Below are 72,089 nucleotides of genomic sequence, written 5' to 3'. Positions count from 1 at the left end.
CACGCGCTCCCTCTCTCTCTCTTTAAGACACATGCTCTCTCTATCCTTATCTCTCTCCCTCTCTCTTTCTTTAAGACACACGCTCTCTCTCTCTCTCTCTCTCTCTCTGTGTGTGTATGTGTGTGGGGTTTTTTAAGTTTACGCTTCCACCCACGCATCCACCCACACAATCGCATATTTATGAACGGATTTTTTAAAAAATTGGTACCAAAATGTTGCAAATTTTTGGCGACGATGTGGTTTTTTCAAGTGTTACACCTCCACCCACGCATCCACCCACACGCATGCGCATTTATGGACCAATTTTCACGAAATTAGTACCAAAATGTTGCAAATTTTTCTGAGAAAGCTGCTGTGTGGTTTTTTTAAGTTTTATCCCATCCACGTATGCACCCACGCATTCACACATTTATTCACATACTTTTTTGAAATTTGTAGTTAAATTTTGTTGGAGATGGCTACTATGATTTTAACAAATTTTTATCATCCTATTCATCCACCCACGCACCCATGCACCCATTTGCATACGCATTTATTGACTTGGTCACACCAAGAAGTAATTTTTAAAAAATTTGTGTACGTATTTGTGATTATGTGTGCAATTCGTGTAAATAAACCTTTAATTTGTATGCAATTTTCACGAAATTAGTACCAAAATGTTGCAAATTTTTGCAATCACAAACATGTACACAAATTTTTTTAATATTACTTATTGGTGTGACCAAGTCAATAAATGCGTATGCACATGGGTGCATGGGTGGATAAATAGGATGATAAAAATTTGTTAAAATCATAGTAGCCATCCCCAACAAAATTTGAGTACAAATTTCGAAAAAGTCTGTGAATAAATGTGTGAATGCGTGGGTGGGATAAAACTTTAAAAAACCACACAGCAGCTTTCTCAAAAAAATTTGCAACATTTTTGTACCAATTTCGTAAAAATTGGTCCATAAATGCGCACGCGCGTGGGTGAATGCGTGGGTGGAGGTGTAACAATTGAAAAAACCACATCGTCGTCATCTTCAAAAAATTTGCAACATTTTGGTACCAATTTAAAAAAAATCGGTTCATAAATATACGATTGCGTGGGTGGGTGCGTGAGTGGAGGCGTAAACTTAAAAAAATAAAGCACCAGCTTTGTCAGAAAAATTTGCAACATTTTGGTACTAATTTCGTGAAAATTGGTCCATAAATGCGCATGCGCGTGGGTGGATGCGTGGGTGGAGGTGTAACACTTGAAAAAACCGCATTGTCGCCATCTCCAAAAAATTTGCAACATTTTGGTACCAATTTAAAAAAAACCGGTTCATAAATATACGATTGCGTGGGTGGGTGCGTGGGTGGAGGCGTAAACTTAAAAAAATAAAACACCAGTTTTCTCAGAAAAATTGCAACATTTTGGTACTAATTTTGTGAAAATTGGTCCATAAATGCACATGCGTGTGGGTGGATGCGTGGGTGGATGCGTGGGTGGATGCGTGGGTGGAGGTGTTACACTTGAAAAAACCGCATCGTCGCTATCTCCAAAAATTTTGCAACATTTTGATACCATGTGTTCAGAAATATTGCAAAAAAAGATTTTTTTCGCAAAAACATACCCTCCTCTGAGAAAAAAAAATAAAAATAAAAAAATTAAAAAAAAAACCCCACAGCAGCCACTCCCGAAAAATTTGCAACATTTTGGTACCAATTTCGAGAAAATCGGTCCACAAATGCGGAAGTAGTTCGCGTACAGACAGACAGACAGACAGACGGTGCTTATATATATAGATGAATTGTAAAATTCCTAAATTAATGAAATTTTGAAAATATAAATATTTTTACCAGAGAGCGTCCTCCGTATCTTCAATCTCCTCAGTTTCCTCCGTGTGTTGAGTCTCTGTTAGTTCATCGTTGCCACTAAGTGAATCGTTCTCTAAGTTTTCGTCATCATCGATCTCCTGCTCAGTCTCCACGATATCTTCAAATTCTGTAGTTTTCTGTAATCATAAAGTTTATTCTTTTTAGAACTAGTTGCACTGGTTCAAAGTTTATCTTTTTTTCTTTACATTGGAAGAATTATCAACTAAAAAAAATAAAAAAGTAAAAGTAAAAATAAGAAACACAGACCTCATCTTCGTTGTCTATTCGGCGGCGTCGATTTGGTGGGACGTCCTCCTCATTTTCTTGGCGCCGTTTCTTATTGTAACGCCATTTTCTGGTTTTAAGACTTTTTAAAGCCTTTTCCAGGGCGTCATAAAATTCGACGTTGTTGGGATTAATAAAATATTTGTTTGAGTTCATGGCATCTGAAAAAATATAGACAAAAAACACTTTAGTTTTGTATTCAATGACCCCTCCCCCCCCGCGTATTAATAAAAATTAACTTGATAAATACTTCAATTTTTTGGAGCAAATTCTTAAAGTTATACATATGATTATTACAATCATATATCTTTCAGAATTTGCTTTAAAAAATTGAAGTATAAGGTCATGATCATTTTTATTTTTACGACCCATAATAATTACATTTACGTCATCTTTAATCAAATTTAATAACATCCTAGTTGTTCTAATGCGTCATCTACAATAGGATATTAAGATTTAAAATTTAAGAAATTAACCAATTGCAATTGACTTTAGAGAAGAATAATGAATATTTGTCAATTTTTTAAATCTTAAATTTCTTTCTTAAAGTCCCATTGTAGACGACATATAAGGTTGGTCAATGACAGCTGTTTTATTTTTTAGAAGAATGACTGTGATTAGCCTACCTCAAAACGGAAGTTACTAAATTCAATTAAGTTTGACGTGTAAACGTAATTAATGTAGGACACATGCACATCATACACTGACAGTATTTTTACAAACCTTGACATGCCTGAGCGAAGCGACTGTCCCGCAATTTACAGCCCCCTCGTTGTCCACTTTTTCCATTTAGAGTGAGGTGTGATGAAACCTCCTCGTCTTCTGGAAATACGCTGCGAAAATATTCCGCGGCGCAATCTATTGGATTGGCTCGTCCAAGATAAATGAAGTATCCCACCTAATACAAAATTTTTGATAAAGTGAAAAATTACTATATATATTTGTGTTAGAAAATATTATATTTCAAAATATATCCTTACCAAATCATTATAAATTTCTTCATCAACTTCTTCGAAGGCCAAGAAATCATCCACAGTTTTAAATGAGATCTCCTGTGGCTTTGTTGGTCTCTTCATTGTAGATTCTTTTAATAATCTTTTTATAGTTTTTGCATTTTCACTGTAAAAAAATAAAATTATGTAATTAATGTATTTATAAGTATTCAGTTTTGCTTGCTGTTCTTTAATAAAATCATTAATATACTTACTCGGTTTTATTTTCTATAGAAATTTGTCGTTCTTCCATTCAACGTAGTTGATCCATAATGATTCTAAAATGAAATTTAATGCCTTTATTCGTGCACATAAATGACTATTTTTATTGTAATTATTTTTAAAACTTACTTTAGAGACTGCATTATTTCCTTTTCTTTTATCAATTCTTCTCTATGTGTGGACAGGCGATGGCTGCGTACATCATGAACAAATGATCCTGATTGTGTTTGTTTCCTGTTTATTTGTTGTGATAGTGGTTTGAATGATGATTGGATGTTTTGCGTGAATGATTGTATAGATGCTGATGAAGACGAGCGTGACAATGTTTGTTTACTGTTTGTTTGTTGTGATGGTGGTTTGAATGATGGCTGGACTTTTTGCGTGAATGATTGTATAGATGCTGATGAAGACGAGCGTGATAATGTTTGTTTGCGTTGTACTGGTGTAATGTCTTGTGCGGATAATTGAGTGGTTACTGAAGGTGAATGTGATACAATGGATCTATGTTGTAATGGTGCTGATGGAGGAGGCATGTGTTTATTTGAGTGTTGTGATGAGAATGATGGTGATGGAACATGCAAGGATGATGATACTGGAGATTGTGAATGATACTTGGATGATGCTGAGGCTGCTTGTTTTTGTGTATTTTTGTGAAGTGTAGTTATGTTAGGTTTGTGTATGTGTTTTGTGCGGTATTTTTTGATGTCCTTGTTTAATAATTGCAATGCAGACGCTGTCTTCCCTTCGGTGTTCATTCCTTTTCCTCTTCCTCGTCCTCGCTCTTGACTCATCTTTAAAAAAACTCTCCGCACATGTTCTTCCATAATTAATGCATTACGTTACATTCATTGATCGTAAATTTAAACCCGCATATAAACTTGAATCGACAAGAAAAATCGTAAAACTATGTTCCGTTTTTGTTTGTACGTTGTAGTAAGAGTTTATGTATGGATTTAAAGGCCTTAGAGAGAATGCACCTACTAAAATTAGAACTGATATTTCTAATCTACCTAATGATGTTCCTAATCCATAGTATGTAGAATAACTGCAACTACCCAGACATCAGTAATAGGATCTATATGCCTTTCAGTGTGCCAATAAGGTATACGGAAACACTTATTCTGCACTTCATTCAAATCTATTATAATAATTTCATCAGATAATAAAGAACATCGAAAGGTACCTACTGATGATGACAATGACAAACCAATATCATAAAAATCTTCAACTCTACAAAACTCTTTAACCGCTAAATGATAATGATCACGCAAGAAAATGATGCTCTGAACAAGACAAATCTTTGAATTTTTTAATATTATTGTATTATCCCGATCCTTTACTGATAGACGAAATTTTCCTGTGTCTAAGATCTGAAACTGGCGACTATCTAAGGGAACATTAAAAACTGTAGGACTAACCCAAGGTCTACCGGAATGTATGACTTTATTGTGATCATTCACAATTTTTTGTGTGATTTGTAAATTTTCATGTCGCCTATGTACAATCTGTTGCAAATGTTAATGAGGTTTACGGCAAGCTTTGCGGAAATACATCATATTGTTTTCGTATGGAAACATAGACAATTCATTTAATGAACCAAAACGTCTAACGTCATCTACGAGATGTAAAAGGCAATGAGTAATGTATGAGAGAAATTCTGGACCATATATATCTTCTGCTCTATTTACAAAAATGTTTAATGCTGTAGATGCAAAATCAAGACGGTCTTCTGATAAGGAAGAACTAAGCAAAACTCGAATTGCGGAATGTAATAAAAGAAAATGTTTGTTTGCAGTAGGATTTATAAGTCCGTAATAAATAACTGGGGCAGTATATAGAAGAAGTTGACGATTTTCCGTGGCCTTAAACCCTCCATATTTTTTCATTAATTGCGGTTTTCGTGAAAATTCCTTAGGGATGTAATTCGCAACTTGTTGTAGACGTGCAGTCATAATTTCAAGTGATCTAGCAGAAAGTTTTAAAGTTGGATTATATTTTCCATCGACGAGAACACTATTTATTTTGGGAACAACACCAAGACATACAGTATGCATGTAATCGAAAACCGTTTGAGTTACCAATCCCATCTCTAAAGGAAGCAGAGCAGATTCTGATTCAGTATGATGTTCTCCATCAATGTTATTTCTGTATTCTTCGTCTGTACGGGGCCTATGCTGAATACCACGATAAGCTACGCATTCACGACGAAGCCAATTTCCCCGAATCCAACATTTTGAACACGAAAATAGACTACCGTGACCTTTATGACCCAAAACAAAAGCTCGCGCAGGAGAATCAGCTATGAAACATCTTAATTGAACTATTTTTAGTTGATTACTGTGCGCGACGGAAGGCAGGATAAGGATGTCGGAAGCGAGAAGACGGCGAAGCACGACACTCGACAAAACGTATCGTTTAATATAACTATATTTTAACTAAAAACAAAGAAAAATACAAATACTGAAAACCGCACAGAATTTACAAAAAGTTAACGGATTAGGAGAATCCAAAAGAAATAGCCGAATCGGTAATTAATAATTAAACGTTCCGCAAGCAACGGTAATTAGACGTGGTAAAGAGAAAAAGACAAGCGATCTTTTTCAAACAGTAGCAACACACTCTTGACGCGACGAGCAATCGGAGAAGAGCGCCGCGATCACGAGAGAGGAGGCTTTTATAGGCCCGTGTTTCTAGAATAGTCGAGAAGAATCCTCTTTATTCTATCGTTTTGCTGAGGTCGAAAGAGCGTTTTGTGTAATTGTTTACTTTTAGAAAAATAATCTTTTTATTGTTATCGGAACTAAAGTGTATCTCCTCTCGCGTGACCGCGGTGTTTACAATTATCGGGGATTTAACGTAAGCGCTTTCTTTTCGCAGGCGCGGGGTATACGTATACCGGTGCGGCCGAGCGCTATTTTAAAGAATATTAATAAAAAATGATGCATGATGCATGTTGCATGTCACGATTTGCATGAGCTTTAACGCAATAATGTTCTTAGGTCTTTTCAGTTTACAATCAACCGTTCGATTTTCGAACAATTACGGAAAGCAATTCCTCCACGATTTAATACATCTCGAACTTCATCTACAAAATTCTGAAATAATTCTTTCGCGCTATTTGGTTTCGATGTACCTCGCCAAAGACCTACAATTTCAGGTTTACTTCGCGGAATATTTGCAATTCTAATTTGTATCGGCCACATTTGAATTTTGCCCTGCCCATCTAATGTCGCACCATCTGTACTAAAGCCTATCATTAAAGTGTCAAGTGGAATCAGATCCGGAGAAGTTTGCTCAAGAATGGAAAGAATTCCTGCCTCAAACCCTAAATGAAGATATTCACCTCCTGCAATGTTAAATGTGAGATGCGTGATCCGTGGAGTTTTTAAAAGCGTTCTACAATCTTTTGGCAATGTGGATAAACAGGGATGTGTTCGAACTACCTGTAAAACAGCATTTGCTTGCGCATGAGACATATTACTACGTACGAAGACTTCAGCAAAGCGTTCTTGAAAATTATCGCGAGTATTTTGAGGCTCAGTATCTAATGCATCATCACTATCTGAAGTAGATTTAGCAGCATCTGAAGAACTTGATGCCTCATCAAACTGCATATCATCAGATGATGCATTAGAATAAAATGCAATTTCCTCATTTCCTGGCTGACTAGATTCCGCAAGAATTTGACCTTCATCAACAAAGTCTGAATCGACTCTAGCACTGGCAATCTTTAAATTCTCCTGTAGAAATTCATTACGCGCATCTCTTTCTAATTTTTCTAAACGACGACGATGAACTGTAGATAATAAATGAAAAGGTTTGCGACTGCGCCTTTTCGCTAAACGAAACATATTGAAATAAAATATAAACGGAAGAAACGAATAAAAATGATAATGAGATGAAAAAAATGAAAAAGTTGAAATAAAGAAAGACAAAAGTTTGTAATCTACTTAAAATTTAAAAATATGTAACTTAAAAAGAAAAATACTATACTATACAAATTACACAAACCTCGTCCCTTATTTATTGTAAGTAATATCTCAGCCAGCAATCTAACCTGTGAATTAAGAAAACAAATAAATAGTGTATGGTATTGTATAAAATGATTGAAAATGCATAGAAATAAACATATTTGTGTGCTAGTGTATTTGGAGACCACAGCTGGCTAGAAAAATTGAAAAATATATTACTATTAAATAATATTAATAATAATAGAGGGGGGAAAATGGCAGACGGGAAGGATAAGCAGGATTGTGAATCGTGAAGGAAAGTGGGAAAGAAGTATGTGAAAGGCGGAGGAAGGCGGAAAAAATGAGGGAAAAGAATGACGGGATAGTGAGTGAAGCGAGGAAATGAAGGACAAGTGGAGGAGGGCAGAGAGAAGAAGTTATACAGGAAAGAAAATTCAAATAAGATTGACGTGAACAAGGATGAGGATAACGTAGAAGAAGAGATGAAAAGCAGTAGCACGGGAGAATGATTAGGAGAAGGTAGGATGGAAAAGAAGGAAAGAAAGGAAAGGAAAAAGAAGGAAGGGAAGGAAAAAGGGCTTTCCAATTTTCTTTTGGATGGGGGATAAGGGAAGTCGAACGGTAAGAGTAGAGTAATGAGCGTGTGCTAGTCAGCGACGGATTAACACTAGAGGCAAACATAGGCATTTGCCTAGGGCGGCAAATTGGAGGGGGCGGCAAATTTTCGAAGACAGAAAATTTTCGAAAAAAAAGTAAAAAAAATAAAGAAAGTAAAAAAAAGGAGTGTAAAATCCTATCTGCAAACCTCCTCGTGGTGCACTTTGGGGTCGTGAAAATATTTAAAAATATATTACGTTTTCACCAGCTAATGCAGGGGTAACAGATCCCTCAGGGGCACTACAGACTCATCCCTGTAGTGTACGGGTGTCGCAATCCCGAGGTACCCGAGCTGGAGTGTGTGGTGATGGATGAACGAGGTGCGATGGGCGTGCAGGCCCTAAAAAGGACTTGTCCACTGCACTAGGTGAAGGAAAACACCGAAGATAACACCCGGGGGGGAGGCCCCGTTAGCTGAGTAAGGCAACCTCCTAAGGGGAAGGAAAACCCCCGACAGAAAAAACCAAATTTCTTTCTTTTTCAGATGGGATGACATCAAAGAAAAGAGACGACTTCCCAGGGTTGGATACTGGGAACCGGCGTGGGGGGGGGGTGTAGGCCTGGCTCCCCTCATGTCGTCATCATACGACAGGTCGTCTGTGGCTTTGCCGGCTGGGGCCACAGATGAGGAAGTGACAGTGCCGTGTGAGCTGGATATAGACGAAGTGGAGGATCAGCTCATCAAGGTGGATATAACCTTGGAGAGTTTAGAGCAGGGTGTCGACCCGAGTGAACTTGTGGTTGATGTTCACCGACTACTCCAAGATAAAGACATACGCGAGTTTCGGTTTCTTGGTGTGTATATAAAACTTGCCAAGAATACCGAGAGATTCTTGCTGGACTGCGTAAATGGCAAATCACCGTTTTGCCATTTACATAAGTGCGTGCGGTCTTTTGACCCTATCGAACTCAGTGACTCAGAGGTGAGTGGGTCCGGGGAGTCGGGGAGGGTCTCTTCTTCAGAGATTCCTTCGCCGGAAAAGATCCGTGGTGAAAGTGACGGTGAGTGCGAACCGGAGGTGAGCTTCATCACGGTCTCTTCGCCGAGTTCACCGGAGGACGATGGGAGAGACGCAGACTTCCAGGTATCGGACAAGCGGCTGCTAACTGGAAGGAAGCAGTACCCCCGCAAAAAAACTGGAGGTAAGTGTGCCGGACGCGCCAGTAAGCGTGGTCGCCCCAAAACAACTGGGGACTATGTAAATATCGCGGAAGCCAAGGAGCGGGTCTTACGTGCAGAAAGGCAGGAGGTCCTTTTGAAGGACCTCAATAGACTGCTGGATCCTAGTTTAGGATCAGACCTTACCGCGGTGGGAAGAGAGAATATTCCCCCGGATGAGGTTTTTAGGTCGAGCCTTGTAAAAGTCACCAACTTAGAGCTTCGGAGGTTGGCCGGGTTGTCTGCCACACAAGTGGAGAAGGCATCTGATGTCACTGGTCTCGATGAAGTCGTGGCCAGGGATCTTCGGGTGTCTTCAATGAGACTTGTGGGTATTTTTGACGAGATGGCCAAGCGGGTCGTCGCTGAGACGGATCCACAGACTGAGGCGTTGAGGACTGAGAACCTGGGACTGCGGGATCGGATCGCGGCTTTGGAGCGCGATAGAGATAGGGTTGAGGCGGAGATGGCGAGCTTCCGGGCGGCCATTCCGCAGTTGGAAGCGGAATACTTCTTTGGTGACAAGGGATCAAGGAAGCGACCGTGTCCGGCATCATCTCCGGGAGTGCCATCGGGACAGGTGGCGGAGACGGTTCTGGCGGGGAGTCATCCCATAACTATGGCGGACCTGTCGTCCATATTGGACAGGCGTTTTGCCGACCTTAGGGTCGACATATCCACAGCCGTATTGGCTAACATTAAGCCTTTGCTCACTGGGCGGGCTGGGGACTCTTCCCCGGAAGTGACCCCCATGCGTGCGCCCAGGGCAAGCGTTGTCGATGTTCGTGGGACATCGGCTGGTCCCGTGGCCGGGGGCTCCGCCGCCTCTGCTCTTGCAAAGGCTTCGGTGGATGCCTCTGCCCCCGGGGCTAGTACAAGGGGTAGGCGTCGTCGTCGTCGTGGGGGATCTTCTGCTAAGGGGATCCCTTCTACGGGCACTTCCGCTCCGAAGAGGAAGAGCCGAATTCCTCCCCCTTCCTCTGCGTCGGTGATTTCGCTGACGGTTGGGAGGGGGGAACGGGAGAGAACTTGTAGCGACTTATAAATAAATTCACCAGATCATTGAAAAAGTAATGTTTATTAATTGAAAGTATAAAGCGAAAGAACAAAAAGAATTAATATGTAACAAATAAATGAATGAATGTGTTGTTATGGAAATATTGATTTTTCTTAAAAACATTATGTATATTAATGAATTGAAGTTATTACAAATGTATAAAGATGTAAAAAGTGTAAAAGTGCAGTGAAAAGTGTAAGGTGTAATAAAAGTGTAGAGTGTAAATGAAAGGTGTGGATGATGAATGCTACAGTACTCCCCCCCAAGTGACGATATTCGTTGCGAAATGGACTTTCTTCTTCTTTGGTGGGTAGGTGCGTAAAGCTTTTCCAACAGTAGAAGAAGAAGAAGGATTTGAAGTAGCAGAAACAGGAGCTGAAGTAGTAGGAACAGGAGCTGAAGTAGCAGGAACAGGAGTTGAAATAGCAGGAACAGGAGTTGAAATAGCAGGAACAGGAGCTGAAGATCTGGTAGAAAGTTCAGTAGAATCTGAAGTTCTAGGAATGAAGGCTGGCTTGAGACGTTCTGTCGAAATATTGACAACTCTTCCTGAAACATTAACTGCAAATAAATGATCAGAGATACGTTTCTCAATAGGAAAAGGGCCAGAATAAGGAGGTTGTAGTGACTTCCTAACAGTATCTTCTCTAATCCAAACATGAGTACAATCAAAAAGATTCTTGTGAACAAAAGGTGATCTTTTGCAATGATGACTTGTAGGAGATGATCTGATATTCCTCATATGAATCCTGTGTTTTTCAAGAAAGATTTCAGGATCTGCAGGAAAATCTTCTTCAATAAAAAATTCTCCAGGAATACGAAGAGTGGATCCATAAAGAAGTTCTGCAGGTGAAGCTTTTAAATCTTCTTTGAAACACGAACGTAATCCCAAAAGAACTGAAGGTAAAGATTCTACCCAGTTGGTTGTTTCGTGGCACATAATCGCTGCTTTCAAAGTCCTATGCCATCTTTCCAGAATTCCATTTGAAGCAGGATGATAAGCAGAAGTTCTAATCCTTTGGCATCCAATTAGATTTGTTAAAGCTTTGAATAAAGCTGCTTCAAACTGAGGACCTTGATCTGTTGTAATGCTGATAGGAGAACCAAAACGTGCTACCCAATGTGAATAAAATGTTGTAGAAATAGTTTCAGCAGAAATCTCAGAAATAGGAACAGCTTCAGGCCATCTGGAAAAACGATCAATCATAGTAAGACAATAACGGTAATTTTGACAAATAGGAAGTGGTCCAACAATGTCTAAATGCACATGCTGAAAGCGTTGATCAGGAATTGCAATCTTAATTGGAGAATTCTTGGTGTGTCTTGAAATCTTCGCACGTTGACATGGAAGACAAGTTCGAGTCCATTCCTTCACATCTTTCTTCAAAGAAGGCCAAATGAATTTCAGTAGTAATTGTTTAGATGTCAATCTGCCGCTGGGGTGAGCGAGTCCATGAACAACATCAAAAATTTTCTTGCGTAAGAGTTTAGGAACATATGGACGAATTAATTCCGAAGAGCAATCACAATAAATAGGTATGGTTGATCCTGAAAGAATAAGTTTCTTCAACAGAAGTGAAGAATTTGAAGAAAGTAAAACTTGAAGTTCTTCATCTTCTTTCTGATAATTAGCAAGTTCTTCTAAAGAAACTATAATAGGCATTGAAATAGATTCAATTCTTGACAGAGCATCAGCAACTGAATTCATTTTTCCAGAAATATAGGTAATATTTGTAGAGAATTGAGCAATAAAGTCCAATTGTCTGATCTGTCTTGGTGACGCTTTATCCAATTTCTGACGGAAAGCAAAAATCAAAGGTTTATGATCAGTTCTGATAATCAATTGTCTTCCTTCAACAAAATGCCTGAAATGTTTAATAGCCAAATAAATGCTAAGAAGTTCTCTATCATAAGTGCTATAATTTCTTTGAGCTTTGTCTAGTTTCTTTGAGAAAAATGCTATTGGTTTGATATCGTCGTCAATAGACTGTTCAAGTGATGCACCAACAGCAAAGTCAGAAGCATCACAAGTTAAAATAAGAGGAGCATGAGGAGCAGGATGAGAAAGGGTAGTAACTTGTAAAAGTTCTTCTTTACATGACTCGAAAGCTAATTCCGCTTCTTTAGTCCAAGAAATAATTCTTCTATCCCTCTTGCGACTGTCCTTTAAATATTCTGTTAACAGAGCTTGATGATTTGCAGCATCCTTGAGACAGCGACGATAATAATTGATAATTCCTAAGAATCTGCGTAATTCATGAAATGTCTTAGGTTTAGGATAATCAATAATTGATTTCACTTTTTCGGATGTAGGTTTAACTCCTTGGTTAGAAACTAAGTAACCAAGAAAAGAAATCTCGCTTTGACCGAAAAGACATTTAGCGACATTGATTGTCATTCCAGCTTGTTGAAGACGATCAAAAATAATGCGTAAGTGAGCAATATGTTCTTTCTCATCTTTAGAAGCAATAAGAATGTCATCAAGATAACAAAAGGCAAAAATCAAATCATTAAATAAAGAGTTCATGAGCCGTTGAAAAGTTTGGGCTGCGTTTCGTAAACCGAAAGGCATTACGACAAATTCAAAAAGCCCAAATGGAGTAGTGACAGCTGTTTTGTGAATATCTTCTTTAGCGACGGGTACTTGATAGTACGCTTTAACTAAGTCGATTTTAGAAAAGATATTCTTACCAAAAAGTGAAGAAGAAAAATCTTGAATATGAGGTAAGGGATAACGATCCGGGATAGTCACTGAATTGAGTGCACGATAATCACCACACAGTCTCCAAGAATTTTGTTCCTTTTTAGGTACCATATGTAGAGGGGCTGCCCAGGAGCTGCTTGAAGGTCTACAAATTCCTTGCTCCAACATAGACTTGAATTCTTCCTTGGCACATTTAAGTTTTTCAGGAGTAAGTCTTCTGGGAGTCGAAAATTTAGGAGAACCTTCCGTAACGATATGATGTTCAACACCATGTGTTTTTACCGAGGAAATTGGAGAAAAACGGGTGAGTCCTGGAAATTCGGTTAAAAATTTGTGGTACACAGAATCAGGAGATGTGGTAAAAATTGACAAATGTGCAACTTCTTGAATTTTTCCAGTATTCGTAAGACCGGTAACATTATCAATCAATTTCTTGTTTTTAATGTCAATTAGGAGATTAAAATGACAAAGGAAATCGGCGCCTAAAATAGGACGTTGAATATCCGCGACACAAAATTTCCATTTGAATTCTCTCCTTAAACCGAGGTTCAAAATTAAAGTTTTAGAACCGTAAGTATTAATTTGAGTACCATTTGCGGCAAAAAGTTTTAAATTAGTATGCCACGGCTTCAATAAAACCTTTTTAGGTAACAACGATATATCAGCGCCCGTATCGACAAGAAAATTCAAATTTGAATGTCTGTCGAAAATAATGAGGCGATTGTTAGAAACACCGTCGTAAGCAGCCTCAGTCTTAAGCGGCGTTTTTAGTTTTCCTGTGAAGCCAAGAATGTTTTGGACATAGAACAAGGTAAAGTACATCGTTTAGCCTTATCACCAAACTTCTTATGGTAAAAACAAATTGATGTATCTTTAATATCTTTATTTGATTTGTCTTTCTTACGCGATAACGATCTAAATCTTCTATTCTCTCTAGACCGGCTTTTGGAACGATCTCGACGACGAGAAACTTCAAGAGCTTCGATTCTTCGTAGCAAATCCGCGAAATCCGAAGATTTATTACTTGCATTATTGGAAATTTCCGCGACTTGCAAACTGCCGTCCCGATCAGCAATTTTATCGGCTAATTCCGCAAGTTTAACAAGAGGAACATCCTCTACTACGCCTAAAGTCGTTTGAATTCTATGTGGTAAGCGTTGAAGCCAAATCATTTGCAAAACACTATCTGCTAAAGATCCTCCAGACAAATGACGAATTTCTCGAAGTAATTCCGAAGGCTTTTTATCATTAAGTTCAATTCCAGCTAATATTTGTCTCAAACGTTTTTCCTCTGAATCCGTAAAGCGATTTATTAATATTTTCTTTAAATAATTATATTTATCTGTTTTAGGTGGATTTTCAATGACTTCAGATATGTTTACTAAGGCTTGTTCATCAAGATGACGAATGACAGAACTATATTTAATATCATCTGATCGAATTCGATAAACCGTAAACTCACTTTCAATAGAAGCAAACCAGAGTTTAGGTTGTTTATGCCAGAAAGTCGGTAGTTTTAATAAACGAAACTCATTTGAGTGAATTTGTAACATAGGATCACTCACCTGATGTCCAGTTTGAGAAGGTAAAATATTAATATTTTCTGATCCAACCTGATTTGATCCGCTCGCCAAATCGATATCAATCTGTGTATCCGAACAGGGTCTAACTGGTGATCTATCTTGGCATTTTCCTCTTGTTCCAGGAATCCGATAAAATGATTTGAGAATTTCCGTGAAGGACTAATCCGCCTCTGATGTTTCAAAGATCCGGAGAATGAATCTCTTAAAATCAGAATATCCAGCAATTCTTCCAAGCGATGATAATATTTCGCAGACTTCAAATACGACGATCACTTGGCACTTATTCCGCATCAGCCTTTAAAATGCGTCGGCTTTAATATCACGTCGGGGTCACCAAAAATGTAGCGACTTATAAATAAATTCACCAGATCTTTGAAAAAGTAATGTTTATTCATTGAAAGTATAAAGCGAAAGAACAAAAAGAATTAATATGTAACAAATAAATGAATGAATGTGTTGTTATGGAAATATTGATTTTTCTTAAAAACATTATGTATATTAATGAATTGAAGTTATTACAAATGTATAAAGATGTAAAAAGTGTAAAAGTGCAGTGAAAAGTGTAAGGTGTAATAAAAGTGTAGAGTGTAAATGAAAGGTGTGGATGATGAATGCTACAAACTTATGCCTCGGTATTATCCGAGGCTAAGTCTAAAATAGATGCTAAAGAGCTAGGAATTGAGTCCATGCATATGAGAAGAGGGGTAACTGGTAGCATCTTGTTGTCGGTTCGAGGTAAAGACTCGTCCGTGAAAGCTGACGCACTTGCGGAAAAGATGAAGGAGGTGTTCCCGTCATCAGGAACGATCAGAGTTGGCCGCCCCTCACGAACGGAAGACATCCGTTTAAGGGGGATGATGGCTTTTGTTGGTCGCCAAGATATCCTTGACAGGGTTGCCTTGGTTGGAGGCTGCAAGGCTGAGGATCTAAAAGCAGGTATGATCCGATTGTCTCCTAGAACGGGTTTCGGGACGCTGTGGATCCGTTGCCCATCTGGAGTAGCGCGAAGGCTCGTTGCTGCCGGTAGCATTGTGATGTCGGGGGGATGGGAAAGGCTAGATGTTGTTCATCTGGCCCGTCGCCCCCTGCAGTGTTATCGGTGTCACGAATTTGGTCATTCGGCCAATGGTTGTGGAGCCGACACTGATCGTAGCGGTATGTGCTACAGGTGTGGTTGCGCGAAGCACAAGGCGGCCAACTGCGTGGCGCCGCCCCGATGTCATTCGTGTGCGTCCAGGGGGAAACCCTCTGGACATCGCTGTGGGTCGACGGTTTGCGCTCGCGTGCGCGTGCCTCCTAAGAGGTGTCGGGAGAGCGCGCCTGCTGCCGAGCGCGTTCAGGCTCCGGGGCGCCCCGATGGGGGGCCTGCGAGCCCGGAGTGGACGAGGGTAGACTGTAGCCGGGGGCGGGGAAAGTCGCGGAGAGGCGGCTCCCCCGTGCCGGGCTGCAGTTCTGCCCCCGATGTTTAGTGTCGGTTTTGTCCTTTGTTGTCGTAGTGTGTAGCGGTGGGTGCGGGGAGTTCTGGGGAGGTTGCCGAAAGGTGACTCCGTGGTCTCCCTGCCCCGCCAAGTTTATGTTGTAGGTTGCGGCGATGGGTGATGGAGTGCCGGGAAGGTTGCCGAGAGGTGACTCCCGGCCTCTTCACCCTACGCCAAGTTTATGTTGTTTATAGTATATTATCTTTTGTCATAGGTGGGAGTAATAACACTCCCACCTTTATTGTGGTTGGCCATAGCGCCTTGTTGTGGGCCCCCTTGGGGGCTGGGCCTGTGGCCCTTACTAAGTATTATCGTGGTTTGTGTACATGTTTCGTGCACGTTATGTACTGTAATCGTCCTGTGACGTTTTGTGTGTGGGTGAGTGACTGCGGTCACCTCACTTACCGGGTTGGCAGAGAGAGGGGTGGGGGCCCCGCTCTCATTGCACGTCGACCCTGGGAAGTCCAGGGGGAGCTAGTAGCCCGGCTCCCCTCGATGCCCTTTCGGGACAAGGGATGTCCTCTCCGGGGGGATACCTGTAGTATCCTTCCGGGGGATGTGTCCTACCTTCAGGACGCCGGTCGGGTGTCCACCGTGAAGTAATGCTAACGCGGTTCCGCGGTGGACAATACCCATACGACCAGGGGCTTCAGTCAGGTTTTAGGTCGGTCCCCCCGCCCGATAGTCCCTCGGGATACTACGGGCGGGAATCCACCACGAAGCCTCCTGACCCTCCCTCAGGGGTCAGGACGGCGAAGTTTGGTTTAGGCAAATTTCCTGACTCTAAAAAAAAAAAAAAAAAGGGGTAACAGAAAATTGTTGATATTTTGTACTAAATTTTTTTTTTTTGCTTTTAGGGGCGGCAAAATGTACGCTGCCTAGGGGCGGCAAAATGTTTAATCTGTCGCTGGTGCTAGTGTAAATGTTCGTGATTTTGTGCAATGTACTGAGCTCAGGACCGGAGGAACGCTAAACCCCGACACTTGTGCACTTCAAATGTCCCCTGCGGGAAGATAGATCGGATGAGTGTGAGGAGACACGGATGGAAGTAGGGAAGAGATGCAGAGATAGATGAAGATAGGAGTAACGATAACGAGAGAACACGTGATAAGAAGAACAAGAAGGCTAGGTGATAGGAGGCGTGAATAACAGAGGAAAGAGAAAAGGAAGGAAAAGAGTGACTGGAACAGAAAGACACGGAAGGAAGAAGAAGGAAGAGAGAGGATGGAAAGGGAGTGTCAGAGAAAGGAGGACGAGTAGAAGAGAAAGAAAGAAAGAAAGAAGAGAGAGAAAGAAAGTAACGGTAGAGAAAGAAGAGAAGAAGAAGAGGAGTAAGGACGGTGGATGGAGAAGGATGGTGACAGGAGGGGACTGAAGAAGAGAAAAAAACGTATTGATGGAGAAAGGAGAGAAGAAAAGGAGGAAAGGCGGTAGATGGAGAAAGAAAGCGATAGTGGACTAGAGAGCGTGAGAGAGAGACGAGGAAAGAGAGGAAAAGGAGAGCAGAGAGAAGGGAGAACGATCGGAAGGAGGAAGAAGGAGAAGAGAGGATGGAAAAGGAACGTGGAGAGGAACGAGGAGGACAAGGAGAAGAGAGAAAAGAGGGAAAAAACGTACTAATGGCAGATTCTTTGGTCAATTTGCAAACGATAAAAAAATTATTTTTTTATATTATTTTTAATATTTTATTATTTTTTATGTTTTATTTATTTTTACAAAATTACAATATTTGTTAATCCTTGTTAATCTTTTGTTAATAGCAATATATAAAATTTCACAATGTCTTATGGAGACGGAGACATCTCGGGAAAATCTGGATCCCAAAAAACCTGTTAAAAAAAAAAGATTACATTGTATTTTATATAATAAATGTATTATATGTATATATATGTAACGAAATATGGCTAGTAGTGGCTATATTTCGTCTTCCCTAGAATTCGTAATATCCCGCTCACGGGAAACCGGCTGCTGCCACACAGTTAGATAGGCATGCGCATTTGAGTGAGCGAGAGACAGAAAGACTCGTGCACGTGGATGATACAAATAGAACGCGTAGAGACGATTAAAGATAGCAATAAGGATTAATAATAAGAGAGGGAAATATTAGCTGTGAATGTTGTTTCTTTCATTTACAGGTAACGTAAAGCAATGTAATTTTAAGTACAATTTATATTGGTAATATAGAATCCTTCATTTACAGAAACTCAAGGCAGTTTTATTTCACGACACTGAAAAACACCTTATAAAACAACATTCCTATTGCTAAATCAAAACACACGAAATTGAAGAGAAAAAAAAAAAAAAAAAAAATGGACACGCTAAAATTTACATTTAGTGTGAAAGGCACACTCCGAAGATCCAAAATCAAATGTGATTGTCTTAACCTCAATCACAACTCAGGAGAATAAAAGCTACATTATGCCTGATCAGTAATCAGCTGATGGAGCATCATAAAGAGCTGGCAGTCAACTACAGCCTTCAAACAAATACAAAATACCTTGAAGAAAAGAGGACAAACCCGAAGAATGTGTATTAAATTATCAAAGGATATTTTGCGATTATACATAGACGAAGAGGGAAATATGATATTCAAGAATTATGTACTAGAAGAAATATCAATAGGAACACCTACTTCACGAGAGGAAGGGGCAACATCGCTGAACCTGTCAGAAGAAATTGCTAACGAGGATCTTGGAAAAATTTGCTCCCCACCAACAGGCAATGAGGACCCGGGGGGAAAGCGGAATCTAAGAAAACTGTCAGAGAAGTTTGTATTAAAAAAATTTTCAGGGAAAAGTTGTAATGTATCAGAATGGATGAGTACTTTTGAACGCGAATGCACTCGGCTAGGTATTGAAAAAGATATAGATAAAATAGAAATATTAGATTGTTTCTAGAAGACGCGTGCATGGACTGGTATAACGCGATGCTTATAAACTTAACATTAGAATCAGAATGGTTGCAAATGGAAAACAAAGATTTTGCGAGATTTATGCCGATAAAGGGTGGATTCCAAGTCAACTCATGCGATATCATATAAATATGTATCCGGTTCATTACTAGATTATGCGGGTGCGAAAACAAAATCTTCTAAACACAAACTGATAAAAGTATGACAGTAACTACATTAATTAATCTCAATTGCGGTAGGATTACCGAACTTTGTGAGGATAGAATAGATAAAGAAAAACTAAAAAACGGTCGAAAACTTGCTTAATTTAATGAAATTAGAGGCTTAGAATATCTTGGTAAAAAATGCGGAGAGGAAGACCATAACCAACCAGGAAAAAAAACCCAAAAGATAAACCTAATAGCCCACAACCATGTGCGATTTGTGAAAAAAGAAATAAATATAATCGTTTTCATCCAGAATCTTTATGCTGGTACAAAAATAAAGATGACGAACAAAAAAAGAAGAACAAATTAAACCGTAACCAATTCCGAATTAGAATTAGAGTTAAATGATGTCGATCAAAAAAACTAACTGTACCGCCATTAATCAAAAATAAAAGTTTTGTTAAATAACACTATCGAGGTTACAGGCATTTATGATTCCGGCTCAATGTCTCCTTGATAAATTCAAAATTATTAAGCAATTTAAATTAAACTTTTATGCACAGAATAATAAGACGAATCAATTGGTGTAAAGAAAACACATAGTTGTTTTAAAGAAAAATTATGTAACTGCTTATTGAAATTTTCATATTTTTTTTTAAAAGTAACTATGTGTTTTCTTTATACCAACTGATTTGTTTCATTATTCTGTGCATAAAAGTATTAAGGTATGATTATCGAAAAATGAATATTTCCCAAGATATTTCATAATACAAAATTGACATTTTATGTCAAAATACTGCAAATTTGCAGCCTTAATAACTCGAAAAATACTTAATGAAAAAATATTTTGTTGTAGTGTTTTGGAAAGCTCTCGAGGTAAACTACAAGAATATGTAATGAAAAATAGTAGGTTCTATTTAAGAAATTGAAGGTTACCTTCACGTGATCTTCATATGATTATCCAAAGTTAAATCAATGGTACCATCTTATGTCCCCTTCGAAACCATACAACTTTTGTCTGAAACATTTCTTCATAAAATTTATAAAAACGGAAATATTTTGGGTGATAGATTAAAATAAATCACCCTGTATATGTATATATATATATATATATATATACAGGGTGATTCATTTTAATCTATCACCCTGACTAATCTATCAAGAAATATTTTGGGTGATAGATTAAAATGAATCACCCTGTATATATATATATATATATATACAGGGTGACCCATTTTAACTTAGGCAGCCAAATAACTCGAAAAATAAGCACACTACGAAAAAATGTTTGCAATCAAAATTTCGTCATTTCAAGGGGGACGTACAATGACGTTAACATCAGCCCCCCCCACCTCTCTCCCTGGGCGGTGAGGGGGGGCAAGTTTGAAATCTTAAATGGAAACCCCTATTTTTTATTGCATATTCGGAATCTTTGGCTAAAAACACATACAATTTGTCTGAAACATTTTTCTCGATTCAAGATAGATGGCACTGTAATCGACAAAATTCAATTTCTTCGATTTCTCTTACTGAGAACCCATGCTTACGATTCTGCAATACATTAACAATAAAAATACCACGTTTTTATTGTTAATACTCGAAATTAGTCTTAAAACAAACTTCTCATTATTTTTTATTACTCATTAATTACTTCTCAAGAAACTGCTTTTAGCGTAACCCAGGAACAACGACGTGGACGTAGCAGTTTTCTATTCCCTTCGGGGTGCTTGATTAACGTGAGTCCCCTCGCCTCTCACAATTCGGGGTGCTTGAACGTGTGGTAACCCAGCCAGTGAAGGCAAGGTCGAGTAGTGACCCAGCCAGTGAAGGCAAGGTCGAGTGGTGACCCAACCAGTTAAAGCAAAGTCGAGTAGTGACCCAGTCAGTGAAGGCAAGGTCGAGTGGTGACCCAACCAGTTAAGGCAAGGTCAAGTAGTGACCCAGCCAGTGAAGGCAAGGTCGAGTAGTGACCCAACCAGTTAAGGCAAGGTCGAGTAGTGACCCAGCCAGTGAAGGCAAGGTCGAGTGGTGACACAACCAGTTAAGGCAAGGTCAAGTAGTGACCCAGCCAGTGAAGGCAAGGTCGTGTGGTGACCCAACCAGTTAAGGCAAGGTCGAGTGGTGATCCAACCAGTTAAGGCAAGGTTAAGTAGTGACCCAGCCAGTGAAGGCAAGAATATCGATTACTTCTGTAGGCGTATAATTTGCCATTTTACCAAAATTTTATCAGAGTACAAATGTTAAAAAAATACATAAACACTTGTGACTTTGGCACTAAATGGACAAAATTTTGGAGGGATACTAATGGCGTTTTTCCCTGAGAGACCTAGTGTGCATTGTTAATACTCGAAATAAGTCTTAAAACAAACTTCTCATTATTTTTTATTACTCATTAATTACTTCTCAAGAAACTGCTTTTAGCGTAACCTGCCCTTTAAGCAACTGGAATGGTCCAAAGTACCGCACAAGAAACGCCCTGCGGCGAGTGCACACTCAGTGCGCACTCCATTTAATGCCAAAGTCACAAGTGTTTATGTATTTTTTTAACATTTGTACTCTGATAAAATTCTGGTAAAATGGCAAATTATACGCCTACAGAAGTAGTCGATATTCTTATAACCTTTGGTGAATGTGGTAGAAATTACAGACTTACTGCCCGTACTTATGCGGAGCGATTCCCAAATCGCCGCCATCCTACTGATCAACAAATTATAAACATTGAAAGGAGATCTCGTAATAATCCACTTCATCGCGAAAGGCGAAGGAATAGACTTCATAATAATAATGACCCTAGATTGCTCGCAGTTTTGGCTATGGTTCATCAAAATCCCCATATTAGTACCCGTCAAATAGAACGAGAACTGGGAATCCCTCAAACTACGGCACATAGATTGTTACGATCAGTCAATTATCATCCGTATCATATTACTCTGGTACAGGAATTAAGTGAGGCCGACTACGTACTCAGAGTACAATTTTGTAGATGGGCTCTTGAGATGTTAGATCAGAATCCAGATTTTTTTAGTAATATTTGTTTCAGTGATAAAGCAACATTCATCAGCAATGGTAGTCTCAATAGGCATAATTGCCACTATTGGTCAACAGAAAATCCACATTGGTATCGTGAGGTGCTTAATCAACATCGTTGGAGTTTGTATGTATGGGTAGGCATTTGCAATGGCCAAGTCATTGGACCTCATTTTTTTGAACGTCCAATTAATAGTCCAATGTATTTAGACTTCCTCGAAAATGATTTGCCAGCATACCTAGAGAATGTTCCCCTTGCAGTTAGACTAAATTTATGGTATCAACAAGATGGTGCTCCTGCTCATTATGCTCGTCTTGTACGGATATTTTTGAATCAAAGATTCCCAAATCGGTGGATAGGGCGGGATGGACCAGTTCTGTGGCCTCCGAGATCACCGGATTTGAACCCCCTTTATTTTCTTTTATGGGGATACGTTAAAGATGCAGTGTATAGTGAAGCTCCAACGACAAGATTGAATATGATGGAAAGAATAAGAAGAGCTTGTGAAGCTATAACTCCTCTAATGCTAGAAAATGTACAACGTAACTTTCGCTGTCGATTACTGTTATCCTTAGAAAATAATGGTGCACACTTTGAGCATCTCCTTCATGCGGAGAGAGCTGATAATAATGCAATCTTGCCTTAACTGGTTGGGTCACCACTCGACCTTGCCTTAACTGGTTGGGTCACCACACGACCTTGCCTTCACTGGCTGAGTCACTACTTGACCTTGCTTTAACTGGTTGTGTCACCACTCGACCTTGCCTTCACTGGCTGGGACACTACTCGACCTTGCCTTAACTGGTTGGGTCACCACTCGACCTTGCCTTCACTGGCTGGGTCACTACTTAACCTTGCCTTAACTGGTTGTGTCACCACTCGACCTTGCCTTCACTGGCTGGGTCACTACTCGACCTTGCCTTAACTGGTTGGGTCACCACTCGACCTTGCCTTCACTGGCTGGGTCACTACTTGACCTTGCCTTAACTGGTTGTGTCACCACTCGACCTTGCCTTCACTGGCTGAGTCACTACTCGACCTTGCCTTCACTGGTTGGGTCACCACTCGACCTTGCTTTCACTGGCTGGGTCACTACTCGACCTTGCCTTCACAGGTTGGGTCACCACTCGACCTTGCCTTCACTGGCTGGGTCACTACTTGACCTTGCCTTAACTCGTTGGGTCACCACTCGACCTTGCCTTTACTGGCTGGGTCACTACTCGACCTTGCCTTAACTGGTTGGGTCATCACTCGACCTTACCTTCACTGGCTGGGTCACTACTTGACCTTGCCTCAACTGGTTGTGTCACCACTCGACCTTGCCTTTACTGGTTGGGTCACTACTTGACCTTGCCTTAACTGGTTGGGTCACCACTCGACCTTGCCTTCACTGACTGGGTCACTACTCGACCTTGCCTTAACTGGTTGGGTCACCACTCGACCTTGCCTTCACTGGCTGGGTCACTACTTGACCTTGCCTTAACTGGTTGTGTCACCACTCGACCTTGCCTTCACTGGCTGAGTCACTACTCGACCTTGCCTTCACTGGTTGGGTCACCACTCGACCTTGCTTTCACTGGCTGGGTCACTACTTGACCTTGCCTTAACTAGTTGAGTCACCACTCGACCTTGCCTTTACTGGCTGGGTCACTACTTGACCTTGCCTTAACTCGTTGGGTCACCACTCGACCTTGCCTTTACTGGCTGGGTCACTACTCGACCTTGCCTTAACTGGTTGGGTCATCACTCGACCTTACCTTCACTGGCTGGGTCACTACTTGACCTTGCCTCAACTGGTTGTGTCACCACTCGACCTTGCCTTTACTGGTTGGGTCACTACTTGACCTTGCCTTAACTGGTTGGGTCACCACTCGACCTTGCCTTCACTGACTGGGTCACTACTCGACCTTGCCTTAACTGGTTGGGTCACCACTCGACCTTGCCTTCACTGGCTGGGTCACTACTTGACCTTGCCTCAACTGGTTGTGTCACCACTCAACCTTGCCTTTACTGGTTGGGTCACTACTTGACCTTGCCTTAACTGGTTGGGTTACCACTCGACCTTGCCTTTACTGACTGGGTCACTACTCGACCTTGCCTTAACTGGTTGGGTCACCACTCGACCTTGCCTTCACTGGCTGGGTCACTACTCGACCTTGCCTTCACTGGCTGGGTTACCACACGTTCAAGCACCCCGAATTGTGAGAGGCGAGGGGACTCACGTTAATCAAGCACCCCGAAGGGAACAGAAAACTGCTACGTCCACGTCGTTGTTCCTGGGTTACGCTAAAAGCAGTTTCTTGAGAAGTAATTAATGAGTAATAAAAAATAATGAGAAGTTTGTTTTAAGACTAATTTCGAGTATTAACAATAAAAACGTGGTATTTTTATTGTTAATGTATTGCAGAATCGTAAGCATGGGTTCTCAGTAAGAGAAATCGAAGAAATTGAATTTTGTCGATTACAGCGCCATCTATCTTGAATCGAGAAAAATGTTTCAGACAAATTGTATGTGTTTTTAGCCAAAGATTCCGAATATGCAATAAAAAATAGGGGTTTCCATTTAAGATTTCAAACTTGCCCCCCCTCACCGCCTAGGGGGAGAGGTGGGGGGGCTAATGTTAACGTCATTGTACGTCCCCCTCGAAATGACGAAATTTTGATTATAAACATTTTTTCGTAGTGTGCTTATTTTTCGAGTTATTTGGCTGCCTAAGTTAAAATGGGTCACCCTGTATATATATACACAGGGTGATTCATTTTAATTTATCACCCAAAATATTTCCTATTGTAAATTTCTTATATATATATATATATAAGAAATTTACAATAGGAAATATTAAATAAAATATTTACACGTACTTAGCCAGTGATGCTATTCTCGCAGGTGGTTTGTTCTCTACATCAGCCAAATCTAAATTTTTATTTAGCTCATCAGGCAAGCAAAAGCTTTCCTCGAAGACATTCTTTTCACTATTATCTTTTTTTTCAGAGCATTATTTGTACTATTATTTCTAAGCAATGATTTATCATCTTCCATTTCTACAATTAAATGCAATATAATAATTATAATAATTAATATATTACTTAAATACGTAATATATTTTAATTTAATTTATTTAATATGTTAAATATATAATAGCTAATATCAGAAATGCTCACAAATGCCACAAAATTAAAATGCAATTAACTCTTAATTCGTATTGGTGGGCGATTTATGTCCGTGTAATTTCTAAAAGTATTATATTTCTACTTCACATATTTGCAAGAACAATATATTTAAGTAAATTATTTTTCAAATTTATTATTCTAGTCTATTTAGAAAGATCAAAGAAGGTGTATGAATTTAAAAAAATTTTTTTAAACACTTTCACTAATTAATAAGATGCATCAAAAATAATTGACCCACCTGTACGGTGTCTATAGGTGCCAAAAATAACAATACGGAGTAAGGGTTAATAATTAATTTTTTACATGAATATATTTTTTAATTAAAAATCATATATATTGTCAGGAAATTTTTAATTTGTGAATATATATATATATATATATATATATATGTGTGTGTGTGTCATTATAAATAAAAAAGATTGCTGGGTTATTAAAATATCTGAAAGAAAAAGGAACATGCACAGATAGCTCAAAAAATATTTTGCTGAAAAAGTTTTCGGATTTTGATTTAGAATTACAAATGAATTTAACAATAACAATACTTCAAAATATCATCAATATTATTCAGATTAAATGAAGGAATTTGCACAAACTTTAAAGGCATCTGCCGAAACTTTAAACAAATTGTTACACTGTAAAAAAAAAGTTAATCTAACAGATAATGTTGTTCAATACGCCTAACAAAATATTTATTTAAATGAAGTAAAAATATATTTAAATCAATAAAATATGCTATCTACAATTAAGTAGGTACTTTATCAATTCAAATATATTTTTGCTTTATTTAAATAAATATGTTGTTGTGCGTATTGAACTAAATTATCTGTTAGATTGATTATTTTTTTTACAGTGTACTATTTGCGAAAAATTATATAACAGTAGTATTAAAATTAGATCCATAACTTTTGTGATGTGCTCCGGTAAATTTTAATACTTTTTAAAAAACTAGGGTGTATATTTATTCCAAAACAAATAAAAACATCATTTAAACATGTACAAATAATACAAATGTTTATACATATAATTATGAACCTATGACATATGATAAAATTATGTAGGAATGTAATTGCTGAAGAAAAAAATTTCAAAAATACACAAAAAAAATTCAAGAAAACAAACAATTTCATGACATAATGAAGTTATATACTGTAAATTTTTAATAGAAGTTTTATATAGAAATAGTATAAAACCTAGTTTAAATATGTTAATTGTTTAAAGGGGATCAATACTGTAACGGCTTAAAAAAGTAACCCTTTTTGCGAATTTTTTGTAACATCCATAAAGCAGATAGATAAATAATGTTTTTGCATTAAATTGTTATTCTTTGAATTATTAAAAAATATTTTTTATTTGATTAAATACATTTTTATTTTAATATAAAATGTGTCTGTAGTAGACTCTGCATTATTTATCGGTTTTATTGCACCTGGGATCCTCAAAAGTCATTTGAAATTAAAAAACCCAAGATTTTTTTGAAGTATATAAATGTAGTTTCAGTTTAGCGTACAGATTTCTTTTTACAATTAAAATTTCCTATTTTTATGATTTGTACGATAAAAAACGGTTTTCTTTTTTTGAAAAATTTTAAAATTTTATTTAAAAATGCACCATTTTACGAATAATGAAGACATTAAAATTTCTGTACGCTTAACTGAAACTAATATATTTATATATTTCAAAAAAATTTTGACTTTTTAAATTTTAGATGACTTTTAAGGACTCCACGTGCAAGGCCGATAGATAATACAGAGTCTACTACAAATACATTTTATATTAAAATAAAAATGTATTTAACTAAATAAAAAAATATTTTTTAATAGTTCAAAGAACAATAAATTCAATGCAAAAACATTTATTTAACTACCTGCTTTATGGGCATCCCAAAAAATTCGCAAAAAAGAGCTACTTTTTTTAGCCATCACAGCGTTGATCCCCCTTAAAGACTACTGTGACCGACCGGAAAAATAGATAATTTTTAAGCATGGATTACGAAGAAATATAAAAAAAACTATAAACTTGTAATTTAGTACTTTATTTAAGTACACGATAAAAAAATTTGTTGAAATTTTGGTTTGATTTTTAGCATAAAAATTGTTAATTAATTTGTTAATATTTTGCAAACTAACAATGATATTGAAAAAATCCTATGTCAATGTTTAGAGAAAGGTTAATAAAAAAAAAAAAACTTTAAGTCGATCCAATGAGTACATACCGAAAAATCTTCGACACTAATAAAAAAAATTAGTTTTTTTTAACATTTAATAAATGATATTAAAAATATTATTTACGTTTTCTTTTTACATGCTTTTATACCCCTCGCATACTTAAATAAAGTACTAAATTACAAGTTTATAGCTTTTTTTTATTTCTTAGTAATTCATGCTTTAAAATTATTTATTTTTTCGACCGGTCAGTACAGTCTAATCCCTTAACAAAAGATTTCGAAACATTTGCTATATTTAGAATATACCGCTCTAACATAAGAAACGTACACTCGAAAATAGTGTGATCAATGACGATAGGGAAAAAATATATTAAAAATATATTTCAAACATCATTAAAAAATTTTTGTATAAAAGTGGACATGTATTTTTAATATTATAGATCCTAAAAAAAATCGAAAAGACACTTTATATACAGGGTGAGTCATTGTAATCTATGGATCCGAATATCTTCCAAATTACGGTATCTACGAAAAAATGGTTTAAATAAAAGTTGACCAGGACAGAGAGGGTCATTCAATTGTACCATTGGTTTTGACCTTGAGGTCAATTTTGAAGGTTATTTCAAGGTCACGATGGTTTTTTTAAATGAAACACCCTATTTTTGACTGCGGATTTTGAAAGAGCGGAAAATTTTACATCAAATTTGTCTTATGAAAAAATTGTTTTTGCGACCTTGGAAAGGTCAAAAATAAAGATGAAATGCCTGAAAAACGATCTGGTGTACTTTTCCTGAAATGACGTGGTTTTCTGGGTAACACAAATGTGCATAATGCTTAAACAAAGTCAATGAATTGTAAAAGTGTAAATCACTTTGACTAGCTTGACCTTGAGGTCAATTTTCAAGGTTGTTTGAGGTTTATAACGCATTTTTTTTATTAGTAAACCCTATTTTTGACCGCAGAATCCGTTGCTTGACAATAGACTCTTAAACAATGGCACTTTTTACATGAGCATAAGGATTTTTTAGTTTTTGACCTGACCTTTTGAAGGTCATATCAAGGTCAAAAGCACTTTCATCTTACTTTTAGCGTTACCCGGAAACAACGACGTGGATGTAGTAAGTTCTGTTTCCTTTAGGATGCTTGATTATTGCGAGTCCCCTTGCTTCTCACGTCGGGGTGCTTGATTATTGCGAGTCCCCTTGCCTCTCACGTCGGGGTGCCTGATTATCGTGAGTCCCCTTGCCTCTCACGTCGGGGTGCTTGATTATCGTGAGTCCCCTTGCCTCTCACGTCGGGGTGCTTGATTATTGTATGTTTTCTTGCCTCTCACGTCGGGGTGCTTAATTATCGTGAGTCCCCTTGCCTCTCACGTCGGGGTGCTTGATTATCGTGAGTCCCCTTGCCTCTCACGTCGGGGTGCTTGATTATTGTATGTCCCCTTGCCTCTCACGTCAGATCTGGTGAGCAAGAAGGCCATTCAACTGGACCCTTTCGTCCAATCCATCTGTCATTGTAACTGGCATTTAAAAAGGCACGTACAATGAGTGCATAATGCGGTGCAGCACCATCTTGTTGAAGCCACATTCTTGTTCTTGTTGCTAAGTCAACATCTTCTAATAAGCCTGGTAAGTGATCTCTTAGCAACGATAAGTAACTGTGTCTATCAATGTTCTCTTCAAAAAAATAAGGTCCAATCAAATAACCATTTACAATGCCGCACCACACCATAATACTCCATCGATTTTGATGATCTATTGACCTATACCAGTGGGGATTAACATCTGACCAATAATAGCAGTTGTGTCTATTAAGTTGTCCGTCACTATAAAATTTAGCCTCATCTGAGAAAAGCACATACCTAAAAAAATTAGGATCATCGTGTAACATTTGTAAAGCTCACTGGCAAAAAGCAATACGCATCAGATGATGATTAGGCTGTAAAGCCTGCGTAAGAGTTATGTGGAAAGGGTGATAATTTAGAGCTCTTAAAATTCTAACAACAGTTCTTTGTGGTATACCTATTTCCCTTTCAATCTGGCGAGTACTAACATGAGGATTAAGGTGAACTATTGTTAAAATAGTTACAGCTCGCGCATCATTTTCGTCATATTCATGATGTTGACGTTGACGAACAAGATGTCCATTGCGAGTTCTTTGGACTAAACTACGTATTGTCATATCAGTTGGATGTCGTCTTTCATGAAAGGTATCGGATACCTTTCGACCTGACTTTTTGAAGGTCATATCAAGGATAAATGGAAATCCATTTTTACTACGAGAGCAGCGGATGTAAGGTATCCGATACCTAATGCTAATAATCAACGATTGAAAAAAATAAAACAATTACGTTTAATTTAAGATTTATAATTATTATAATAGTTTTATTCTTTTTCTTTCTTACTCACTTCTGCATAATTGAAAAATTTACTATTTAAAGTTGCTTAAATTTAAAAATTCCAAACATACATACAGGGTATGTAGGTAATTACATTCCCAAGTTACCTTTCCAGAATGGCTGATTATAGTCCTAATGAGATTGTTGATATTATATTAGTTTTAGGGGAGTGTCATAGCAATTACAATGCAGCATCAAGGCTTTATACTCAACGTTTTCCTGAAAGGCGACATCCAACTGATATGACAATACGTAGTTTAGTCCAAAGAACTCGCAATGAACATCTTGTTCGTCAACGTCAACATCATGAATATGACGAAAATGATGCGCGAGCTGTAATTATTTTAGCAATAGTTCACCTTAATCCTCATGTTAGTACTCGCCAGATTGAAAGGGAAATAGGTATACCACAAAGAACTGTTGTTAGAATTTTAAGAGCTCTAAATTATCACCCTTTCCACATAACTCTTACGCAGGCTTTACAGCCTAATCATCATCTGATGCGTATTGCTTTTTGCCAGTGAGCTATACAAATGTTACACGATGATCCTAATTTTTTTAGGTATGTGCTTTTCTCAGATGAGGCTAAATTTTATAGTGACGGACAACTTAATAGACACAACTGCTATTATTGGTCAGATGTTAATCCCCACTGGTATAGGTCAATAGATCATCAAAATCGATGGAGTATTATGGTGTGGTGCGGCATTGTAAATGGTTATTTGATTGGACCTTATTTTTTTGAAGAGAACATTGATAGACACAGTTACTTATCGTTGCTAAGAGATCACTTACCAGGCTTATTAGAAGATGTTGACTTAGCAACAAGAACAAGAATGTGGCTTCAACAAGATGGTGCTGCACCGCATTATGCACTCATTGTACGTGCCTTTTTAAATGCCAGTTACAATGACAGATGGATTGGACGAAAGGGTCCAGTTGAATGGCCTTCTTGCTCACCAGATCTGACGTGAGAGGCAAGGGGACATACAATAATCAAGCACCCCGACGTGAGAGGCAAGGGGACTCACGATAATCAAGCACCCCGACGTGAGAGGCAAGGGGACTCACGATAATTAAGCACCCCGACGTGAGAGGCAAGAAAACATACAATAATCAAGCACCCCGACGTGAGAGGCAAGGGGACTCACGATAATCAAGCACCCCGACGTGAGAGGCAAGGGGACTCACGATAATCAGGCACCCCGACGTAAGAGGCAAGGGGACTCACAATAATCAAGCACCCCGACGTGAGAAGCAAGGGGACTCGCAATAATCAAGCATCCTAAAGGAAACAGAACTTACTACATCCACGTCGTTGTTTCCGGGTAACGCTAAAAGTAAGATGAAAGTGCTTTTGACCTTGATATGACCTTCAAAAGGTCAGGTCAAAAAACTAAAAAATCCTTATGCTCATGTAAAAAGTGCCATTGTTTAAGAGTCCATTGTCAAGAAACGGATTCTGTGGTCAAAAATAGGGTTTACTAATAAAAAAATGCGTTATAAACCTCAAACAACCTTGAAAATTGACCTCAAGGTCAAGCTAGTCAAAGTGATTTACACTTCATTGACTTTGTTTAAGCATTATGCACATTTGTGTTACCCAGAAAACCACGTCATTTCAGAAAAAGTACACCAGATCGTTTTTCAGGCATTTCACCTTTATTTTTGACCTTTCCAAGGTCGCAAAAACAATTTTTTTATAAGACAAGTTTGATGTAAAATTTTCCGCTCTTTTAAAATTCGCAGTCAAAAATAGGGTGTCCCATTTAAAAAAACCATCGTGACCTTGAAATAACCTTCAAAATTGACCTCAAGGTCAAAATCAATGGTACAATTGAATGACCCTCTCTGTCCTGGTCAACTTTTATCTAAACCATTTTTTCGTAGATACCGTAATTTGGAAGATATTCGGGTCCATAGATTAAAATGACTCACCCTGTATTAAGAATTATAAGGGCTTGACAAAAATCGCAATAATTCTTGACTTGTAAATTGGTAACATATAAAAGAATATGTTATCATTTTCTTATTAAATAATAACATTGAGTGATTTGTTAAATAATATAGAAATGGGAATTGTTACATATTTTGGCTCCATTTTTTTAATTTAGCAACAAGTTGGCGCGCCTTTCTGTGCAGACCTTTAATTAGTCGCGCCGACGTCTCGTTACTAAGTTAAGAAAATGGAGCCAAATGCAACAATTCCCATCTCTATATTGTTTAACAAATCACTCAATTATTGTCTAATGCCAAAAGAACGCGACAAATATATTGCGACAAGAAATATAACATATAAGATTAATAAAATATATAGAAAATTGAAAATAAAAAACCGCGATCTCTTTCTTTCGAATAATTTTTCTAATCATCATTAAATAAAAAAAGAAATTATCAATTTAATTGTTACACGATGTTAGATATTCACTGCAGATATTTGATAAATTAAAATAATATGTAAAACGTATAGAATTTAGCAACGAGTTGGCGCGCCTTTGTGTGCAGGCCTTTAGTTAGTCGCGCCGACGTCTCGTTGCTAAGTTACGAAAATCGAGCTAAATGCAACAATTCCCATCTCTATATTGTTTAACAAATCACTCAATTATTGTCTAATGCCAAAAGAACGCGACAAATATATTGCGACAAGAAATATAACATGTAAGATTAATAAAATATATAAAAAATTGAAAAAAAACCGCGATCTCTTTCTCTCGAATGATTTCTAATCATCATTAAATAAAAAAGAAATTATCAATTTAATTGATACACGATGTTAGATATTCACTGCAGATATTTGATAAATTAAAATAATATGTAAAAAGTATAGAATTTAACAACGAGTTGGCGCGCCTTTGTGCGCAGGCCTTTAGTTAGTCGCGCCGACGTCTCGTTGCTAAGTTACGAAAATCGAGCCAAATGCAACAATTCCCATCTTTCTATATTATTTAACAAATTATTTAATTATTGTATAATGCCAAAAGAACACGACAAATATATTGCGACAAGAAATATAACATATAAGATTAATAAAATATATAGAAAATTGAAAAAAAACCGCGATCTCTTTCTCTCGAATGATTTCTAATCATCATTAAATAAAAAAGAAATTATCAATTTAATTGATACACGATGTTAGATATTCACTGCAGATATTTGATAAATTAAAATAATATGTAAAAAGTATAGAATTTAACAACGAGTTGGCGCGCCTTTGTGCGCAGGCCTTTAGTTAGTCGCGCCGACGTCTCGTTGCTAAGTTACGAAAATCGAGCCAAATGCAACAATTCCCATCTTTCTATATTATTTAACAAATTATTTAATTATTGTATAATACCAAAAGAACGCGACAAATATATTGCGATAAGAAATATAACATATAATATTAATAAAATATATAGAAACTTGAAAATAAAATACCGCGAATCTCTTTCTCTCGAATGATTTCTAATCATCATAAAATAAAAAAGAAATTATCAATTTAATTGTTACATGCTGTTAGGTACTCACTGCGGATATTTGATAAATCAAAATAATGATGTAGAAAGTATGGAATTCCTCGAGATAACTTCGCAAATATCGGAGGCACAAAATACACGTCCGTATGGGCTCACGTTATCGCAGAGAAAGAGCGAAAAAACAAAATCGCCGCGCTAGGAGGATCTCGTTAAGTCACTGCACACATCATGCGCGACTTAAGGCGCCAGCGTAGTTAACCAATCAGAAGATCCTAGTCCAAATCTAGCCAATTGGCAATGTGGATTGGTAGCATATATTGTCCAACCGTGCTTGCGTTGGTTGCGCGCGTAAAAATGGAGCTTTGATACAATTCAGACACTCCTATAACATTATATATTTAAAAAAAATATTATCATTGCTAAATTAATATTCAAATAGGGAAATAATTTTAATGTTGTCAAAATATAATATAAAAATTATAAAAAATAAAATTAATTAATGAAAGGCTCGTATAAATTAACAAAATTTAAAAAAGGTAAATATTGTAGACCAACTAAACGAGCAATTAAATAAGATCTAAAGATTTATTAATAATTAAATAATTAAATTCTCATTCCGTTAGAGAAACAATATACAGCATAAACGTTTCGACTGTACTACAGTCTTTTTCAATACATAAAAATCAAATATTATAATACAAAGTTATAAATATTAAAATAAAAAGTTAGTTAAATATTAAAATACAAAGTTAGTTAAATATTAAAATACAAAGTTAAACGATTCTTCGCTGATGACCAATTTAGACTTCGCAACACACACTTGAAATGTCGAGAAGAAGAACTTGTTAAAACGATAATGTAAGTTGAAAGATTTTTTCATTTTCTCTGATATTAATTTAATTCGCGTAAAATATCCACAGCATGATATTAAATGTCGCAAAACTTGAAATCTCAGACCAATCGTTTTACTCATCCATTGGTCATCAGCGAAGAATCGTTTAACATTGTATTTTAATATTTAACTAACTTTGTATTTTAATATTTAACTTTTGTATTTTAATATTTGATTTTTATGTATTGAAAAAGACTGTAGTGCAGTCGAAACGTTTACGCTGTATATTGTTTCTCTAACGGAATGAGAATTTAATTATTTAATTATTAATAAATCTTTAGATCTTATTTAATTGCTTGTTTAGTTGGCCTACAATATTTACCTTTTTTTAAATTTTATAAAAAATAATATTTGTATACGCCATATTGGTAAGGTACGGTTCGTACGAACTGTATTGTACGATATGTACCGATAATATGCACTAATACGTAGTACAGGTACAATGATGATACGCTGTACTACAATATCACGTATTGGTTTTGTACTGTTACCATACGGTTACTCCGTATGCTGCCATCTCGTGGCGGCACACTAATAGTACAGTAGCGGTATTTTGTGCAGGAATCGCACGCTTGGTTATCTGGGTCCCGAGAGGAGAAAACATACCCGGGAGAGAGAGTTCATAACCTAATCCTTGCAAAGTGTCACTTTAGCAGTGCAGTGGTCTCACAAATATACTCGTTTGGATAGTAAATAATTAGTTTACATGAACAGACCGTAATAATTGTGCAAGTGTAAAAGGTAACATAGACTTTATATATTGTTGATAGCAATAGTAAAGAAATCCAAGATATTTAACAGTATGTATATGGAGGTAAATTAAAGCAGTTCTATATTATCATTATTAAATACTATAAAGTTATTTATGATTAATTGATTATTAAGTATATATATTCACGTCTATCAATATTATTGTATAAACTAGAAAATGATATTAAAGAATCATATAAGTACTTGTGTGTGTTATTCCCCATGCATTAATCGGATGTCAGTAATACATGGTATTCATTATATTTAACAGTAAAAAGCACACCACCCGGAAACAGGAGTACAAGATATAACTTACAAGGAGACATCCTGCACTACAATGATGCAGGTGTCAGCAGGTCATTTGAATTGTATTTAGGTTTACCGCAACTTCAAGTATATTAACACAAATGCAGCCATGCAGAGAAAGTCACATATTTTACACTATTAGAGATGACGTAAGTTCAAATATTAAATATTAATTATTGAATAATTATAAAATTGTCTTATTTATATATGTGTATATATGTATAAAAGTTATGTTCTAGTGTAATATTCTTAAATCCATTTCTACTAATTATTGATTACAGTCCAGATATGTAAGATCCATTGACTACTTAGTTTATATTCATTAAAAAATCACACAGTCATATGCAAATTGGACTAATTGTCATTTAACGTCACTCTATTTATCACATAAAACATATGTGTATATTAATTTCACTTATCTTTACGCAGCGGAAAGAACTCCAAGATGATGAAAGGCTCCGTAAGATCACCAGAAGCATCTGAGGGGTCTCAGGGATTCCAGCGCATCAACAATTCCAAGATAACCAGGAAAACAGCTTCAGCATCTCAACGAAAACCCACTCCGTCCCAGATTAGAATGTTTAAAAGCATCAATTCAGGAATTTGACATTTCATCACAGCACTTGTAATAATTCCCAGCGAAACGCTCAATAGGTAGTGAAACAAAACTGCGCATGTTTCATCACCAACTTAGAGTTTTTAAAAAATGATCATAAGACATTCTAAAGTATATATTAACCGTTCAATTCTGTTTTGTTGATTTATTTTTAGCTTAGTGAACTTATTACTAGAAATAACTAAAGAGTCTGTATAATTTCAGATGACTGTCATGTTTCACTCACAGGAAGATCACTCGACTATTTTGAACTTCCATTTATGCATCCATTAGTTATTATAGATGCTTCACAGGTAATTATAATTATAGGTGTAGTACCAATATACTACTACACTTTAGTATCTTAATTTAACACTTAAAATTTAATAGTTGCATACATCTAACTTAAGTTAATTAGTCAAGTGTTAACTATCTATTAAGTTTTAGATTATAGGGAAGATGTAAAATGCCGAGACGCGGTTACAGCACATGTGCATTTCTTAACACTGTTCTTAGACGGAATTTATCACAGCACTATAAAATTTATCTAGATCGGACGTATATAAGGTTAGTATTATTTAACTAATATCAAGAGATATTCAACGCTAATATATTTCTCAAACTAGAGTATTTTAAAACAACAAGTCAAAGTATATTATAGATTCACCACCGGCTTATATTTTAAAACTTTATAAAAGAATATTAACTATTCAAGTCTATTTTCAATATCAGTCTATAAACTTGTTACAAACAGCATTAAAGTAGTCAAAGTATTTGTATGAGTAGACGTATTACTAAAAAGTAATCAATTCTATGTAATTTCAGATGATTATGATATTTCACACAACGGGAAGACCACCAAGTTATTTGAACTTCCGGCACCTTATTTATGCACCAGTTAGTTGTTATAAATGCATCATAGGTGATTATAATTACAGGTGCGATATTAATATAATATCACATCTCGCTATTACCATCTAACACTTGGAATTCATTAGTTACGTATATCTAGCTTGAAAACAATTGGTCAAATATTAACTGTCTGCTATGTTTTGGATTATAAGGATAAGATGTAAATGCCGAGGCACAATTGTAACGCAAAAGTGTTTCTCAGCACTGATCTAAAATGAATTTTTATCACCGCACTATAAATTTATCCAATTCAGTTATATATAAAATTAGTGTTTCTTTGGCTATCACAAACTAAAGTATTGAACAATAGGTCAAAGTATATTATAGATTTCACCACCAACTTTATATTTCTAAACTTTGTAGAAGAATACTAACTGTTCAAGTCTGTTTTTCAGTATCAATCTATAAACTTGCTAGTATTAAAATAGTCCTAATATTTGTATGATTCCAGGTAATATCACATAAGGCCACCAAGCTATCTTTCTCCTACAAACTTCGTTTATTTGAGGATATAATACAACACAGATATGTAAGTATAAACGATATTATACTCTATTATTTGGTGTTTGTCATTTAAGATTAGCCAATTCCTATACGACTTCATAGTTAGTCATATATGATATAAACTCTCTGTTGTATTTCAGATTGAGGAAAAAGGTGTAGAACGCAAAAGCGCAGTTACAAACACAAAGGCGTTCCTTGACACTGTTTTAAGGAGGTGTTTAAACATAACACTATAAGATTTACAAACTCTATCGTAATAAGATTAATGTTATTTTAGATAATATCAATGATGAATACTCAGCTATAATATTTACACAGGATAGTGATTAACTAAAATAATTAATGTGTAGTAAGACAATGCATATTCGCCCATAGGCTCAGTATTTTGGATAGTAATTTCTAAGTCCTGAAAATATATTCGTAGTCCAAATACTATGCATATTACTAAAATACTTAAGCTGTTTATGTAATTCCATAGAATTATCATATATTAATATCCGCAGAAAGACCGTCAGCTATCTTTTCATCTGCGCGCACCTCGTTTATAGGAGATTCATTACATCACAAATGTTAGCAGGTATAAATATTATGCTTACTGTTTTTTCATTTAACACTTGAAAATAGTCAGATATTTGTCTAGTTTCAAAGTTAATCAATTATAAGTAATTGTCCGTTGCATTGCAATTAAGAAAACATTATGTAAAACACCTAAAACACAGTTACAAACTCAAATGTAGTTCTTTGCTCTAGTCCAACGCGATGTTTTACAGCACATTCGTTTATTTGAGAAACAAATGACTATCAATTCACACAATCATCATATAAACTTGTAAATATAAAGTAAAATAAAATAAAGTATTTTATATGCTAATTATTGTTTGTTGTTTAGCACTTGTGACAAATCAATATATTTATCCAGCTTAGATCAAACATCAATTATAAGATATTTGTCTAAATATCGATTGATTTATTTCAGATTGGGAAGACGAGGCATGGGGCGCCAGAATATGGTTGCACATCCAAGTATAAATCCTACGCTATTCTAGGATGAAGAAACAGTGTTTGTTCACACATAATCAGATGACAAAGGTAGTTAATTCAAACTACCCCTACTAGTAAGATTTTATAGTCATGTATATATATATGTGCATCTATATCAATATACAGATACAAAATTATATTATTTAATCAAGATTGATTATCCAAATATGAAGAATTATTAGTTTTGGATTTTCCTTCTAGATAACTCATCCAATAAGGTCAAGGATAAGGAGCAAACTGTTACTAATTACTTTCGGTGAAGATATAAATACTATCCGACTTCAACGCAACAGTACCAAAATACTATATTGCTTGACAGAGTCAGAATCAAGCTCCCAAGATAGATTAGGGGCAATGCAAACTTTTTTAACAATTATAACAATCAGCTACACGCATATTATAAGATGCATAATTGTAAGTCTGTTAAATTAGACATATTTTATAACTTAACATCTTGTTACATGAATCAAATGATTCTCCTACTTAAAAGGAAATCAACCACTTAAAGATTTCTTATTTTATTGCAGAAACAACTGGATCGTAGCACAGAAGAAGCAGCAAACATGAACAGTTCATCCACTATTATTAACACTAGATATTTAAGATTTAATATCTTTCTGACAGTGTCTCAACCAATTTAGTTTAGCCTAATTTAATTAAAACTAATTAATGTAGTAATAATAATAATGTATTCTGAAATATAATATTTTAAAGTTATTACTAGTCCATTTTAATTGTTAATAGATTATATATATATGTCTTAAATATTCTTATTTATTGTCTAATCTATAACTATTATACTTGATTTCAATAATTTCAATTGATAATTATGTTATTAATTATCACATATCAAAATTTCGCGCATTTAATATATCAACCAATGAAGGATTGCCAGCACTTAACAGGCAGGTTGCCAACCTACTTGAGCACGCGCGCACTGCGCAGAACAAATGCGCTGTAGCAAGAACTGCCACGTGCAATTTATTTCAATATACTTATTTAATGAAAAAATGTTATATATTTATGTAAGTCACATAGAAAACACTTATATAATTATGTGTCTATTGTTTATAAGGCAATAAAAGGCACTTATAACTTATTAAAGGTTTAAAAGTCAGATTTTAAATGAAAATAACTACAGTTAGCAAAGCCAATGAGAGGCTGCCAGCGGATACACACGCAAATGCAGCCAACCCACTTTTGAGCACGCGAGCGCATTAGTCTAGTGGAAAACAGTTACAATTTAATAATTCAATTTTAACAATAACTAAAATTATTTCAACTATTCCTAGTCACTAGATAACAACTTGCAATTGTCAATAACATATATAAAATGTCTACTTCACCGTAAAAAATTCCGACCAGCTTATTGGAGAGCCCAAAGATTTTTGATAGATTTGCCCCAAGCCAGACAAGGATGGCAATAGTTTGGAATTGCAGCTGTCATTTATAAACAAACTAATAAGTTTTGATAGTCTGGATTTTCACATACACTAACAAATAATCGTAAGAGTATATTAAAAATATATTCCATCATGTGGAAAATTTATAACACCACAAATATAAACTTTCACTGCAGTCCACTGGAGTGAGAGAGACAGCAACAGATATAAATGAAAAGTATAATTTCCAGTCAAACTAACAAACTCTATCACTCCAAATTTTCACAGTTACTAATAAACAGTCATAGGAATGTATTAAAAATATATTCCAACACACAGAAAATATCTAAAGTCAAGAAAAATATACGTCAAGTGTAAGTCCACTGGTGTGAGAGAGATAGCAATAGTCTCCACACAATTTCATTAATTATGAATTAAATACTTAATAGAACTATTTGAAATTATTATATATAGTCAAGAACATAGTAACAAATAATCCCACAGTATAATAATCCACTTTTAACACACTTTTAAGTCATAATGTCAATTGTCCTCCCTACCTGTCAATATCATGCACTAGACAGGCAGAGCACATGTCAATATTTAAGAGGCTTATTTTAAACAAAATACTTGTTCAATCAATTTGCCTCCACTTACTAGTGAACTAAGCATTAAAAACAATACACCAATAATGTTTTTGGTATTAAAAACCGAAAATTTACCACCTTTTTCAGTACTTAGGTACGGAGCGTACTTAGTGCACGTGCACCGAGAAGATAGTCTCTCGACGGACTCCATCCGCAGCATGATTAAATGTCACATAACTTGGCATTTTTTTTTTTTTGGTTACTCTGGGGAAACCTCATGGTACCACTCACCTCCGGGTAAAGGTGAGGGTTATGTGGGACTCCCTGCCCCGCCTGGCCGGCCCGCACCTCCGTCTGGCCGGTCCGCCGTAGCGGGCCGGAGAGCCGGGACAGGACCTACCGCACTAAAACCCCAGAGGATGTCCTACTCGGGGCGTTTGGATGGGGGGTGCCGAGGATGCTGGTAACCCATGCCGTCTCGGAAACCACCCCCCCGCCCATAAATCTCCGGGGAGCCGCCCCAACCTTGCGGCCGAGACACCTCCCCGACCGCACAGTCAATGACTGTGCGGTGTCGACGCGGTTGCGGCACGAGGCGACATCGACCTCATGCCGCGCCCTCCCAAAAAGTTTGAGGGGCGGAGCCATGGCTCGAGAACTCCCGCTCGAGCCATCGCCCCTCGCCCCCCCCCCCAGTGTCGCAACCCCCGGACCCCCAAGAGGGTGGTCCGGTTCGGCGGTTCACTGAGAGAGCCCTCATCAGGAGGTTCCTCTCAGAAGGAGAGAAACCCCCTTCCGTGGACGGTGTTGCCCTCCCACCGGTGCCTTGTGGCTTCCAGTGAGAGGGCCCCACACGTCACGTCTCCGTCCTTGAGAGGGGCTTAGGCGCCCCAGACGGGAGGGCAATACCCGCCCGCCAGGGACACGTGGCCCCCCCTCGGCCCCCCCCCCAGTTGCAGCCTCCTCCGCTCCCGTAGGAGTTAGGATTTGGCCGCAACCAGGGGGGGCTCCTCTTCTGGGAGGACGATCGCCCACCCCACGCCTAAGCGCGGGAAGCGCGACCGCCTCCCCCCCCCTCAAGAGGCTGCCGGGGGGCAGAGCGCGAGCCTACGCCCGCGCACCCCCCCCCCCCCGACACCCTTATCCGGCGTCGAACATCGACGCCGAGATCATTCGGGCGCCCCTCCCCCGATTCCTACCGCCGCTAACAGCCGCACCGCGAGGTACAGCTGCCGACGGCCGGGAAGGGGGAGGCACGTCCTCACCTCTCGACCCCGTCGGGGGTGCTACATAACTTGGCATCTCAGACTAATCGTCTTGCACATCTATTGGTCAACAGCGAAGAATCGTTTTAATTTTATATTTTAATATTTAACTAACTTTGTATTTTTAACATTTAACTTTGTATTTTAATATTTAATTTTTATGTATTGAAAAAGACTGTAGTGCAGTCGAAACGTTTACGATTTATATTGTTTCTGTAACGGAATGATAATTTTAATTATTTAACTATTAATAAAAAAATTTTTAAATCTTATTTTTTGCTCGTTCAGTTGGCCTACTATATTTGTTTTAATTCCATTAAAATAAATAAAGTATACACATATATATATATATATATATATATATATATATATATATATATATATCACTTCAGATATATGTATATATACGAGGGCGGTCCGATAAGTACTTAGTCTCACCGCCCGATGGTGCCAGTATCGCAAGAGAGATTTACTATCGTGTAGTACATTCTCGTAGACGGCTACTGTCAAAATTTCAGCCGAATCGGACTCGTAGTTTTGTTTTGACCGCGTGTGGAAGCGGGCGTGTCCGCGGATTTTAGAAAAATGGAAAAAGAGCAATATCGGTCGGTGATTCGATTCTTGTTTTTGGAAGGGAAATCGCGCAGCGAAATCAAAGAGCGCTTGGATGCAGTGTACGGTGACTCTTCTCCTTCGATGGCGACCGTCAAAAATTGGTTTAACGAGTTTCAATGTGGTCGCACGTCGGTTTTTGATGAGCCACGCCCAGGTGCCCCGAAAATGGCTACCACGGAGGATAACGTGACAAAAATCTACGATCTCGTATTGGTAGACCGCCGATTGAAGGTGCGCGAGATAGCTGAAACAGTAGGCATCTCAAAAGACCGCGTGGGTCATATCCTGCATGAAATTTTGGGCATGAGAAAGCTGTCGGCGCGATAGGTGCCGCGTTTGCTCACTCCGGACAACAAGCGCAACCGTGAGACCATTTCAGAACAGTGTTTGACGCTGTTTAAGCGCAATCCGAAGGAGTTTCTGCGTCGTTTCGTGACCGTCGACGAAACATGGATCCACTGGTACACACCAGAGACCAAGGAACAGTCGAAACAGTGGACTTTACCCGGCGAACGTGCTCCGAAGAAGGCGAAGATTGTCCTATCAGCCGGAAAGGTGATGGTCACCGTTTTCTGGGATTCACAAGGTGTGATCTACATCGACTACCTGGAGAAGGGCAAAACGGTCACAGGGCTTTTCTATGCTGAATTATTTGGCCGATTCGACGCAGAAAAAACGGCCCCATTTGGCGAAGAAAAAAGTGCTCTGCCACCATGACAACGCACCGGCTCACACCTTCGCCGTCGCCACGGCCAAATTGGTCGAATTGCACTACGAACTGCTGCCCCATCCACCGTATTCTCCAGATTTGGCCCCGTGCGACTTTTTTTTGTTTCCAAACTTGAAAAAGTCACTCGCCGGGCAGAAATTTGAGTCGAATGAGGAGGTCATCGCCGCCACGGAGGCCTACTTTGCAGACCTCGAGAAAACGTATTTTTCAGATGGGTTAAAGAAGTTGGAGCATCGCTGGGTCAAGTGTATCGAGCTAAAAGGAGACTATGTTAAGAAATAAATCGCAACTTTTCCAAAATTTTCGTTTTTCTTTTGTAGGCTAAGTACTTATTGGACCGCCCTCGTATACATATATATGTCGTAGCCCGATAGCGAAATTAGCCAATTAGCTAAAAACCTAGGCGTTTAGCTAAATGCCGCCCGTTAGGCTAATCGAGGACGATATAGTCTAATGGCCTGGAAAATTCAGCCTGTTAGACGAGAAGTCGGCTTTTCGCCTAACGGCCTGGCGCGCTGTAGGCGATTAGAGAAATGCTTGTTTTGGAGCTCGATATGTTGTCAATTTATTTACTACACAATTATTACTACATTACTATTTGTTAATGCAAAATGCGTTACTGTGGCAACGAGAATTGCAAAGAATTTTTGCTTTAAAACATGCACATCTATTTGTCTGACACTGATTTTTAGCAATTTTGCAATTGCATTTTTTATATCCCTGTCCACCACTTGCCGACTGCTTCGCAGCAGCTTCCCTCAAAGTAAGAAGAACATTTTTGGGAACGTCAGCCATGGTAATAAGATTAGTGCCCGATTTTGCAATTTCAATACGGGGGAACCATCCTTTCAATATCCCATTCTTAGTTCCAATTTGATATACGTCATTTTTGGTATCAGTTACAACGCCAAATATGTTATTAAAATCGAGAGGCCCACGGTCAACAGTGGGAACAGATAATGTAATAGTGTCATTGATCTGAAGGGGTGGAAAAATGATACTCGAACAGGTAACCATTTTTTCGGCCTCTGTCGTTTGACGCTCGAAACAATTTGACCGAGTGTCAAGTAGCTGTTCGCCCCTAGCGCACAATGAACAGGTAGCAATCTGTCCGCGGTCGCTATGCATTTCCATTTTGCACTTTGTGCAAAGTATACTGCTCGAGTCGTCTACCTGTCGCTTTTTCTGTGGTCCCTCTCTTTCCTCTTCTTCATCCTCTCGCATTCTTTTTCTTTTGCCTACGTCTTCGCACTACTCAACACTAAAGTTCAAATCACTATATGAGTTCTATTATATTATATTTATCTAGTTCTATTATATTTATTTTAAGTCAATTACCTCGCGTTCAATTGTACATTCTGCTCCTCCAGAGCTTGCTCCAAGTCTTCCTCTGTTTGAAGCAAATTTAAAATTTCATCAGGCAAAGATGTATTTCTTATGCCGCTTTTTATCGGTCCAAGTAGAGCTTCGTACGGGCTCCTGTTTATGACTCTATGTCGCAATGTATTCTTTTGCCACTGAAATCAATATTTAAAGTATGTAAATTTTCAAGTATGTATTCAAGAACACAATATTAATTTAATTATATATATGAGAGCCATTACTTGTACTTTGTAGCAACCATGACCCCAATTTATCGAATCATTATCGATCATCCAGGCTCTTAACATGTTTTCAACGTCCGCATTTGACCTTTCGACACTACCTTGACTCTGTGGGTGTCGCGGACGCCCATGAACAATCCTGCAGTGAGGCCAGATGGAAACAAGTTCGTGTATTACTGCAGCCACGAATTCTCGACCATTATCGTTCTGCAAAATAGTCGGGGCTCCCCATGTAAAGAAGATTTTCGACAATTCTTCAGCAACGTTAGCTGCGTGCTTGGATCTCAAGGGTCAAAGGTGCAAAAACTTGGTAGCGTGATCTTGGTAGTTTAGTAGCCAATTGAACTCACCATCGCGACAAGATTGAAAATCAATTAAATCCACCTGTCCGCGAACATTAAATCCATCGCTCAGTATTGGTTTTATCACAACTCCTCGTTTTGGAGCAACCTTCTTTCTGTTACATGTCCCGCAGCAAGACACAAATATTTCACAAGCCACCTTCGTTATCCTGGACTTTTCTTTAATGTAATACTGCATCTTATCCCTTCCGCCATGGCCTGTTTGAATGTGAGCTTCTAACAATTTATCGTAGTAATCCTCCATCGCTATTACGTAAATAACTGGCTCATTCGAAGTTTTCCGTTTTAAAATTACATACGATTCCGTTCCAATTTTTGCTAGCTCATACTTCTTCGCGTAATGATAATGAGATACTGTCTTTTTAGTACTTGGAACCTGAATTTCCTGCAGAACTTTCATAACGTTGATCATCTGATCTCGCCTCCACACTGTTCGATTACTGCCTGGTCGATTTGAATAGAATTGATCTAATTTTTCGTTAGACTCATCGCGGTTTACTGGCATATAACTTGCCATGGCTGTTATTGATTGCCAACTAACGAAAAAAATTGAATATACAACGAGCTCTGTGATGATTTACTTAAGACCCACTGGGATATTTACAAACAATAAATTGACAACATATCGAGCTCCAAAACAAGCATTTCTCTAATCGCCTACAGCGCGCCAGGCCGTTTGGCGAAAAGCCGACTTCTCGTCTAACAGGCTGAATTTTCCAGGCCATTAGACTATATCGTCCTCGATTAGCCTAACAGGCGGCATTTAGCTAAACGCCTAGGTTTTTAGCTAATTGGCTAATTTCGCTATCGGGCTACGACATATATATATATATATATACAGGGTGTCTGTCCATAGATGTCTGAGCAAATATCTCGCAATTGGTTGAAGTTACAAGAAAGTTTAATAAGAAGAATTTGCACGGCTCTAAGTCAGCTACAAAGTGCGCGTAATAATTTTTGTTCTACTCGTGGTCCTTTCGAGTTATGCAGATTAACATAGTTTTTTTAAATGGATATCTATAATTTTTTATGCATATTTGTATAGTAGGGATTATTTGCGACAAAAATCATATGTAGTAAAAAATTCCTACTATGCATCGTTTACGAGATAATTGACATTTTATGTATGAAAGTAGTAAGTTGGATTCTAAGTATTTTTGAACGGTTTGAAATGTCAAAGAGAGTTTGGAGAAGAAAACATACAATGTTTGTTTATAGAACATTTATTAACACTTAAATTGCTCGAAATTTTGACCATCATGTTCAATACAATATTCAACGCGTTTTATAATATTTATTATTGACTGCAGCATTTCTGCTGTAATGCCTTTAACAGCTCTAGTGATTTTGTGTCGTAACTCTTCTTCATTTTCAGGAACAGTTGCGTAGACAATGTCCTTAATATATCCCCAAAGGAAAAAATCACAAGGTGTACTGACTAATATTTTGAAGTCGGTTATGTTAAACAGGATTACTGACCTTCAACTCGTCAAAATACGCGACTGCTTGTTTTGTAAATAAAGTATTTGTATAGCATCGAGTATGAAATTCAGTACAGTATCTGTTAGTTAGTCAGCCAGTCGTCTGTTCAATGAATACGTATCATATTGTAGATTACAAAAGTAACGATGTTTACAAACTTAGCACAAAATAAATTTTATGATGATTCCCATTAACATCAATTATTATTCCGACCTACTCTAAAAAAATCAATTCTTCAATTAAAGGTGCAAATGTTCGTTTGTTTCCAAATTCTTTACGGTCCTTTGTGTTAAACAAGAGAACTAAAAAGATATTTTCCAATTGCGACACGCATTCAGGCGGCAAACATGATATGCAACCGTATACTCCTCCAAGTGAAGTAGAGTGAGAGCCTAAAGGATTGTTTACTTTCCAATCATCATAGTATATAAATAATGGAAAAACAATAGCATAATCTGTAAAGCTTTTCTTTTTTTCTTGCCAAAGATTTAGATTGAATAAAGTTTCTGATGGTATCAGAATCTTTAAGCGAGTTAATATAATGCATCGTAGCAGTAAAAGCATCAGACAATTCAAAAAATTTTTTTAAAGGTTCCCTTAAAGGTATGAAATAACCGCAAATATCTTTTACATGTTTTACGACAAATTCTCCAGTGTTTTTAGACACTCTTCTTTTACTTATACAATACTCAATAGGAACTATATAATTGCCACAAGTTTTTAAATATTCCATACGTTGATACTCATTTCGAAGGTGATGGAAAGGATTCTTTATTATATCAAACATTGCTGTGATTTCTTGTATTGTTTGTTTATTAATAGAATGAGGTGCATTCAACTGCAAAAAAAACTTTTTCTTTAAATATAGAAATATAACCATTCGACAAAAAAATGTACTATCATCAATAATAGATTGAATGTGGAATCCGTGGAATTGAAGATTTACTGTATAATTTTGCAATGAAAGCATTACTTGGATTTCTTACAATAGATTTAAAGTCAATAAGAGTTATCAATGAATTTTTGTTAACAGTATCTTCTGAGAATATTTCACAAACACTTGTATTTTCATGAGTATCAATGTATGGAATTAAATTGTCGTTCTGTTCTATATTAGTAGATTGTATAGGTTGCACATAAGCATGTTCTTCAGTAATAGGCCACAGAGAAAAGTTATGATTTGGGCCAATCAAGTGTTTTTTTAACGAATTCCAAGTTGACTATTCTCTAATGCGTCCATGTTCGCCGCATTTAAATGTAATAAATGAATGTGTATAATGTTTAACGTTAAAAGGCGTGTGTAAACTATTTACAGAATATACAGTCTCTTTGCACAAGAAGCAAATAGGCATGATGCGTGTTTCCCTTAACAGTTTAACAATAAAACTTTATAGTGATTTATATTCTTGAATTAACGCCAGAACAGAAGAAGTGAGCTGCGAATTTTTATATTTATTCCATACAGTTTCAAATATAGCTCTTTGCAAAAACATGAAAAGTTGTCCTACTTCTAAGGGATATTTTATATTCAAAGCATTACATGATTTGAAGACTAAGTCCACGGCTTTTAATGGTGTTTCCACTTCATACTTGAATGTATTGATAACAACAAAACATTGCTTAATTTCGTCCAAAGGAGGTTCTACTATCGCTGCAATAGGTTGTGAGGGTTGACCAAAAGATTGTAATTTTTCTGTTTGCTCCTGCAATCTTGCTTCAAGATGCGATGGTCTACGAAAGAAATTATTAATATTAACATTTATTTCTGTTTTAATATTGAAAATTTTAATTCCATAAATATATGTGTATGTATGTGTATATACCATATATATACACGCGCGCACGCACACACACACACACACACACACACAGGGTGGACCATTTTAATTCATCTAGACGAATATCTCGAAAACCAAGCCCGGGAGAGAAAAATGTTCTAGATAAAAGTTGTATGGTTTCGAGGGGGCCATAAAATTGTACCATTGGTTTGACCTTGGATAGTCATTTGAAGGTCACGTAAAGGTCACTTCAATTTTTTTTAATGGGACATTCTATATATTTTTGCATATTCTTATAGCTTACCTCGAGAGCTTTCCAAAACACTATGGTAAAATATCTTTTTATTAAGAACTTTTTGAGTTATTAAGGTTTGAAAGTTTTAATATTTTGACATAAACTACAAAATATTTTATCAAATATTTATTTTTCAATAATTTTGACCTAATACTTAATAATTGATTTGTCTAATTATTCTGTGCATAAAAGTATTAGGGTAAGATTATTGAAAAATGAATATTTGACAAGATATTTTGTCGTTTATGTCAAAATATTGGAACTTTCAAACCTTAATACCTCAAAAAGTTCTTAATGGAAAAATACTTTACTATAGTGTTTTGGAAAGCTCTCAAGATAAGCCACAAGAATATGCAAAAATATATAGGGTGTCCCATTAAAAAAAATTGAAGTAACCTTTACGTGACCTTCAAATAAGTCTTCAAGGTCAACCAATGGTACCATCTTATGGCCCCCTCGAAATCAAACAATTTTTGTCTGAAACACTTTTTTCTCCCGGACTTGGTTTTCGAGATATTCAATTGAATGGATTAAAATGGCCCATTCTGCGTGCGTGCGTGCGTTCGTGCGTGCGTCCGTAAGTGCGTATTTTTTTTTTTTTTTTTTATTTCAATTTACTTCAATTCTCACCTTTACATGCAGAAGAAATCCTTCTTCAGATTCTTTTCTAGAGGGTCTCCAATTATGTATTTTCTTGTTTCTTATTGTATTTACAGGAAACAAATAAGGCATCAAAAGTAAAGTTGTAATTTTTACACCATCTAATAAAATATAAATATTATATAAAATATATTAGTAATAGTAATATTATACAATAGTAAAGATAATTGTAAAAGAAAAATATAAAATATCTGACCTGGTGTAAAGACATCATCAAGACGATTCTTCAGTTTAGGTGTCACCTTATTAATTACAAAGTTTGATATTTTTTGCCAAGCAATATACAATTTTAAATTACGATTTGGATGTAATGTTTTAAAATCTTTCTCCAACTATAAATTATATAAAAACAAACATTGAATATGTACACATGCACGCTTATGTAATATACATATATATATATATTTATATATTTAATTACAACATTAATTATTAATAATGAATATACATATATCCACAAATGTTCAAAATTATCAATAAAAAATATTTTAAGAAAAAAATATTTATGGAAAAAGATAAAAAAAGATAAGTTTATGTTTTCAGCAAATTTAAATTATATATACAGAATGTTCTATTTTAATCTATGCACTAAAATATCACAGAATCTATAAATTTTAGACAAAAATGTTTTAGACAAAAATATGATTTTAAGGGGGACATAAGATGGTGCTATCAGTTTGACCTTGAAGAGTAACTTGAAGGTCACTTAAAAGTTACCTCCAATTTTTTAAATAGGACACTATATATTTTTACACATTCTTGTAGCTTATCTCGAGAGCTTTCCAAAACACTATGATAAAGTAGTTTTTCATTCAGATGTAACGGATCACCCTTTCCCGACGCCACGGATCGGCTCGTCGGTGCCAGGATTCGGGAAGAGGGGAGACTCAGATTCGCAAAGACCACACGGTTGTTCTGGTAAAAAACAGAGTTTATTCGAGTCACTTTTCAGGGGTAGACTTGCTATTTAGTCCACAGGTACAGAGAATCTTAAGACGGACGAAACGCGACCAGATTATTCGGACGCGAGCACGACTTATAGCTAGAATTTACAAGAAGAGGTATGACGTACGAAATATATACAACGCGGACGCGGATACGGGCGCCCTAAAAAGGGCGAGCTCCGTAGAGCGCAGGTGATTCGCGGACAGGACCCGGTGACCGAGAACACTCGGCCTACGCTACGAGAACGCTCGTCGGCCGGGATAGTTTACGGACAGGACCCGGTGACCGAAAACACTCGGCCTACGCGACGAGAACGCTCGTCGGCCGGGACGGCTTACGGACAGGACCCGGTGACCGAGAACACTCGGCCTACGCGACGAGAACGCTCGTCGGCCGGGATAGTTTGGAGTTTAGGGTTTGAGGAGTGATCTCTGAGAACGCTCGAGAGACCGAAGCAGGACTGGGTCAGAAGCCTCGGCTGAGCCGCTTTTTATTCCCGCCAGTCGACCCCCTCCAAGCTAGTCTTGGAGTGGGGTGGCTGGTCGGGTGGGGCGAAAAGGCGAGTTTCCATCGCGTTTATTATATGGTGGCCCCGAAAGGGGCCGTTTGTATGAGCGTGGTCGGCCCTGTGCATGCGCGGCGTTTAGTGACGACCAATCGAGTCATCACAAAGAACTTTTTGAGTTATTAAAATTTGAATGTTCCAATATTTTGACATAAATTACAAAATATCTTGAAAAATATTTATTTTTTGATCTTACCTTAATTCTTTTTTGCACAGAATAATAAGACAAATCAATCGATGTAAAGAAAACACAATTGTTAAAAAAAAATTTGTGATTACTTATTTTTTTTTTTTATAATTGTGTTTTCTTTACACTGATTGATTTGTCTTATTATTCTGTGCAAAAAAATATTAAGATAGAATGATTAAAAAAATGAATATTTTACAAGAATTTTGTAATTTATGTCAAAATAACTAATTTATGTCAAAATAACTAAAAAATGGAACTTTCAAACTTTAATAACTCAAAGTTTTCAATTAAAAAATATTATATCTTAGTGTTTTGGAAAGCTCTTGAAGTAAGCTACAAGAATGTGTAAAAATATATTAGGGTGTGCCATTTAAAAAATTGAAGGTGACCTTTAAGTGACCTTCAAGTAACTCTTCAAGATCAAGCTGATAGCACCATCTTATGCCCCCCTTAAAACCATACAACTTTTGTCTGAAATTTTTTTCAATTGTCTTTCTCCACTTATTTCAATGTGTCAATTAAAATAAAACACTTTGTGTATATATATACGTAAAGAAAAGCGCTAAGTTATATCTTTCGCCCCAGCAAAAATAGTTTTATAATAATAAAAAATATTATCTTCTCAAAAATTATGTTTGTAGGAAAAATAATTCTTTGCAAAAACTAATCACCATCAAAAATATTTTCTCAAAAATTATATTTATAAATTATATTTTATTTTTGTTAATAATACTAGAAAAAAATTAAAATATTAGCATCAAAAAGTAGTGAAATCAAAAAATTGCGCTAAATAATTATATTAATAATACGAAAAAAAAGGTTAAAATATTAGCATCAAAAAGTAGTGAAATCAAAAAGTTGCACTAAGTAAGTGACAACTATATAATATTTAGATAAATTTCCTATAATGATACAAATGTATAATTATTGCTTTATATTAAAACGTTTATAATATATATAATAACAAAATAAATTCAGTAAAATATATATATATATATATATCTTTAAATTTAAATAACATGAATAATTATGTAATTAATTTAAACTGAAATGTATATACATTGTAAAGTTATTATATATTTTTATAAAATATTTAGATAAATAGATATATACAAATAAAATAAATTATTTATCTATAATTGTTCGCGCACGAGCAAACCGTATCGACATGTTCGACGATTCTGTTGAAAAAAAAAAAAAAGGTTTTGTTTTGTTTCTTCCTAATATAGGCACAAGTTAAATCTTGTATACGTACGAGCAAATAATACTAAGCACGACCCCGTCGCGATCACGGTTGACACTCGTGCGAGTCACCTGCTCCGTACTACGAACGGGCCTGATCGGAGTGTGATCGGGCCGAGCGCCACCGAGCGAATTTTCAATATTTTTCAAACAATCGGCGAAGCTCGAACAGTGAGGTCGCAGGCGAGTGCGTTCGAGCAACTCAATCCCGATTATACTCTTGATCTTGCTCCGGGTCTTCGATTATATCTGTTTATCTATTGAGTACAAAGTTTATTGTTTAAAATTAAACCGAGTGTGTTAATCAACAAAGAACTATTAACTTCATTCTCGGCCTTGCAAGCCACTGACTTTACTCCTCCTTATCGGCGCGAAAGCGTCGAGTACCAATCGACCTACGCTCTCCTTTTTCTATTCTTGGTCCTTCGAGTTATCACCGCCCTTCCCTGTCGCTGAGAAGCGATAACTCCTCCGTCGACCATCAAGGTCAACACCGATACGGTGTGTCTAAATTATCGTGTGCGACAAAGGGTGCGAACATAAAGTTTTGGTCCTTCGAGCCGGATTAAGGAGCAGAGTGTCAGTGATTGAGACTGAATTATTAAACAATCAAGATGAGCGATCCATTAATTCTACAGCAAACGCTCTTTCACACCATTTCTCGGGCATTAGAGAATTTCAAGAAGATCGGAAGAAACAATTATACGCCCGCAACGATTCGCTCTCGAATGACTTCTCTCAAGGAAACCTGGATGCAGTGCCGTCAAACTCATGCAGCGATTCTCCAAGCGTACGCTGAAGCAAAGAGGGAGAAGATGGAGTATTTTCAAGCCAACAAGATGGAGAGTCATGAGGATCTCTATCAAGCAGCGATAGACTATATGACGAACTGCCTCGAGGAATCAGAACCGACTGTGAGTCCGAACCAATCTATCAATTATTCAACGAATCATGCGGATTCTGCGGCGCTTTCGTTACAGCATCTTCCAGCCATTCAATTACCATCCTTTAACGGGAGCTTCGACGAATGGGAGAGCTTTTGCGATCGCTTCACGGCTTTAATTATAAATAATAAGGAGCTCTCAGATTTTAGTCGGATGCACTTTCTCGTTTCAAATCTCACCGGATGTGCTCACAACGCGATAGCCAGTTTATCAGTGACCGCGGATAATTTCAACATTGCGTGGACAGCGTTAAGGGCGCGCTTCGAAAATAAGCGCCGATTAATCGAGATGCATGTAGCTACCTTGTTCTCGTTACCAACCTTGTTACGCGAATCATCGTCCGAATTGTATGCGTTGCGCAATAAAGTGGAAAAAGCTATCGCGTCGTTAAAGCGATTAAATCGATCCTCTACCGATATTCTCGATGACATCCTCGTTCACTGCATATCTCAAAGGCTTGACCAAGCCACACGACGCGCTTGGAAACTAAAGTTTAACGAAGCATCTCCTCCCGCGACGTACGACGAATTACTGACATTTTTATCATCGCGCGCGAGTGCACTTGAGGAACTCAAACCGATCAAAGGGTCAAGTTCAAGTCGCGAAAATAAAGTAGCCAGTGCTAATGCGTCGGTAGCGGCGACTCCTATGTGCGGGCTGTGTAAAAACCAGCATTTCCTAAATCATTGTCCAAAATTCCTCGACAAAAGTGTGAGTCAACGTCGAGAGTATGTAAAACAAAACAAACTTTGTTTTAATTGTCTACGCAAAAATCATTCCGTGGCAGAACGCCGCAGTAAATTCGCTTGCCGTACTTGTCAAAAGAAACATCATACAATGTTACATGTCGACTCACACTCCTCGTCGAATACGAATCAAGCGACAACTTCGAGCGAAAATTCAGTGCAGACCAGCGAAAAATCACAAGTCATTTCTCTTTCGGTGGTTTCGAGCGACGCGTCGCCATTACCTGTTCTTCTTGCGACGGCGAAAATCAAGATAAGCTCGCCGACGGGACGCACTCAAACCGTCAGAGCTCTGTTGGATCAGGGTTCGGAAGTATCTTTTATTACAGAAAGACTCGCTCAATGCCTGAGATTGCGACGCATTCGGACAATGACGTCGATCTCAGCTGTTGGGGGTGTTCATGCTGGCATGTGCCGACATGCAGCTAACATCCAACTTACTTCCCGCATAAAATCGGGGCCCGTATTCAGCACTCAAGCTTTTGTTATGCGCTCTTTAACGAAATACACTCCACGACGGGCACAATTCAGTAAGTCATGGGAGCATTTACGAAATCTCAATCTTGCAGATGACAATCCAACGGGATCCGATCCTATTGAGGTACTCATAGGGGCCGATCTATATAGTAGAGTAATTCGAAACGGCGTTCGCAAAGGATCGATCGGACAGCCTATCGCGCAGAATTCTTATTTCGGCTGGGTCCTATCGGGAACTACTACTCAAAGTTCAAGATCTAGCTCAATCAAGGTAATGCATTGTTCTTTTGAACGAGATATTCAACGATTCTGGGAAGTCGAGGAACTTCCTCAGAAAATTCAGCTTTTTCCAGACGACGAGCGCTGTGAGAAACACTTTCTTGAAAATCATTCTCGCGATAAAACCGGACGATATATAGTACGGCTCCCATTCAAACAAGGTCCACCGATCAATATCGGTGATTCACATTCAATTGTATCAAGTATGCTAAACTCTTTAAATCGACGATTAGATCGAAATCTCGATTTAAAGAAAGAATACAATTCATTCCTATTAGAGTATGAAGAACTCGGACATATGGAAAAGGTTTCTGTTTCTTCGAAATCAAATTCTGTACCACAAACCGTTTATATTCCGCACCATGCGGTTGTGCGCAATTCAAGTTCCACGACACGTCTTAGAGTCGTTTTCAATGCATCAAGCTTAACGTCAAACGGAAGCTCCCTTAACACTCATCTGTTGCAAGGTCCTAAGCTTCAAACGAATATATTCGATATAATCCTTTGCTGGCGACAGTATCAATATGTCTATACGGCAGACATGGCCAAGATGTACAGACAGATCGTGGTCGATCCACGTGATCAAGATTACCAACGAATCTTATGGAACACTGAAGGCTCGAAAATACCACAAGCATTTCGATTAAAAACAGTCACTTACGGTACAGCATCAGCTCCATTTCTTGCACTTAGAGTGCTAAAACAACTTCTGCATGACGAAGGAGAATCTTTTCCATTGGCCTCTTCCATTCTAAGAGACCATATTTATGTCGACGATGTTCTTTTTGGAGCCGAAGATATTCTTTTGTTGCGTCAAACACGCGATCAAGTTTGTGCCTTGTTGCAACGCGGAGGATTTCAGCTAAGGAAATGGACGAGTAATAAGTCAGAGTTGCTTACGGACATTTCCTCCCAGAATCACGGCTCGCTTGCAATAAATTGCTGAATGCTAACGAAAATTTCAATGTGCTCGGTATCTCGTGGAACCCCGCTACCGACAATTTTCAATTTCAAGTATCTCTCTCGGCAATTCCGCCTAAAACAAAACGCACTATTTTATCTACGATTGCCAAGCTTTTTGATCCGATCGGATGGGCTACCCCAGTTACGATTACCGCGAAAATCTTTATGCAAAAGTTATGGCGTTTCAATCTCGATTGGGACACAAATATTTCAAACCAAAGCTTAAAGGAATGGGAAGAAATTTACATAACACTAGCTTCACTTGACAACGTAAAAATTGCTCGATGGATAAATCGCGGGTCAGACACAGAACAATGCGAACTTCACGGGTTTGCCGATGCTTCGTCCGTCGCATATGCCGCCGCGGTTTATATTCGAGTACGATCGATCTCGGGAAAAATCACAACTACGTTACTCGCAAGTAAAGCAAAAGTCGCTCCTATCAAGCCGATGACGATACCGAGATTTGAATTGTCAGCAGTAGTTTTACTCGCGCGACTTTTAGAATCAATTCAAGTCGCGCTGAACTTACAGCACATCGAGAGTCACTGCTGGACAGATTCAACAGTAGTATTATCTTGGTTAAACCAGCACCCTTCTAAATGGAAGACATTTGTGTCTCATCGCGTAGCGTTAGTACAAACGAAGCTACCAAATACGCAATGGCATCACGTGCCATCGGAGGAGAATCCAGCTGACTGCGCCTCGCGCGGACTCCTACAAACAGAACTCTCGTCATACACTCTTTGGTGGAGCGGTCCACAGTGGCTAAAAATGCCATCTTCAGCATGGCCAGTCTTTGATTTCTCGCTACAGGACGCGACCATAGTAGAAGCTAAATCCGTTACAGTTTAATTGACTCAAATTAACGAGTCGTGGGATTTAGCAAGCGAATATTCCAGGTGGCGAAAACTCGTTCGAGTTACGGCGTATATTTTTCGATTCCTCGACAATTGTCGCATAAGCGCGAAACGAGAAAATAACACGCAGACAAGTCCTTTCGCCGTCTCAGCAAACGAATTCGAAAGGGCAAGTTTGTTTTGGCTAAAGAAGATTCAAAAGGACATGTTTTCGAGCGATCTGAAAGCGCTTCGACAACATCAACAACTCTCTTCTCGAAGCTCGATACGATTATACGATCCGTTCATTGACGAAAAGGGATTGATCCGGGTTGGTGGACGGCTGCAGAATTCAAATCTTCCATACAAAACAAAACATCCTATCCTTTTTACATCTCATCCACTTGTCACGCTGTTGATTCGTGACGCTCATGTTCGATCTCTCCACGCAGGATATCAATTGACTCTTTCCATTCTAAAGCAGGAATACCTAATATTGCGAGCTAGAACACTAGTCAAAGCAGTCATATATCGATGCGTGACATGCGCTCGTGAACGAGCTTCACGCCCCACTCAACTCATGGGCCAACTGCCACGCGCTCGCGTGACAGTCTCATCACGAGCATTTCAGCATTGCGGAGTAGATTTTGCGGGACCCACTGACACTCGAGCTTCATCCGGTCGCGGGATCAAATCTATCAAGACATACATCGCAGTATTCATATGCTTGGCTACTCGAGCAATTCACCTTGAGTTGGTAGGAGGATATTCAACTCATGACTTCTTAAATGCTTACACGAGGTTTTGTGCCCGTCGAGGATTGCTGTCTGACATGTATTCAGACAATGGAACGAACTTTATCGGGGCAGACCAAGAATTAGCAAGGGCTTACAATGACGCATTGAGAGATCCAGATTTTTTCAATCAAACAGCATCAGACAAAGTTTCCTGGCATTTTATGCCCCCACATGCTCCTCACTTCGGAGGGCTTTGGGAGGAAGGAGTACGCAGCGTAAAATATCACTTAAGGCGACTCCTCGGTGCGCATAAATTAACTTTCGAAGAGCTTACCACTCTTCTAAGTAAGATCGAAGCATGCCTAAATTCTCGACCTCTCGGACCTCTCACTGCGTCTATCGATGATTACGAGTCATTGACTCCGGGGCACTTTCTCATCGGGACCGCTCTAACTACGTATCCCGAACCCTCTGTTTTACATTTAACTGAAAATCGCCTGTCACGATGGCAGCTTGTACGACAACTTGTCGAACGGTTCTGGAAAATTTGGCAAGCCGATTATATAAATACACTACAACAAAGGAGCAAGTGGCGAACGAAACAACCTTCGGTTAAAATTGGAACCATGGTATTATTGAGAAATGCCACATTACCGCCATGCAAATGGCAACTAGGAAGAGTAATCCAGTGTTTTCCGGGCTCTGACGGTTTGACTCGCGTCGTTTTAGTGAAGACAGCGACTTCCGAATATAAGCGTCCTATCGTACAATTATGCATCCTTTCGATTGATATCGAGACGCAATCCGACGACGAGTCGGGCAAACCTCTATAGAATCAGTTTAATATCAATCTTAATGTAATAATTCAATAAGCTTAAGGATAAATGTATCATTCATACGTTATTCTCTAGTTATAAGCGATATATCATGTAAATAATTTTCACTTTATTCAATACCGTCAATAAGTTTAGTAAGGATCAAATCTGCATTGAAAACAATAGCGAATGGCGGGCGGCGCCAAGCAAGTAATACAAGGAGAATACGTTCTCCATCATCGTACAAGCGAGACGAATTGTCAATCCTTCATTTAATTCGAAACTATAGTTTCGAGGCGGGCGGTATGTTCGCGCACAAGCAAACCGTATCGACATGTTCGACGATTCTGTTGAAAAAAAAAAAAAAAAAAAAGGTTTTGTTTCTTCCTAATATAGGCACAAGTTAAATCTTGTATACGTACGAGCAAATAATACTAAGCACGACCCCGTCGCGATCACGGTTGACACTCGTGCGAGTCACCTGCTCCGTACTACGAACGGGCCTGATCGGAGTGTGATCGGGCCGAGCGCCACCGAGCGAATTTTCAATATTTTTCAAACAATCGGCGAAGCTCGAACAGTGAGGTCGCAGGCGAGTGCGTTCGAGCAACTCAATCCCGATTATACTCTTGATCTTGCTCCGGGTCTTCGATTATATCTGTTTATCTATTGAGTACAAAGTTTATTGTTTAAAATTAAACCGAGTGTGTTAATCAACAAAGAACTATTAACTTCATTCTCGGCCTTGCAAGTCACTGACTTTACTCCTCCTTATCGGCGCGAAAGCGTCGAGTACCAATCGACCTACGCTCTCCTTTTTCTATTCTTGGTCCTTCGAGTTATCACCGCCTTTCCCTGTCGCTGAGAAGCGATAACTCCTCCGTCGACCATTAAGGTCAACACCGATACGGTGTGTCTAAATTATCGTGTGCGACAAAGGGTGCGAACAATAATTAATTATTTAATTCAAATATATTTAAACGCGCATATTCAAAAAAGGTAATATAAGGCACAAAAAATTAAATTTAGAAAATTATAAAATTTAAAGTTAAATAAACATTTTTAATAAGAATATTTTTAAGTCAGCTCTCCAATTTTTATCTCGACTAAAGAGCCAAACGCGATGTTATTGCGACAAATTAAGATAAGAAAATTTGGAAACTAAAGAATTTGAATCCTATGGTTGGGATCTCAGAAATTCCCCTTGTTCCTTCTCTTAACATTCCCTGTAAAGAAATAGACGAGAAAAATATTGGTCCGAAAGTCGGCTGAATCGGGAATCGAACCCGAGATCTTCCGCTTGCCGGGCGACTGCTCTTCTAACTGAGCTATTCAGACATTTGTTTGGCTCTTTAGTTGAGATGAATATTGTGGTTTAAAAATTTTTAATTTAAATTAAAAAATAAAAATAAAAAAAATGTGATGTATAAAAAATACTTAGCGCTGTTTTTGTATTGTTATTTTAACACATTAGTAAATAAAATAAAATATAAATCAAAGTATAGACTAATTTTTTTACTGCAATACGCTTCAACAGAAATCTATAAACATATTACATGGCTCGATATTCGAATGACATGTGGCTAGCTGAACATATCGATATACACATATAAAATATATGTATATAATGTAACATGTAATAATTGTCATATTAAACAGATTCAACAATTGGGCAATGTTTGGGAAATATTAAATTTCCGTGATTTCCGCGCGCCTTCGGTATACGCTACTGAGAGCTCTGTGTAGTTGTGTACACCGATAGATTGGTATCGTGTACGCTCGGGCGAAGCGCCGAATTCGGAGCGAGTTTCCGCGATTTTCAGGAAGAGCGATGTAGCACGGAGAGACAGTCTTGTACGACGAACCGACCGGTAAACACGTGCACGAATTCCAAACCTTTGGAGAACACTCATATTCAAAAGACAAATAAATATTGCTTGTTTTTAATTAGAATAAGGAGAGACAAGCCCCCGTTATCCATCCTTGCCTATCGACGCAGTCCACAAGTGAGAACTAGGGGAAAGTTAAAAAAAAAAAATTTTTTTAAATCAGGCAACATTGGATATTTTGTTAAATAATAACGCTAATGTATTATATCTGTAATATAATTGTTACGGATTCAATCGATTTCGTGACAGCATCGATAATCGAATCAATAATAACTCGCATGAAGCCAGAGAGGCAGCACCTCCCGGCAAGCGTATTTATGGCTATTGTTCTCACCAATCACGCAGAATACACGTGAGAAGTAGCAAGCCACGAAAACAAAATTCCTTTGGGTTTTTCGGCAGTAAAAGCGAAGTCAGTCGTTGAAAGTCTCTCCAAGAGTAAAGTCGACATAAGTAAGCGCTCTCTTCAATTGAAAATCATTATTAATCAAGTCGGATTAAATGATATAAATCAAAACCTAAGACTATTACTGTGTGCGAGTACTGAGTTACGCGGAGTGTTGTGCATACAATTAGATTGCCGCGGATAGTCCGGCAATAAAAACGAGGCTTCGCGCTATCAACCAGGGCGCAACTCATTGTTTAAATACGAACTGTATAGTTCCTAATAATCACTCTCAATCAGCTCTCGGTTCACATGTCAGTGACCGTACATAAGTGTCTCACACTTAAGCAAGTTCACGTGTCAGTGAAAATACTCTCATGTTTTTCTTTCGCATGACGATTATTAAATCGTATGTAAGAACAATTAAAGGAAATTTAATATTTGTGTAGGAGGATATTTTGCGCGTACAGATTAGCAGTGTACTTCAAATCAAACATAGTCGACGAACAAACAAGTGCGAAAAAACATTCTATGTGTACGACGAACAAAGGTTATCGAAAATTCCTTCGAATTTCAGACTCGAAATTATGATCATGAATAACAAGCGTGATCGACGTATGCATACTCAGTGTATTATACTCGCATTGTTGTGAAGAGAATAATGAAATAACCTTGTTAACGATTTCATTTTTTTTTTGTTTAACGTGTGCTATGTGAAGTAATAAATACTTTTGATAATGTGTTAAACTTGAATGTTCAATGAATTTTTTTTTTGATTCGGCACTGGCCTAACTTGCCATTTCCTTCGCGCACCAAATTCGGAGCGCGTCCACCCTACATCAAGATAGTTTAAATATCTCGATCACATTGAAACAATAATAAATAAACATATTCGATTACTATATTTAGTTGTTGGTCCACTGGGATTCAATTGTGTCATTTTCAATCATAAAACTAAGTGAAAATTATAAAAATAAATTTAGTATACATTAATTAATATATGCTAGAGACGTATATGTATACGTCTTTAGCATATATATTATAACATATACGTCTTTAGCATATATTAATTAATGTATATGGAGCATTTCATATCAAGTAGGCTACTTTTATATTTTAAAAAATTTTTTGACTTTTTAGTTATTTTATTGTTAGAGCACATGATATACAGAGTTTTTTATCGAAATTTATCACGAGTAAGTTTAATTAATCACTTATTTTGAGAACTTAAATTACTGTATATCAATATATCACTTATTTTGAGTACCTACTTAAATTACTGTATATCAGTATCATTTAATATACTGATAGGCAGTAATTTAAGTACTCGAAATAAGTGATTAATTGGACTTACTAGTGATAAATTTTTATAAGGGGTGTATCACAAGTCACGTTGCACCTTTGAAGAATGAATTGGTGAAGTTAAAATGAGTCAAATATAAAGAATAACAAAATTACGTTTGAGCCTTCATTAAAGTTTAAAGAATTTCTAATTAAATATTCAAAAAATTTCTAGAGATTATTTTTACTTGAATTAGAAATTTTTCATTGTTGAAATTACAATAAAAATATAACTAACAAATATTGCAACGTCTTTTCTTGCTCCGAAACGCCAAGTTCGGACAGGGGAGCGTTCAATTTAAAGATTCTCCAAGTTTAACTAATAAAACGGTAAAAATCGGTATCAGAAGAGTTAATTATTCGCACTTAGGGGCGTTCATTAACTCACGGTAAAGTTGGGCGCCAGGCGCATGTGAACGCGCCACGATACTACTGTGAACGGTACTTAACGTCACTTCTCCAAATTTCATACAGAGTTGCGGGTCTATAGGAGTGATGGGTCTATGGTTGAGAGAGATGTATAGAGAGACATACACGTGGTGTTATAATTTGACAGATATATATATTTGACACTTAGGATTTACAATTTGACATCGGATACATACAATTGGATAATATAATTATGTAACAAACAGTAATATATAAACTAGCGGTAGTAAAACAAAAATATAATATAAAGATCTGCGAATATCGGTATTTCGGACTTGATCTATAAAATTATTCGTAATTATATTATACAATGTGACACAGCTTAGAGAATTTCGCGACAATAATATACAAACGGGATAAACAAAGACAAAATCGGTAAACGTTATGATGGTCCAACTTATTTTCGCGGGCACGCGGTATAGACAGAGGTCACCACACGATACTCCGAGATACGGCACGGTATGTAAAAAAAACAAGATAACAACTAGATGACGGTAATTTCGTGACTCTCTCGCACGACTCTCTCGCCGAATCGAAAACAATGAAATAGTTAACAAACTCGCGGAGACAGCTACACGCAAATTCCGAAAATCTAATAATCGAGCCTATAAAAAAACGTGACTCTGAATATCTCGGTAACCCGAATTTATGATAATTACTTTCGAGACGATAGACTGTCGGCGGCACTTTTCGGAGAGGGCTCGGCTCGCGAAACGCAAAGTCGGCTGGCCCCGCGATACGATACTCCAAAAACGAAAAGAGAGAGTCCGCTCTCTCACACACAAAACGATACGAAAAATGAGAGAGTGCGGTACTCACGGTAATTACGATACACGATCAATATCTACGGTACCAACCAACACGGATCTACGACTACTCGAGAGGCGGCTTACAGTTTCTGGCGGCGAAGTCGAGTCCTCGGGTCGCACGTTTTGGAGTCCTGGAGTCACCCTCTCTGGTCTAAGGCACACCGAACAGTGGAGAGCCGGGCCTCGCGCGTCTCGGTACCTTCTTTTTTCGCGCCGATCTCTTGCTCATTCCCTCGATGATAGGGTCGATGGCGGGGGCCCTAAGGTCTCCCCCCGCCTCCCCCTTTAGCTGAGGTATTCTCACGCCGGTAACGTATCGCTGTTTGAGAGGATTTTCCTCCGGGTTTCTTCCCGCGGCATCTCTCCTTCGGGAACAAGCGGGAGGCTGGCCGGGCTCCCCGTAGTCCCCCTTCAGGATCGGCCCTGTGGTTAAATTGGCTCCCGGAGTCCTCTTGGTATCTATAATGTTTTCAACGTTTAAATTCTGCGCGAGATATATCAAAGTAAATTACGGATACTTGATACTTAACTGCGCGAGGTCCCGCGCTCTCTCTCTCTCCTACGCTCGCTCCCTCCTTCTTTCGCGCTGCGGTATTCCGGCATCCTCCTTCTCTCTCTTGCTGCGGCACTCCGGCATCCTCCCTCTCTCTCTTGCTTCACATGTCTCTCTCCGGCCGCTTCTCTCGAGCCGTCCTTGTCGCTCTACCTACAAATCGTGTCGCACGCGCATCGACAGGCCGATGCTGCGTGCAACGGCGATTCTCGCAAGAAATACGGTAAAACGGAATACGGAAAAACTACGGATCGCACCCTCCCCGAAGTGAGGGGCGCTCCAGATCTCCGCGGCCTACCCGATCGGGCTTTTCGCCCTTGTGACGGCGCTCCAAAAGCGTCACGTCACAATATATAGTAAGATTAGTATTACAAAAAGTATTCAAGTGATTTGTCATTTTTTGTGACAGAAGTTATGGTCTGCGAAAAATGCTTCAAAGTGTTTAATTAATCAATCAAAATATAAATGAGTAAAAATTTCTTTATTCTGATACATGTTTTAAAGAATCTGCAATGTCTCGCTGATTGCTATTAGAATTTTAAGATAAATGTTGCGACCGTCTCTCCGTACTCTCTCGCCAAGAGATAGAGTGAGAGAGAGACTGCTGCGCAACTTCGTCGTGCCGCTCTCCGTTCTCTCAATCGTTACTCGGTATCGAATATTGGGCGCCAGGTACGGTCAGGCCACACCACTCATTAATATTGCGACAACTAATTAGCGGACACGACGGCTCAGCCTTGGAAGCTCGGTATCAACAGGGGGTAGAGTGTCCGGGTTCTTTCCGCAAGAAGAGTCGGAATCGCAGTCTCGGAGAGAGAGAGGAAATATCAACATAAACTACAATCGAATATAAGATAAAAGAACAATTGTATATTTCCAGTTAGTGGTGTGTAGAAACAAGGCGTTTATATAATATAATCGTCGAGCTTGGAGGAGGTCGCTGGGTTTTTTTTAAGTATCTAATTATCGTTACTCTCCTCTTTTCGTGGTCCGCTCGGAATCGTGAACGCCATACATTAATCCAGCGAAATTTATTCTCAAAGCTCGGTAATAAATGACTCGATACAATGTTACAATAACAATACGATAATAAAGTCACTGTCGACTCGTTTTCGGTGCCCCTCGGAGAGGCGAAGAAGGCCAAGAGATGCTTAAATACGTAATTACGCGGAAATCGACGCGAGTTCCGTGCGTCTCCCAACAGATTCTCGGTATTCTCTACAATAAATTACAACAAGCCTAAAGGCTCGGTATCGCGACAAGATTCTAATAGCACACGGGTCTCGGCCGAATCCGCGCTTACCGGAAGATCGAGGAGGTGGCCTTACAATATTGCGTCGTAGTCGTCGCGGGATGCGGGTCGTTGTCTCCTCGTATACTCAGAACACCGGCTCGCCGAACAGTGGATTCGCCTCGGGCCGGCAGGACCTCGAGAGGTACGCTGGGGGAGGGGGAGACACTGCGCCACCCCAGCCCGGTTGCCAAGTTTCGCGGCAGCGTTGCGCCCCGCGCCAAGCCCGGAATCGATTCTCATATCGATCTCCGTCTGTCGCGGCTGGTCGCGGACTTCCTGCTGCCAAGTTCAAACGCCAGCCCTCGGGAGTGACGACGTCACAGGTCCGTTCTTGGCGGCCCCATCCACACCTTGTACGGCTGCATGAGGGTGTTCGTAACAGCCTTGCTCCGCTGGGGGAGATCGTCCCGGGGTGATCGGTCCCGGACGATCTCCGCGTTCCCTTCGACGTGTGGCGGCGGGCCCCTCAGGGGTGATCATCCTTGTGGAGGGATGCAGGCGCCTTTCCATCTTTGTTCCGGACTGCTTATGTTCGTCTACCCGGGGCTGTAAGGATTTCACTCGCAGTATCTCATTATTATACACTCGGTACCGCGTATACTTGATTTCTCTTTACTACTTACCGAGCCGGTCGCTTAGTCTCCGTTTCTCTCTTTCCGGGGTCGTCTCTCCTCTGTTCGTCTGGGTTCTCTTCTCTTTAAAACAATATAAGCTCTCTTGGCCCACCACCTCGACTCCCGCTACCGAGTAAGGGCGAGCCAGCGAAAAGGTCGCTGCTCACCCGCACGATACGTAAAATTCAGAACGCTCTCCGACGCTTCCCGGCCGGACACGTCCGCCCTTGTGACGGGCTCCAAAAGACCACGTCACAATGTTTAAAGCGCATTATTTTCATTATAAATTTTTTTATAAAGAAGGTTCAAATATAATTTTATGATTCTTTAATTACAACTTATTTTGACTTCATCAATTCACTCTCTAAAGATAGAATGCGACTTCTGATTTATCCTGTATATACACATTTTGTTACTGATCATTATTTTTAAGGACGTTTTGTAGTCAAAGAGCCAAAGGGCTACAATACAAAAACAGCGCTAAGTATTTTTTGTACATCACATTTTTTTTACTTTTATTTTTTAATTTAAATTTAAAATTTTTATTTAATTTTAAATTTTTTAATTTTCTAAATTTAATTTTTTGTGCCTTATATTACCTTTTTTGAATATGCGTTTAAATATATTTGAATTAAATAATTTATTTTATTATATATATATCTATTTATCTAAATATTTTATAAAAATATATAATAACTTTACAATGTATATACATTCCAGTTTAAATTAATTACATAATTATTCATGTTATTTAAATTTAAAAATATGTAACGGCGTGGCTGTTACTAACGCCTCGCGGGCCGATCACCTGCCCGCCTACTTGAGGCTATGGCGCCTAAGGCGCCCCTAAACGCAAAACACAAAGCGATACACGGGTCACCCTACCCCAGGGGCGCCCCACTACAACCCCCAGAGGCGCCCCACTACGACGCCGGCGCGTTACCCCCTACCACAGCCTCGATGCAGAGTGGGGGAACCGCCGGCAGGGTATATAAGCCGGCTCGACGGATGAGCCGGCACCAGTCCTGTTCCGGACCTCCTAGCCAGGCAACGGACTTCTCGTTGTTACGCCGGGTTTCTCGGTTTCTGGCCTCCTACCTTTAGTATCGGGCAACGGGTTTCTCGTTGTTACGCCGGGTTTCCCGGTTTCCGGTCTCTTCCTGCTATACACCGGGTGACGGGTTTCTCGTCATTACGCCGGGTTTCCCGGTTTCCGGTCTCTTCCTGCTACACGCCGGGCAACGGGTTTCTCGTTGTTACGCCGGGTTTCCCGGTTTCCGGTCTCTTCCTGCTATACACCGGGTGACGGGTTTCTCGTCATTACGCCGGGTTTCCCGGTTTCCGGTCTCTTCCTGTTACACGCCGGGCGATGGGCTTCTCGTCGTTACGCCGGGCTTCCCGGTTTCCGGACACCGATATAGGCTATATGCCTCAGTACGTTCGATCTCCAGATTTCGCATACCGGGTGACCTGTAAGTCCTTTCCGGACACCGCTACAGGCTATACGCCTCCGTACACCGTATCTCTAAGTTATACCGGGTAATTTGTAAGTCTTTTCCGGACACCGCTACAGGCTATACGCCTCCGTATTTTGTTTATACCGGGTAGTCAATAAGTTTCTCTATTCAGGCTTTATGCCAACGAACATTTTGTTTATTTGTTTCTTTTTGAATAAACCAAAGCATTGTTAATAAGGAATAAGCGAGTCTGAATCTCCCCCTTCCTCCCGAATCCTGGAACCGGCGAGCCGATCCGCGGCGGGAAAGGTGAACCGTTACAGATAAATATATATATATATATATATTTTACTGAATTTATTTTGTTATATATATTATATTATAAACGTTTTAAAATAAAGCAATAATTATACATTTGTATCATTATAGGAAATTTATCTAAATATTATATAGTTGTCACTTACTTAGTGCAACTTTTTGATGCTAATAGATAGATAGATAGATAGATAAACTTTATTGATTCCCCGTAGGGTTACAATTTAAAAAACAAACACAACATAAAACAAAAAACGCTTATATTATCCTCTTAATCTAACTTAACCTACTTAACCTAAACGCTTCTAAGGGGTTGGAGCTTCTACTTCGGGTCGCTCTTATGGCCTTCTCCCCTTAGCTTCCGCTCAACCCCCCAGTACACACACACACATCTCGCCGCGCGGGACTTCCGTTTCCTATTGCTTTCCACTCTTTACATTTCTTCTCCCTTTCTTATTCTCTCATTCCATTCCCCCTATTCTTTTCTCCTTCCCTCTCTCTCTCTTCCTCAATCCCTATCATCCATCCTTCTCCCTCTCCTCCCTCTCCTAAAATTTCTTTGACTACCTCCTGCCAGCTCCTCTCCCTTTCTCTACTTATTCTGCATCTTTCCCATGTATGCTCCCATGATTCCTCCTCTCCTCCACATAACCTGCATTTTCTCTTTTCCTCCTCCTCCCAGTACCTACTTTCTAACATCTCATTTCCCAACCTAAACCTCGCCACCCTCCTCCACCTACTCTCCCCCCAACCTTTTTTCAAATATTCCGGAATTCCTACTACTCTAATCTCCTTATACCATTTATTATATTCCGACTTTTTCATTCTTTCTTCCCTTCTTTTCCTCTGTTCCTCCCAATCCTTCTTCAACAATTCTCCGAACCATCCCTCTTCCTCCTCTCTCCTCTTTTCTACCTCTTCTATCTTCTTCCCTCTTTTCCTAAAGTATTCTTCCCTTTCCTTTTCCCATTCTGAGCCCACCTTCCCTTCCTTCGCCCTTTCTCTCATTTCTTCCCAGCATTCTCTTGCCAGCTCACTTCCTCTTCCTTTCTCCATTCTTTTCTCAAAGCTCCATGCTCTCTTCCCCGCTCTTGTTCTCAGCTTTTCTCTTTTCAGTTCCTCTCTCACCATGTATCCTGGCGTCCTCCTATCCACCCCTAGTGTCCATCTCAGGTACCTTTCCTCTAATCTTTCCATCCCCTCTCTCTCCTTCCACCCCCATATTTCCACCCCATAGCTCATCACTGTCCACACCAGTTTATCGAACAACCACATCCTTCTTCCCCAGTCCTTTCCGAATCTTCTTTTCCTCTATCCCCCACACCTGTCCCATAATCGACGCCGCTTTCCTCAACCTTTCCCTCACCTGTCCTTCTTGTCCTCCGTTCCTTTGTAGTCTATACCCCAAATACGTGAATTCCTTCACTTCCTCCATTCTCTCCCCTTTCCATCTCCACTCCCTTTTTTTCCACCTCCCTCCTTTTCTCCTAAATCTCATCACTTTCGATTTCTTCGCATTTAGTTCCAACCTTTTTTGATCTAAATATTCTTCCAGTCTCTCTAACATGCTCCTTAGTTCCTCCTCCTCCTCTACTAGCAACACCATATCGTCTGCGTATGCCAGTGTGTAAATTCTTCTCTCCCCTAATCTCATTCCTCCCCTTTTCACCTTCCCCATCTTTTCCTCTAAGTCCGCTATCAAGATATTGAATAGCAGCGGACTCAGAGGACATCCCTGTCTTACCCCTTTCTCTATCCAAAACTTCTCTCCTATTTCTTCTCCTATCTTTATTCTGCATACCGTTTCCCTCATCACTTCCTCCACCCTTTTTCTCAATCCCTTCCTTATTCCGCTCTCCTCCATCGCCTCCATTACTTTCTCCCTGTCCACCGAGTCAAACGCTGCCTTCAAATCTACGAATAATGCTGTCATCCTTCCCCCTTTCTTTTCTAGTTGTCTATTAATCAAATAGTTCATCACATAGATGTTGTCCATTGTCCCCATTCCTCTCCTAAATCCCATCTGGTTCTCTTTTATAATTCTTTTCTCCTCCACCTCTTTCCTCAATCTTTCTGTTAATATCATTGTATATACTTTATACAGTGTCGGCATCAGCGTTATTCCCCTATAATCCTCAACCACCTTTCCCTCTCCTTTCTTCTTTATCGGGACTATCACCCCCTCCTTCCATCTCTCCGGCCATCCTTCCCCTTTCCATACTCTGTTACAAAAATCCAGTGCCCAATTTTCCATATTCCCTCCTCCATATTTCCATACCTCATTTGGAATCTCATCTATCCCCGATGCTTTTCCTTTCTTCAGCTTCTTTATTGCCTCTATCAATTCTGTCCTGCTTATCTCCTCTTCCTCCTCCTCTTCCTCTCTATCTCCTCTGTCCTTTCTTTCCTCTCTTACTCTCCTCTCCTCCACTCCTCCTAGCAACTTCATGAAATAATCTCTCCACTCTCTCATCTCAATTTCCTCGTTAATTCCCTTCTCTCTCCCTCTCTCCTTGTTAACTATTTCCCATACTTCCGCTTCTTTTTTTGCCCCCGCTGCTCTCCTTTCCCATTTCTCGTTTTCTTCTTTTTTCTTCCTCTCACATAACCTCCTGTATTCTCCTTTTTTCCTCCTGTATTCTTCTCCCTCTCCTCCTTCCCTTCTCCACCTCCTCAGCTCCTTTCTTACTTTCCTTTTTCTTTCTCCACATTCCTCATCCCACCATCCCCTTTCTCTCCTTCTTCATCTTCCTCTCTTCCTCTTCTGTTACCTTTCATTGCTTCCTTTACCCTCTCCTTCATTTTTTTCCACTCACCCTCTATCTCTTCTTCTCCTCCTTCTAGTTCTCCTACCTTCTCCTTGAACCTCCTGCACCTTTCTTCATTCCAAGTTCCTCCTCTTCTCCCTCCTCGATTCTTTCTCCTCTCCTCTCTCTGTTTCCCTTTTATCTCCACCTCCACTGGCTGATGATCTGAATCTACTTTATCTTTTACTCTTAACTTTTTTACCTTTTCTCTACTATCCTCGTCTCCCAATACGTAATCTATTACTGTGTTCCCTCTCCCTCCCGTAAATGTCCATTCTCCCTCCTCGTCTCCTTCTGTGTTCCCATTCAATATGCTCCATCCTCTTTCTCCCAAGAATTCTAACAGTTTTCTTCCCTCTGCGTTGATTACTCTGTCCTTTGACTTCCTTTTACTTTCCCCTAACCCCTCCTCTTCTACATTTTCTTCTTCTCTCACTCTTCCTCCTTCCTCTCCGGTTCTTGCATTAAAATCCCCTCCTATTATCGTGTATACCTCATTCTGTTTCTCCTCTGTCCACTGCTCCATTTCTTTACATGCCTTCTCTATTCCTTGCCCTGCATATATTCCTATCACCCTCCATCTTTCTCCCCCCACCTTTACTCTTCCTATCGCAAAGCCTTCCTTTTCCATTTCCATCTCCTCTCCTTTCTCTGCTATCTCCTTTCTCATCCCCATAATCATGCCCCCTATCGCTCTTCCCCTCTCATTCTTTCTGCTAGCTCCTTGTACTCCCCATATGTATCCTTTCGGCAACATTCTTCTGACCTTCTTCCAACTCTTCTCTTCCATCCATGTTTCTGTCAACACTATCACCTCCCATTCCTCTAATCCTTTCCAAAAGTCCTTATCCTTGTTCCCTACTCCCGCCACATTCCAGAATCCTATCTTCCATCCTTCTTCATCTGTCCCCTTCTTCCTTTCCTCCTTCTCTATCTCTTCAGGTCTTCTTTCCTTCCTCTCCTCTTCCCCCGTTACTTCTTCTCTTATGTTTCCTCTCTCGTCCTTCAGTACCTCTTTTACCTCATCCCATCTCCACCATTTTTCTCCTATTTTTATCCTGCCGTTGTTTATCCATGTCCTCTCTCCTCTTCTCTCTTCTCTCCATGCTATTTCTCCCAACTTCCTTCTTACCTCCCTTTCTTTCCATGTTAGGTCCATACCTATCTTTTCTTTTCTGCCTCTCAATTTCTTCTTTTTCTCCATCACCTCCCATTTCTGCTCTTCCTTCTCTAATTCTATTACCACCATCTCTCTGTCTTTCTCTCTATTTTCTCCTATCCTTCTTATTTTCACTATTTTCGCTTTCGCCCCAATCTCCTCCATTAACTTCTCTGCTCCCTCCCTTCTTTTCCCCTCCTTGACCTCCAGATTTCTTATCACTATGTTTTTCTTTTTTTCCTCCTTTTCTAGTAACTCCCATTTCCTTTCCATCTCCCTACTCTTTTTTGCATTTCAGCCCCCCGTAAACTCTTCCTTTTCTCTCTCTCTTCCCCCCCCTTCATTTATTCTCCTCTCTAATCCTTCTATCCTCCTCTTCATACTTTCCATGTTCTCTCTCCTTTCTTCCTTCTCTTCTTTCCATTTTTCAATCTGTTCCTTGTAATCTCTTCTTAACTCCTCCATCTCTTCTCTTATCTTCTCTCCCTGCTCCTTCATTTCTTCTCTCATCTCCCTCATCTCCTGCCACATCTCTTGCAGCATTTTTTTAATTTCCCTCTCTCTCTCCTTCCTCTCCACCCTCCTTCTCTGGAGATCTCGTTATTTTGTTACTTTTTTTAAATATCTCCGCTCCCTCTTCTCCATTTTTTCCTTCTAACTCTCTTTTTTTTCTCTTCAATAATTCTTCTATGTTTCCTAAGCTTCCACTTCTTTCCTTTCCCTTAATTCCTTCCTTCTTTCCGCTCATTCTGTTATCTACACTCTTATATTCTTTTCCTAACCACTTTCCTCTCTATATTCTCTTTTTCCCTTGTTTTCCTTCTATCTAATTATTTGCCCCTCTGTGTTTTCACTACTCCTTGTTTCTTACTTTCTTTATTCCCTAGAAGTTCCCTAGAGATTCCCTAGCGCTTACTCTCCTTTCTCTCCTTACTCTGTTTCCTCTCTATACTTTCTTCACTCCCTGCCTACTGTCAGCTGTCATCCAGCCACCTATTTCTCTCTTTCTTACCTCTTTCTTCTATCTATTTTCTCCTCAACTATCCTCACACCCTTTCACTACTCCTCTGCTACCTTCCCACACTATCCTCTCCTTTCTCACCTGTACTCTATATTCTCTAACCCTCTTCAATTACTCACACTCACAATCCACGTGTACACGCGTTTGCACCGGAAACGGAAGTTTTTCTTTTTTGATGCTAATATTTTAACCTTTTTTTTCGTATTATTAATATAATTATTTAGCGCAATTTTTTGATTTCACTACTTTTTGATGCTAATATTTTAATTTTTTTCTAGTATTATTAACAAA

The 72,089-nt window shown here is 38.5% G+C and overlaps 3 protein-coding genes, 3 long non-coding RNA genes and 2 pseudogenes across 10 annotated transcripts; 6 read left to right on the top strand and 2 right to left on the bottom strand.

Moving 5' to 3' along the window:
• Positions 1-2,209: 2,209 nt before the first annotated feature.
• Positions 2,210-4,401, bottom strand: LOC114944865 (uncharacterized; annotated as a pseudogene).
• An 8,701-nt stretch (positions 4,402-13,102) lies between these two features.
• Positions 13,103-13,922, top strand: LOC146722799 (uncharacterized). Its single transcript, XR_014924948.1, has 4 exons — positions 13,103-13,193; positions 13,288-13,459; positions 13,537-13,700; positions 13,827-13,922. It is a non-coding gene; the product is annotated as an uncharacterized LOC146722799 (long non-coding RNA).
• A 93-nt stretch (positions 13,923-14,015) lies between these two features.
• Positions 14,016-14,889, top strand: LOC146722798 (uncharacterized). Its single transcript, XR_014924947.1, has 3 exons — positions 14,016-14,039; positions 14,241-14,474; positions 14,595-14,889. It is a non-coding gene; the product is annotated as an uncharacterized LOC146722798 (long non-coding RNA).
• Positions 14,890-34,635: 19,746 nt separating this feature from the next.
• LOC114944864 (uncharacterized) lies at positions 34,636-38,940 on the top strand. 5 transcript variants are annotated; one of them, XR_003822284.2, is made up of 12 exons: positions 34,636-34,929; positions 35,137-35,320; positions 35,601-35,825; positions 35,992-36,080; positions 36,214-36,333; positions 36,592-36,704; positions 37,130-37,207; positions 37,323-37,396; positions 37,686-37,759; positions 38,159-38,271; positions 38,425-38,637; positions 38,751-38,940. It is a non-coding gene; the product is annotated as an uncharacterized LOC114944864 (long non-coding RNA). The 5 variants fall into 5 exon arrangements; XR_003822285.2 differs by having other exon boundaries at positions 34,637-34,929; positions 36,208-36,333; positions 36,592-36,688; XR_003822283.2 differs by having other exon boundaries at positions 34,651-34,856; positions 36,208-36,333.
• Positions 38,941-41,955: 3,015 nt separating this feature from the next.
• LOC114944862 (protein GVQW3-like) lies at positions 41,956-42,719 on the top strand (annotated as a pseudogene).
• Positions 42,720-47,638: 4,919 nt separating this feature from the next.
• Positions 47,639-52,407, bottom strand: LOC146722797 (uncharacterized). The gene is made up of 4 exons (XM_085483855.1): positions 52,363-52,407; positions 49,180-49,315; positions 48,955-49,084; positions 47,639-47,984 (listed from the first exon to the last, which is right to left on the bottom strand). The coding sequence occupies exons 1-4, from the start codon at positions 52,405-52,407 to the stop codon at positions 47,639-47,641; spliced, it is 657 nt and encodes a 218-aa protein (XP_085339981.1).
• A 132-nt stretch (positions 52,408-52,539) lies between these two features.
• On the top strand, positions 52,540-55,317 carry LOC146722796 (uncharacterized). Its single transcript, XM_085483854.1, has one exon. It carries the CDS (start codon positions 52,540-52,542, stop codon positions 55,315-55,317), a length of 2,778 nt encoding a protein of 925 aa, XP_085339980.1.
• A 182-nt stretch (positions 55,318-55,499) lies between these two features.
• Positions 55,500-56,189, top strand: LOC146722795 (uncharacterized). Its single transcript, XM_085483853.1, has one exon. It carries the CDS (start codon positions 55,500-55,502, stop codon positions 56,187-56,189), a length of 690 nt encoding a protein of 229 aa, XP_085339979.1.
• Positions 56,190-72,089: the final 15,900 nt, after the last annotated feature.

This window comes from Nylanderia fulva, unplaced genomic scaffold (assembly GCF_048542155.1).
Source record: "Nylanderia fulva isolate GAGA-0341 unplaced genomic scaffold, ASM4854215v1 Scaffold270, whole genome shotgun sequence".
Taxonomy (NCBI): Eukaryota; Metazoa; Arthropoda; class Insecta; order Hymenoptera; family Formicidae; genus Nylanderia; species Nylanderia fulva.
The sequence above is the reverse complement of the archived record's forward strand: the minus strand, read 5'-3'. Positions and strand labels throughout refer to the sequence as shown.

Coding starts and splice junctions, on each gene's coding strand:
- LOC146722797 (XM_085483855.1), bottom strand. CDS start 52,407: ATGGTCGACGGAGGAGTTATCGCTTCTCAGCGACAGGGAAGGGCG. Junction 49,316..52,362: donor CTCAGCGACAGGGAAGGGCG/GTGATAACTCGA, acceptor TATAATTTATAG/TTGGAGAAAGATTTTAAAAC. Junction 49,085..49,179: donor TGATGATGTCTTTACACCAG/GTCAGATATTTT, acceptor ATATTTTATTAG/ATGGTGTAAAAATTACAACT.
- LOC146722796 (XM_085483854.1), top strand. CDS start 52,540: ATGAGCGATCCATTAATTCTACAGCAAACGCTCTTTCACACCATTTCT.
- LOC146722795 (XM_085483853.1), top strand. CDS start 55,500: ATGCAAAAGTTATGGCGTTTCAATCTCGATTGGGACACAAATATTTCA.